General features: G+C 32.9%; 6 protein-coding genes and 1 non-coding gene across 10 annotated transcripts in view; 5 read left to right on the top strand and 2 right to left on the bottom strand.

The window, feature by feature from the left end:
• The first annotated feature begins 7,831 nt into the window (after positions 1–7,831).
• On the top strand, positions 7,832–15,217 carry LOC133675842 (bZIP transcription factor 16). Of its 2 annotated transcripts, none has more exons than XM_062097360.1 (13): positions 7,832–8,172; positions 8,731–8,839; positions 8,952–9,008; positions 9,110–9,184; positions 10,051–10,137; positions 10,228–10,287; positions 10,397–10,566; positions 10,884–10,938; positions 12,382–12,424; positions 12,509–12,795; positions 13,611–13,688; positions 13,791–13,916; positions 14,648–15,217. In XM_062097360.1, exons 2-13 carry the CDS (start codon positions 8,768–8,770, stop codon positions 14,741–14,743), a joined length of 1,206 nt encoding a protein of 401 aa, XP_061953344.1. In that variant the 5' UTR covers positions 7,832–8,172; positions 8,731–8,767; the 3' UTR covers positions 14,744–15,217. The 2 variants fall into 2 exon arrangements, with proteins under 2 accessions (XP_061953344.1, XP_061953352.1); XM_062097368.1 differs by having other exon boundaries at positions 7,832–8,225.
• A 5,030-nt stretch (positions 15,218–20,247) lies between these two features.
• Positions 20,248–20,978, top strand: LOC133688911 (UV-B-induced protein At3g17800, chloroplastic). Its single transcript, XM_062108559.1, is given in 5 exon segments — positions 20,248–20,321; positions 20,323–20,401; positions 20,403–20,513; positions 20,515–20,551; positions 20,601–20,978. Coding segments are annotated over 5 exon segments (573 nt in total). The 5' UTR covers positions 20,248–20,274; the 3' UTR covers positions 20,900–20,978.
• An 860-nt stretch (positions 20,979–21,838) lies between these two features.
• Positions 21,839–21,911, top strand: TRNAA-AGC (transfer RNA alanine (anticodon AGC)). The gene has a single exon. It is a non-coding gene; the product is annotated as a tRNA-Ala (tRNA).
• Positions 21,912–25,912: 4,001 nt separating this feature from the next.
• Positions 25,913–28,727, top strand: LOC133697161 (probable xyloglucan endotransglucosylase/hydrolase protein 30). Its single transcript, XM_062119565.1, has 4 exons — positions 25,913–26,276; positions 26,393–26,493; positions 27,030–27,238; positions 28,081–28,727. The coding sequence occupies exons 1-4, from the start codon at positions 26,057–26,059 to the stop codon at positions 28,604–28,606; spliced, it is 1,056 nt and encodes a 351-aa protein (XP_061975549.1). The 5' UTR covers positions 25,913–26,056; the 3' UTR covers positions 28,607–28,727.
• Positions 28,728–30,336: 1,609 nt separating this feature from the next.
• Positions 30,337–35,469, bottom strand: LOC133683151 (cellulose synthase-like protein D3). Of its 2 annotated transcripts, XM_062106693.1 has the most exons (4): positions 35,303–35,469; positions 34,085–34,851; positions 32,575–33,382; positions 30,337–32,282 (listed from the first exon to the last, which is right to left on the bottom strand). In XM_062106693.1, the coding sequence occupies exons 2-4, from the start codon at positions 34,801–34,803 to the stop codon at positions 30,531–30,533; spliced, it is 3,279 nt and encodes a 1,092-aa protein (XP_061962677.1). In that variant the 5' UTR covers positions 34,804–34,851; positions 35,303–35,469; the 3' UTR covers positions 30,337–30,530. The 2 variants fall into 2 exon arrangements, with proteins under 2 accessions (XP_061962677.1, XP_061962668.1); XM_062106684.1 differs by lacking the exon at positions 35,303–35,469 and having other exon boundaries at positions 34,085–35,259.
• Positions 35,470–46,508: 11,039 nt separating this feature from the next.
• On the top strand, positions 46,509–52,138 carry LOC133675247 (uncharacterized). 2 transcript variants are annotated; one of them, XM_062096569.1, is made up of 5 exons: positions 46,509–46,758; positions 47,459–47,897; positions 48,450–48,563; positions 48,683–49,002; positions 51,520–52,138. In XM_062096569.1, exons 2-5 carry the CDS (start codon positions 47,598–47,600, stop codon positions 51,917–51,919), a joined length of 1,134 nt encoding a protein of 377 aa, XP_061952553.1. In that variant the 5' UTR covers positions 46,509–46,758; positions 47,459–47,597; the 3' UTR covers positions 51,920–52,138. The 2 variants fall into 2 exon arrangements, with proteins under 2 accessions (XP_061952553.1, XP_061952560.1); XM_062096576.1 differs by having other exon boundaries at positions 46,512–46,758; positions 48,701–49,002.
• A 268-nt stretch (positions 52,139–52,406) lies between these two features.
• The window catches only part of LOC133675237 (uncharacterized), a 7,024-nt gene continuing 499 nt past the window's right edge, over positions 52,407–58,931 (bottom strand). The window contains exons 1-5 of the mRNA XM_062096556.1: positions 58,675–58,931; positions 57,558–57,594; positions 56,633–56,869; positions 56,456–56,503; positions 52,407–53,150 (exon numbers count right to left, since the gene is read on the bottom strand). The exon at positions 58,675–58,931 is cut by the window's right edge and continues 499 nt beyond it. Of these exons, the coding sequence (XP_061952540.1) occupies positions 52,635–53,150; positions 56,456–56,503; positions 56,633–56,869; positions 57,558–57,594; positions 58,675–58,931 (1,095 nt within the window). The 3' untranslated portion in view covers positions 52,407–52,634. The remainder of the gene's footprint in view (positions 53,151–56,455; positions 56,504–56,632; positions 56,870–57,557; positions 57,595–58,674) is intronic.

Here is a 58,931-nt window from a genome sequence, read left to right as displayed (position 1 = left end):
TTGGTCATAATTCTTTTAATTATTATTTTTTTTATATGAAATAATTTATAAAAATTTATTTGTTTAATTTCATCATCCTTTAATTTTTTTTAATATTTAAAATTTAATTCTTATTCTTTTGATTGCTATTTGTTTTATTTGAAATAATTTTTAAAATTGATTTTTTTAAGAATTCATCCTCCTTTGATTTTTTTCATATTTGATCCACATTCTTATAATTGTTTTTTTTACTTTGGTAAATTTGTAAATTGATTTTTTTTGTTTCATCATTCAATATTAAATTGATTGAAAATTGAGCTTCTTAATTAAGCTGAGGTCTAGAATTTCACGGGTTGCAAGTTTAAAAGATTAAATCATGTTTAGGAGATTCACTCGGGCTTGCTTGTTTCCCCTCCTTTTTTAAAACATATATTTTTTAGTTTCATCCCTCGACTTTTTTTTTTAATTGGAGATTGAACTCTATTATTTTTTTTAATAATTTTTTTATTGTATTTTTCATTGATTTTAAAAATGATCTGATTTATCTCACTCTTCAACATTGATTTTTTATATATAACTAAGATTCATAGTTTTATTCAATTTGTTTTCGATGAGGTTCCTTTAATATCACAACTAGGTTACAAATCTTACATGTTGACCCAGGTGGGCTCAGATAGAGTTTTCTCGATCTTTTTAGATTATTTTTTCTTTAATTTTTTCTTTTCATATTTTATTTGCTAGAAATTGAGCTTTGATTTTTTTTCTATTTTGTTTTTTATGATGTTATCACATTCTCATTTATTTTTCCCTTCATGATCAGATAACATCCTTCAATATTTGATTTTTTCAAAATTATTTTTTTTTTCAATTTTATCATTCAACATTTGATTGATTAAGAAATGATCTTCATGCCTTTTGTTTTTTCTTTTCTTTCTATGGGGTTATTCCAATATTATGCCCATATACACGAGGTTAAAGGATTAACTTGGTTTGACTCAGATTTTTTTTTAAAAATGTTTTTTTTCAATCATGCCTCTCAATATTGAGTTATTTTATAATTGAGCTTTATGATTTTATTTAGTTTTCTTTCAACGGGGTTACCCTGGTGTCATGACCAAGTCGTATATTTAGCGTGTTATCCTCAATGGCCTCGGGTCAAGTTTTTTTTATTTTTTTTTCGTTGTCATTATTTTTTCAATTTATCTACTGCCATTGTATTTTTTAAATTCATGTTATTAAATTAATTGAGCTTATCAAATTCAATAAAGTCAATGGCACGTCATATTTTGTTTTTTACTTTATAAGAAATGCTTGTATCACCTTAGCAATAACATGAGTCATCTATCTAGTTTAATGGTCTATTTGTTGATGTTTTATACTTCATACTCATTCAACACCTCACTAATTTAAAGAAGAACAAAAATCAAACATGTAATTGTAGGTTCAAAAGTTTTCATCGAGACTTAAGAGCCTGTTTTTTTTTTGTGTTTTTAAAAGTACTTTTAAAATAAATTAAATTTATTTATTTTCTTTGCTTTGATTTTTTTTTTGTGATTTCAGATCTTTTTGATATGTAAATGTCAAAAATAAATTTTAAAAAATAAATTTTAAAAAATAAAAAAAATACTATTTTAATGCATTTCCAAAATAATTATTACCGCAATATCAAAAAAGCTTGACTTTTTATTATTGAGTTTGATTTTTCACTTTGATGGGTATGCTTATCTGTATAAAACTTTAAATCACATATTAAAGTGAAAAAATCCTTAAATCTTCAAAATAATTTGTTTGGCTAAATCAGAAAGAGTTTAGTAAAAAAAAAATTGGTATAAAAACACCACATGCACTCTTTTTTTTAAAAAAAAAAACTGGTATAAAAACTGGTATATTAAATTTTCTTTTTATATGATTCTAAATGCATATCTCTTATTTTGATATGGATATTCTTAATCCCCAAGTTAATTCTTGAATTCAAAAACTAAAAAATTTATCCCTTATTTCATTAAGTTCATTAAGTCAATGGAAAAAATCTAAATCTACCAAACTTTTTTTAAACGGTGAAGGTGAAAAAAAATAATAAATTATTTATATAGGTTAATCCATTTGTAGTTGAGATTTGTAAATTTAAATTCATCTAAAACAAATTCATTTTATCTATATGCATGAACCAATCATAAACAAGTGATGATGAAATGCACCAGTAACTAGAGATTAGGTTTTCCCTTTAAATAAAACTAGAGGGAGAATTTTCCCTTCATCGCCGTCCATCCTAATCATACATCAACCGGACCCATCATAATAAATAATAACACTGTGGACAACAACAGTGTTTTGTTGTCTTTTTCTAAGAAGGCTTATAAAGGGGGAGAGAAAAGAGTAAATACAAAAGAAAAAAAAGTTTGGGAAATCACTGTAGATCAAAAGATCTTTTATTGTGCATTGTAATAGTAGTTTTACTTTTAATTTCTTATCTTTTTACGAGATGTTTCTTTGACTTTATTTTTCTTCCCCATCGAAAAGGCAACGCTCGCTGCATTAAGGAGGTGCGTGTGACGCTTTCCAATGACCAAATCTAGCATTTCGTTGTCTCGTTGGATGCACAATTGTGTCTTTTTCCACATGGTGTGGTGCATGTAGACAGATAATTGTTGGATTGCTGTCAGTGATCAATTGTTTGTGTTTTTTCTTTCTTTTCTCTCTCCTAACAACTAAAGTATACAATTGTCCTTTTTATTTGTTATTTGTAAAATCGGGCATGCTTGCCATTACCAAGTATCCTTGGCCTGGCATGGTTGCCAGACCTAAGAGCCTAGGCCTGGCAACCATGCTAGACCCAAACGTTTGGGTTAAAAAATATAATTTTTTTAAAAACATGATTGGACTGCAAAAACAAACACTGCCTCATTCAATCAGGATTTTTTATTCATATGCTGAAGAACTTAACTGCAAACTCCTTTTTGTTTTTGGAACTTATTTTATAAATGTATTATATTCAAAGAGGAAAGAATGAGAAAAAAAATTTGACTTCTAAGTGATTTATTTCAGGTCTTAAAAAATAATTTTTTTTGTATACATCATGGATGAAAATATTAATTTTATATTTCCATCCAAGTGTTGGATAATTTTTTAAAGGGTTCATGCTTTTTTAAATTTAAGATATTGTTGCGTGATTTAATTGTCAAAGTTTGTTACAAGAAGAGTTTATTCTACATTATAACTATTAGTATATACAAAAATTTGACATATATGACCATAAAGAACTTTTGAATCGATACATTATGCTATAAGAAAAGAAAATACTATATATGTAAAAGACTTATTATCCTTTTGATTATATTAATTTGTGCAATTTAATAGATGATTTCTTCATTAAAATTAGAGATTAATAAAAAAAATAAAGTGAATTTTAGGGATGCATATGACAACAATGTCAGACTTGCACCTGGGTCTCGCACCCATGCCAGACCCAAGCGTCTTGGGTTTGACAACTATATCTAGGTCAGGTATGACTGCCGAACCCACGTATTTTAGGTCTGGCATTAAAAAAAAACCCATGGGTCTGACATGGTTACTAAACCCAAGCGCTTGAGTAAAAACAAAAATAAAAAACATTCAAAAATAACAATGCAAAAACAAATCTAAATCTATATTTTGAAATTTTAAGGACCAATTAACTGGTTTTAATGAACTAAAGAAGAAGAGAATAAGTTATAATTAACGCTCTCAAACTCACTTTTTGCTTTTTAAACATAGTTATCAGACCCGACCTGACACAACGAGTCAACCCGGGACTTGGGTGACCCAATAGAACCTGGCAAAGACCTTTTATTTTTCAAATGTGTTTTTTTCTCTAGCCAGAAACCCCTCTTTTTTCATATGGTTACTAACCCATATCAAAGTTTACTATATAAATACTAGAAGAATGTTTTATTTTTTTATTGTGAAATTTGAAGCCCATTAATATATATATATATATATATATATATATATATATATATTCATAAGAAAAACAGTTGTGTTTTTTCAGTATGGGATAAAAAAATTTTTTGGTTTAAATACTTCAATTTAATAGGATAATATAATATCTTTTTCAATGTGAGATAAAAAAAAACCTTTTAAAATAGTCTTTTAGCTTATATCCACATCGATTGTTTCTTAATTTTGTTCATATGAAATATTAAAACCTAAAATTATTTTTTTAATTTTTTTCGAGTTGACCCACGCCAGGTCAGGCACAAAAAAATTTCAGACCCACGCCTGGGTCTGGTAACAATGTTGAGCCCAAACACCTGGGTCTGGCAACTATGCAAGGCTCAAGGTGTATAGGTCTGCAACCATGTTAGGCCCATACTGCTTAGGTCTAGCAACCCTATGCAACTGTACTGTGGACCAAGACACAGTTGATTGTAGACTTGTATAATGGATTTTTCAAGTTCTGAAGGCATGGGATAGGACTAATGTTGTTTTTTCATAAAAAAGTTAAATCATCATTTAGCCCTTTGTTTGAAAAAATTGAAACCCTGGTTGTGGGGATAATTCAATATTTTTCATATGCTCATTGGTCATTAAACGTTTCAACAAGGGTATAGCAGTCTTTTATGATTATTTGCATGGTAAAAATATTATTCTACCTCCAAGGTTAACAAAATTAAAACTTGTTGCCCAGGACTTTTTTAACGTTTCACAAATTGTTAAATAATTAAAATACATCTCGAGCTTTGGAAAAGATAAAAAAAAAGCTTTGTATGTAAGGGCATTTTTGTTATTTCACATTATTTTTCTGTGTATTTTTCTATAATCATGGAAGTATTTTGGTATAGTTTTATTATTTTTAAATTCCAAAAGTTGTTTTAGACCCACGTTTACTTGGGTTTGACAAACAGCAAGACCCAAATTACTTGGGTGTCAAACCAAAGTAACATGGGTCTGGCATGTTTGCCTACATGGGTTTGACATGACTTCTAAACCCAATTCACTTAGAACATTCTCTATACTTTTAATAGCTGTCAGACGTAAGACACTTAAAACATTCTCTATACTCTTAATATTTTTGTTTACATTTTAAAAAAATTAATATTGACCTGCCAAAGAGCACAAACTAATATACTAATGAAAGCTATTATTGAAGGTGAGAGGAAGTCTCATATGCCGTTTAACTGTGGTAGACTTCCTCACATACTGTTGTATGTAATTGTTTTTCAAAATTTTGGTCTTTGATTAGATAGTTTTTTTTATTGGGTCTCTATTCTTTAATAATTCTTCAATATTATTGTTTTATTCTTGATTCTTTGATAGTTTTTCAATTTAGTCTCATATCTTATTCCACCCGAGCCTAATGAAGGCCCAATTAGGGGTAAATGAAGGGAAAGGAAATAAAAGAGATAGATGGCCAAACTAGGTTTGCTCATTGTTGTCATGTCCATGACTTGAGCTGTGAATTTGACAAGTTAACCTAGTTAACTAAGATCGATCCAATATGACGTTGTCTTTTCGTTTCAATTTGTAAACTTTTTTTGCTAGATTTTATCCTTTGTTAATTTTTATGTTTGCATTTGATCCTAATCGGGTTAGGCAATGGTTAAAATGACAATGACTCAAAATTTTTTTCTAGCCAAATTAAGTTTTGAATGGGGCGATCATGTCGTATCCGAGCCTGCTTGGTCTAAAGGCCATGCCGAGCTAACTCTAACACAGTTGAATTTAAAACTTAGATCATGCAAGGGACTACAAAATAGAGCAAAAATAGATAAATAAAATACAAAGGAACTATGCTTATAATTATTTTGTTTTGTTTCAATTTTATTTTTATTTTTATTTTCACAAATATATAGTGTGTAATTAAATAAAATGCTAAATAACATGACACGTCTCGAGGTCATTTTATTTATTTGCGCCAATTGTCTGGCATCCTAGTTTGGTTTTTATTTATCGTCAATAATGTTTTTAGTGTTTATTAACACTTATGATGATTGATTGATCTTATTAAACACACTAATCAAGCTTCCAATACACATTTTATTTTTTTTATTATAAAAAAATAAATAATCTCACTTGTTGTTGTTTTTAACACTTGAATTAATTTTTTATTCAGCTCGCAAGGATGCATAAGCATCGTATTAGTGTTTTACTAATTAATAGAAAAGCTAAAGGACGTGGAGAAATTATTGTTCATTCGCACCCATTTGCAATGTGGATTACAATAGTAATCCACAATATATGTTCTTTTTATTTCTTTTTAATTTTTGTTATTATTTTTTTTTCAAAATTATTTTTGTTTGTTTTATTTTTTAATATTGGAGTGATTGAGAATTGAATTTTATAATTTGTTTTTCTTTTTATAGGGTTAAAGTGGTTTGCTGGTTTGTTAAGGTAACCCAAATTGTTCCAGTTTATGATTTTGATGAGTTTTTTTTTTAAAAAAATTAAACTTGAAGTTGTTATCGTCTATTTTCTTCTCATGTGGTTAAAAAAATAGTTTTTGAAAAATTTATTTTATTAAAATTTATATATTTCATGGACCTGTTCACATGTTTGGCTGGTTGACAAGGTTCGCGTGTCTGACAAGTTAAACTTTTTTTTTTGAATTTCATCTATAGATAATTATTATTCACCCACATCCATTTGCATTATTGATTACAGTTGTATTGCTTTTTTTTTTGTCTTTAATTTTTGTTATAATTTTTTTTTAGTTTATTTGTTTTAATATTGGGATGATTGATAATTAAATTTTGTAATTTATTTCTTTTCATTTTTCCTTTTTATATGGTTAAAGTGGTTTGTGGATTTGCGAGGGTAATCCAAGTTGCCCTGGCTTACGTGTTTGGTGGATTTTTTTTTAATTAAACTTGACTTTATTATCGTTTATTTCTTTCTCTCACGTGGTTAAAAAAATAATTTCAGAAAAAAACCATGTTCTTAAATTTTATGAAGTCCATGAACATGTTCATAAGTTTGGCTGGTTGATATGGTTCGCAGGTCTAGCGAGTTAAACTCTTTTTTCTTATTTCATTTATAGATATTGAGTTAATTGAGAATTCAGTTTTGTAATTGGTTTTGTTTCGCTATCTATAATGTTATCGCGGTCTCAAAGAAAATGTCTCGGTGTTGGGATGATGTTCGATTTTGTAATCATCTATTTTTATTATCATATAGTTAAATAAAAAATAATTTTTTAAAAAAATTATAATCTTAGTGGAGTTTATAACCCATTTCACAGGTTTGGCGTACTAGCTCAAGTTATTCAGTTTACAAGTCTAACGGGTTTACCTACCGACTGAATATATATATTTTTTCATCTTTTATTTTTTTTAATTCCGTTCTTTAATGTTGAATTGGTTAGGAAATAAACAACATTGTTTATTTTTGTTTGTTTTCTATAAAGTTATCACAATCGCATACAAATATTTATTTTAAAGTTGATGTTCAATTTTGCGAGCATCTATTTTTATTATATAATTAAATAAAAAATTATAAAATGTTTATTAAACCTAATAGAGTTCATGACTTAGATTGCAAGGGTTAAGGTTGATTTAATTTGTTGTTGTCTCAATATTTTTTTTTAAATTATCTTTTTAAAGTTTTTTTTAAAATAAATCATGTTTTTACTTGTTATCCATCTATATCATATTTAGATTTATAACTATAAAATTAATTAATTTAAATTGGTTCAACTCATGACTGAAAACTTGCATCAGATAATAAGTGTTTTAATATTAACTCACTTTATCAGTTTAATAATAATGAAAAACAAAAAACCACTCAGCGTTCTTATTATTATTATTATTTTCTTTTTACATTTTAAAACATTTAATATGAGCGGGGCAAATAAACTAGTTAGTAAAAACTAAGAAGGGAATTTTTGCTGCATATAGTGAAGAATAGAAAAAGAATTCCTTGGGTTTTTTTCCTCTGAAACCAGCAACTATAGCACGACGACCCACGCAGCTTCTGGTCCGTGAACCCCCAACACCAACTACCAAAAAATACCCAATAACGATCCCTAATTGTCTGATCTCATCTCTCTCTCTCTCTCGCTCTCTGCAAAACTCGCATCAATTTATTTATCTATATAAAAAAGCGAACAAATAATTCTCTTTCCCAGTCTCTGCCCCAGTCATTTTCAAATTGCCATCTGTGTCCTCCACTGCAACCAGCTCACGCGTATTTTATTTTCTGTGATTAGCTTATCCGATAGTAAGTGGATCAAGTTTCGATTTTGAGCTCGATTTCCAGTATTTCAAAAAGTGGTAATTAAATTAGCTTATTGTATTTGCATGGGTTGCTTGATTTAGCTGAATTACAAGACTGCCTTTTTTTTCCAGGGTTTTGATTGATCAGTTTTTATTTACAGATTGCCATTGCCTGAAATTTGTTTCGGGTTCGGTTAATTGATACAATTTATGCATCTGTCTCATTTTCTACTAAATAAATGATTAGTTCATAATCTAGGGTTTCTTGAAATGAATAGTTTTGTTGTTTTGGATATGATGATAACTATGCTTAAAGCATGCCTCGTAAATTGGTACTCTGTTTGTTTATGAGAAGTCATAATCAATTGAAAGTTTGGAGCTTTTCTGTATTCGATATACTGCTCCTGTTTCTTTTTTGTAGCCTTGAAATTAAAAATGATATGAAGGCACAAATCTGATGTTATTTATGCTTTTTTTTTTCTTTAGTAATTTTAGTGTAAATTGTAGTGGGGTGTCAATTAATGGGTTTGTAATGGTGTGAATGATGGTGGTTATATTGCAGGATGGTTTAAGGAATTGTTGGAGGGTTATATATAATAATGGTTAGCAGTGATATGGATAAAACTGGGAAGGAAAAGGAGGCCAAGCCACCATCTGCTGCTCCTACACAGGTTTTCTTGTGTGTTTTGTTGAATTCGTCTTTGTTTGTCATAGAAATTAAACTTTTCTCGTATGTTTTTTGTTCTGTTGCTGAACGAAGTGTATTCTTTTTGTGCTTCTCAGGAGCAGCCTTCAACTGCCAGTGCTACAACTGTAAATCCGGACTGGTCTGGGTTTCAGGTTCTGTTAATGAAGACCTTTCTCTTGGTTACTTTTTCAAAGATAATCATGGTTTCATATTGTATCACGCTTATTATACAGATTGGTTGTTTCTTCAACAGGCATATTCTCCTATACCTCCACCTGGGTTCTTGGCATCAAGTCCCCAAGCTCACCCGTATATGTGGGGGGTTCAGGTACTAATGATTTTGTGTTGACATTTTCTAAGGAGTATGCATTAGTTGTTATTAAGATTTATTCATGTACGAAAACTACAGAACCACTAAATTTGGGCATTGTAAGAAAAAAAAGTAGTCACAAGATAGGACAGGGGTAAGTGTAATTAACTTTCAAATTATCTTAGTCTAGAGATGGAGTGAGTCATGTCAAGCCTTGGTCCATTTGGAAGGTAAATGAGTTTACAGGTCAAATGAACACCAATTGTGTCCTGGACTGTCTTGACAACCTTGAGACTGCTTGCTCAACTGGTCTTTTCAAGTAGCATGGTCAATGTGCTTTCTTTTTTTGAAATAGAGGACAATGGTTGGTTGGACAACTTGCTCCATAAACCCTCATGGTTTTTCTTTTCCCATACAAAGTGTGCTTCTAACTAAAAATCTGATTTTCTCATGAGTGTCTTCAGCAAGTTCCTCTAGCAGTTATGAAAGCAGCAGGGCTTCACTTACAGAGGATGTTTAGCTGGCTTTCTTGTAGCTCAATTTTGATTTGAATGCAGGCTTGAAATTTTCATCTCTAGCTTGGCCAAAACAAGCCAAAATTAGCTGTGTTAATGATTAGTTGCAACTCATAGGCAGCATGCTTTATACTTCAATGAATTTTCATTATTTAGCAAGTGCTTTGATGTTATTGGTTGTCTTAGGATCACATAAAAGTATTTATCATCTAATCACATGATGCTGTGGGTAGTTTGCATGTTAATTTCATCATATCTTTTCAAGTGTATTTAAATCTCACAGGAAATTTAAACACCCTTTTTCAAATTCTGTAATTTCACCTTTTGGTTGGAAATTGTCACAGTTCTCATGTAAGTTTTAAATTGCAGCACATCATGCCTCCCTATGGTACCCCACCACATCCATATGTGGCAATGTATCCGCATGGTGTATATGCTCATCCATCCATTCCTCCGGTAATTGTTTTCCACTATACTTAAGATTTCTGCTCTCAGACTGACACCATCAAATCCAGCAAAAGTTAATTTTCTTCTGAATTTATGCAGGGTTCTTATCCTTTTAGTCCTTTTGCAATGCCTTCTCCAAATGGTATTGCTGAGGCTTCTGTGAGTTTCCTATACTAAGTTTCTTCTGGAATAATTGCAAAAGACAGGGCATGTCTTTGTCTGTAGGCCAACATAAAGAATAACTTGCAAGTTTGAATGTTTGGTGTAGGGAAACACTCCTGGCAGCATGGAAGCAGATGGTAGGCCATCTGATGCTAAGGAAAAACTGCCAATTAAAAGATCAAAAGGAAGTTTGGGCAGTTTAAACATGATCACTGGGAAGAACAATGAGCATGGTAAAACAACAGGAGTGTCTGCCAACGGAGCTTATTCTAAGAGGTAATGATGGAAGTGTGGATAACATGCATGGCTGTGATTTATATTGGTTGATGAACTTTGCCTTGTGTTTGTTGGGACATGTTATTGAGCTCTGCTTTGTGGTCCAAGTTTGCTGTTTTTTGATGATTTGGTTTTGTTGGATGGAACAAAAAAAACAGGGTAGGCTCACATGTCTCAAATTTCTTTACTGCTATGACCTCATCATAACAAATTGTAGATAGGCTGTCACTTTGGTCTCCACTCATTGCATTGACTTATTTATTGCTGCCATGACATTTTCCTAACAATCTGACCTTGGAATTAATCTTGATATGTAGTGCTGAGAGTGGTAGTGAAGGCTCAAGTGAAGGAAGTGATGCAAATTCTCAGAGTGTAAGTGCATTAAGATCAGTTTTTTATCTGTTTATCTTAGTTTTATTAAATGCTTTACATGATCGATTGGCATGGTTGATGCCATTCTTTTTTCACCAGCCACTTAATTGTTGATTTTGTGGTTAATTAACTTATGCCCCCCATCTTAATTATTTAGCATTACCTGGATGATTGGACAAGAAAGTTTTTTGGGCTGGCTGCTTGACAGTATAAATGCTTTGACGCAACACCATAGTTTTGATCCTCAAGTAATCGTGGAGCAATATTGCCACTAATAACACAGTGGTATTATTTTTCAGCGTGGAATTTGTGATCATAATAGTCACATTGATGGAATGGTGATTGCCATTACCTGTTGTTTTTTCTTCTCTCATGTAGGAATACATATATTTTGCTGATGATCACGTCACATGTCCCCGGGGACAATTATTCCTGGTGTTAAATGTTGTGGGTATAGTTAATCTGTGTAGAAGCCAGTACTGACATCAAATAATTCTTTTTGCTTGCTGCTCTTATGACCTTTGAACTGCCATGCCAAAAATCACTCACATGAGTAATCTTGTTCTGGTTGCTTTGCATCCTTGTTAGTTCCACAAACAAATGAACTTTTCTCATTTAGTGTGATGTGCAGTGAAAATTGCTGTGTAGGTATATGAAATACTAACCACCTGATGACCAAAAGGGAAAAAAAAAGAACAGACAGCTATGTCTTTAAACTTGTGAATGTCACTAGGACTGTTATGAGATAGTTGAAGGCATTTTGTTTCAGCGGCAAGCATGAATTTGTCTGAATATATCACGATTACCTAATTTGAGTCTTTAGTATTAATTATGGCTTCCCCTGGTGATGGTTTCTCTTATTGACAAAGGTTCTAATGGAATTAACCTTTGGTAAGTCATTTGGATTCTGTGCACTCTGCTGCATTTAACATTGGTCATGGTTTGCTTGCAATGGTTATGGAATTTTTTTTTTTTTTTTTGGGGGGGGGGGGGGTTGTGAAGCATTATCTGAATGAGTCCTACTCAAGTTTCAAGCGTTTTGGAGTTGAAGGACTGCCTTACTCCTCAAGAAGAGCTTCATGAAGTTTCTTAAATATAGGCACATTCTAAAAGTAGCATGCTATTTGTCCCGAATTGCGTTGGCTTGTGATGTTTTGGCCAGATGAGACCCTGCTCAAGTTTCAAACATTTTGGTGTTCAAGGTCCACCTTACTCAAGAAAAGCTTCATATGTTCTCTTAAATGTAGGCGCATTCCAAATCGATTATACCAAACAGAATTTTATGGCTATCATCATTGCATTCTGCTTATCCCAAATAAAACTTTTACACCTGCCTTTCATCATCAAATGGACAAGATTTTTTTTATGTTTTGGGAACCTTTTACTTTATTTGCATGATTCTAATAGCATTTTCACACTCTACATTTTTGTTTCCTTTTGTAGGACTCACAAATGAAGTCAGGTGGCAGGCAAGATTCTCTGGAAGGTTTGATTATGATTATATATTTTTATAATGAAGTCATCACACTGAGTGTTGCATGTTTATTGATATAGAATTTTATTACAACAGACTCGTCTCAGAATGGTGGTTCAGCACATGGTGCTCAGAATGGAGGACAGGGTGCATCTAATACGATCATGAATCAAACAATGGCTATCATGCCAATATCTGCTGCCAGTGCTCCAGGAGCTATACCTGGCCCCACAACCAACTTAAATATTGGAATGGACTACTGGGGAGCCCCTGCTTCATCTACTGTTCCTGCAATTCGTGGGAAAGTTCCTTCTACTCCAGTTGCTGGAGGGGTAGTTTCTACTGGATCACGGGATGTTGTTCAATCACAGATTTGGTTACAGGTTAGTTTTAGTCTTCAAATTGTTGGTTTCAGAACACTTTACTTCAAAGTTTGCACCTGCCTATTTTAGTTTTGTTTTGATGCACCTGCCAATTCATTTTCCTGGCTTCTGCTTATTTACTGTAGCATTAACTAATATCTTCCTTGCTGTTTAAGATTCTGATTTTATTGGAACATCTTTAACTGAGATACTCTCAGCATAGGAGAAACAAAATTCCTGGTGTGGATTGATCTCTAGATTTTCAACACTTGTGACCTGAGATTAATTGAACTGTCCATTTTTTTTCTGAGGCCATACCCTAGTGAAATCATGCATTTTCCATTCTCATTCATATAGTGTTCTCAATTATCTCTTCTATCATGATCCAGCGTATCATTCCAAGTGAGCTCTTTTAATGTTTTCATGCCAAAATTGGGTTTGTTGGAATTTTTCAATCTAGTTTCAAGGTCTATTGCACGTTTGATTGTGATATTCTTGACATTCTTCTATAAAGCAATTCAGTTTTTATCATCTGCATTGTTTTGATTTTGTTTCTGCTTTCCAATTGAGTTGTCTCAAATTAAACAGTGTATTTAGTTTCTTTTCAAATTTGCAGCTTTTTTGAGGTGAAGTTTGAATTATCAATTGTTTATACATAGTTAATGGATTTAGGCTAAAACTAATTAATTCTAATCTTTGTTAGAGGATCTGAATCAGGCTCAAGTTGAATGACATGGATTATTTTGTTAGAAGCCAGCAGTTTTTTGTCATACTTTTGTATTTTCTATTATTTTATATCTAAAATGAGTCTACGCCTCTTGTTTTTCTGGCTGTAGGATGAAAGAGAGCTTAAGAGACAGAGAAGGAAGCAGTCAAACAGAGAATCTGCTCGCCGGTCCAGGTTGCGTAAACAGGTATTGAAGCGTGCCTTAATATCTGGTAATTTAGTCTGGTTATGTTATGCACCATGCCTCTATATATCAATTCATTGGGTTGCATGCATGCTTTTGAGTCAGGCTGAATGTGATGAACTGGCCCAACGTGCTGAAGCCTTAAAAGAAGAAAATGCCAATCTTAGATCAGAAGTAAACCAAATCAAGAGCGAGTATGAGCAACTTCTTGCGGAGAACGCCTCTCTCAAGGTGATGTTTTAATCTTTGATTTGATTTGTTGAATTTTGGCGTCTTTTATCTTATCAGCCATCACCTAAATATCCTGCATGTGACATATAATGAAGTTAACATATTGCAAAGCGTGGTCTCTGACAAGAGACTTTACAACCATAGCTGTAATAAATGAATTATTGGATCTGGGCACTTTGATTTCAGGGGTCGTTTGGAACTGCGTTTCCCAAAATTTTGATTTTTTTTTTGGCTTAAAATTATATATTTTTTTATGTTTTTAGATTTTTTTAATGTGCTGATGTCAAAAATGATTTTTAAAAAATATATATAAAAAACATTATTTTGATGCATTTCCGAGTAAAAAACACTTTGAAAAGCAATCATTACCACACTCCCAAACATTTCCTTCACACGTTAGAAAATAAACATAGAAGGAAGTTGTTTGAGTTGGGTGGACAGAATTAACTGGCAAATTTACTGGACTTTGTGGGAATTTCCATGAAGAATTGCAAACATTGGACCAAAAATGCTATCTATTTGCACACGAGACAAGTACACGGTTGGCTGATGATGATGAACACCTTTTAAAAATGACAAATGACACTTGGGGATTATAATCATTTAATGCTAATTTCGGATCAATTTTGAATGGCTTTTGAGACAAACACTAACTCATTAGTCACCTCAGAAACAAGAAACCTTGCTTGTATAAAGTGGTCCTCACATAGAGTTTCGGTCTTTTATTGCAGGAGAGGCTCGGGGAAATTTCTGGGCAGGAAGATTTTAGGGCTGGCAGGAATGACCAACATATGAGCAATGATACACAACAGACTGGTCAAACATAGCTTCTTCAGGTTGGTCTCTAGGATCTAGGTACCCCGTTTTCACGAGACTTTTAAGGAGCATAACCTAACCAATTAGCAACAGGAGTTTCTTCATATTTTGCATAGCTTGTAGTTTGGATTTTATCAAAGCTGACCGTTATAGTTCTAGGATTCGTTCATCTCGTATCATCCTAAAATTCTTGTTGGGTCCATCTGTAACTGTTAGAGACCTAGGATGGTATGCCGAGTGAAAATTTGTGTTATACCCTGTTTTAAGAGGGCAGTATCCACACTTTTTTTGCTTTATCTGTATTAAAAAAATCTGATTGAGGATGGTGTTAATTTGTTAAACTGAACTATATGCTATATTCCATATAAATCACTGAATATAGTACCCTGGTTCTTATGTTTTGCTGCTCGGGTGCTCTAATTTGACATTGGAATCTTAAATCGGTTCTTATTTTGTGAGGGATATAAAATGTTTATGTTGTGGTACAGAGGTGACACCATACTTGTGTTATCTAGCATGCATATTATGAGTGATTGTTGGAATATGCTGAACTGTTACAATTAACCCCAAGAGATCATCAAACTCTTCTAAAGTCATTAATTTATTCCATTCTACAATTGCTGTATCAGATTTTTTTTCATGATTAAGACTGTTTGAGATTGTGATAGCGGTTCAAAATGTTTTTTGTTTAGAAATGTTTTAAAATAATAATTTTTTTTAAAAAAATTATTTGTGAGACTAGTATATTAAAATAATCTAAAAACATATAAAAAAAATTTAACAAAAAAAAATTTGAATTTTTAAAAAATAAATTGTATTTCCAAACTCATTCTAAGACGTTGCTTTAGGTTTTTTTTTAATAATTTTAAGAATCATTTCTCTCATTAACATGGTATGTTCAATTTTTTTTTTTAAATATTGATCTTAATGAAATTAAAAAGTTACAAAAGAAAACATATTTATGCTAGCAGTGTCTTGTCCAGGGTGGCATACAATATAAGTTGTAGTTGCTCTAATATCCAGTAGCCTAACCCACTGCAAGGATTTAGCATCCAAAACATTCTTAAATATATAAACAGTGGCTCAATCCTCTAGTATTAAGTACAAAGACAAAAAAAAAAAATTCCTTAATTCTCTTATAAATCATGTCTCTTAGTACTGTATTTCTCTCTCGCAACAGTAATCAGAAAGGATGCAAGGTATTCCTTAATTGCTTTAATTTGTTCTTTATAATCTGTATTTTCTTAATAAATACACAACCAAATAAGAATTTAAGATAATTCTAATTTTTGGTGTTTAGAATCATATATTTCCTTCTCTTTTCTTTTCTTTTTTCACATTGGGGTTTTGATGGATTTTTATGAATTATATAAAATCAAATTCTTCAAGGCTTTAATTACTTGAATGTTTAATTATACCAATTAGACAAATAATTATCATATATTCAAAATATTAGTTTTATTTTGATTTTGATTTTGCTTAATCTACAAGATTAATTCTTGAACTAATAATTATGATATTTCTTATGTTTATCCTATTTTGAATTAAGTTTTAAGAGTAGAGCTGTGGAAACAAAAAACTTTATATTTTTTTCTTTCACGAAACCATACGTCAATCTCTCATATAACAATGTATTTGTTGTAACTACTACAAATATGACAACTCCCTGAAATCTTGATGAAATAACTCTTGAATCTAAGAAATTGAATGAACATCCTTCTACAAGCTGAGAAATTCAGCATGAAGAAATAAATATTACTTATTTGGAATGTGATCCAAGATTATATCTAATGATATGAGATAATCTTGTTAACCAAAGAACATTAATTTGTTGCACTTATCTCAAAGTAAGTCCATCCCAACCTATACGTTCAAATTATCTTAAATTTTTTTAAAGATGAGAATCACCATCGTTGATTTTAAACCTTTTAATTTAGAGTATTTTTTGAGTTGGCTAAAGTACTCAAATGCAAATGAATCCTATATATTTGTCTACCTTGTTACATTTTTGGAAAGCCAATATGAAGGTTGAGATTTAATGTTTTTTTATCCATAAGCTTTGTTAATTGAAGAAAGGCAAATGAAGAGATTTATTATTTTTTATTGGGTCTTGTGGGAAGGAAAATTCACCACATAGAATTGTAGTGAAATGTTGTGAGGATTTAATGAATTAATCGCAATACATTCACAACTTGATAGATAAACAAGCATTATAAAAAGTTGAGAATAGTTTTTACTATTGATATTATTTGATTGCTAGATTTTCAAGCATGTACCTTTAAAGGCCTTAATGAAAGCTATAGTTCAAAAAATCAAGGTAATTTTATTGAACTCATGAAACTCTTAGAAAGTCATAATGATAAGCTTGATGGGCTTGTTTTAAAAAATGCTCCTCATTAAAATGATAAATAAACTTCTCATAAAATTCAAAAGAAAATTTTAAATATCTTTTCTAGCAATATGCGAAGGGTGATTTGTGATGAGATTGAGGATTCAAAGTTTTGTATCATTTTTCATGAACTAGATATGAAGCAAAAAAGGAAATTGTCTTATGGTTTATTGACAAAAATAGTTTTATTTGGGAACATTTTTCCATGTTGTGTCTGTGAAAGATATCATGATATTGACTCTAAAACAATATATGTTCTATGTTCTATCTTATTATGATTTTCTTATAGAACATATTTGAGGTTGAGGATATGAAGGTGCAGATAATATGCGATGTGAGTGGGATATACTCCAAGCTTTGTTTTTTAAAGATTTTTCTTTTGCTTATTATGTATATTGCTTAGCTTATAAGTTACAATTAGCTCTTGTTGTTGTCTTTACAGGAGTAAAACTTGTCCACCAGTTTTTTTACAAGTTTGAATTCTATTATTAAAATTGTTATTAGTTCATGTAAAATAAATGATGAGTTATAACTTGTTCAAGCAATTGAAATTAGTAATAAAATTGCTCAAGATGAAATAGAGATAAGAAAAATGAGCGAACCAAGATGGTACTTCAAAACTATATGATAATACTTTATGGGGTTCTTATTTTCAATCAATTTGTAACTTGTTAAGGATGTTTAATGTAACTTGTAAAGTTATCAATACTATATCTAAAGATGGATTAAATTACTCTCAATGAGGTGATACAAAAGCAACTTGTTTGCATTAACATCATTTGAAATTTTTTTATATTGCATCTGATGAAATAAATTATGGGGATTGGTGATGTTTTATGCCGATCTTTGCAACAATGAGATCAAGACTTTGTCAATGCCATGAGTTTAGTTTCAGCTACAAAGTCATTGATTTAAAAGTTATAAGACGATGGATGTGAATCTTTATTTAAGAGTGTCAAAATATTTTGCGCATTAAACGATATTGATATTCTTGATTTGAAACCACTATATACAAGAGCTCATGGTAGGTCTCGTCATTATAGTGAACTTCTCACAACTTTAGAGCATCATTTCATATTTAATATATTTGTAACTGCAATTAATTTTCAATTACAAGAGTTAAATAGTAGATTTTGTGATCAAACAATTAAGCTTTTTATTTTAAATTAAAAAATTATATCCTCAAGATTCTTATAGCTCATTCAGTCTTGATGATATATGAAATTTGGATGAAAATTTTTTTCTCAAAGATTTTAGTGAGCAAGATAAACTTCATTTGAGATTTCAATTGTAACATTATGAGCTTGATATACCAAAACACCTAAAGTTTTAGAAATTAGCTACTTTTTATGAGTTGTGTAAAGTAATGATAGCTTCTTAAAGATAAGAAAATTTAACATTTAATCTATAGATTAATTCGAATAACCTTAACTCCTTTTATATCTATAACAACTATAAAATGAACTTTTTCTACAATGAAGTTGGTGAAAATAAGGCTTTATAATATAATACATGATGATTTTTTTTTATGATAATTTAGTTTTATACATAGAAAAAGATATTTCTATGAACTTTGTAACATATATGATTATGGATAAGTTCTATTCAATAAAAGTTCATTGAGGATGACTTAGTTTAGAAATTTTTTTTTTTTATGTTTATATTGAACATTTTTAACTTTTAGTATTTATTAGAATGTAATAGACAATATAATACTACATATAAGAAAATCAAGAATTTCATTTTGATATAATTAATGAGCTTATTAAAATGGAATTTGATTTTTTTTTACTTGTATTTATAATATATCTTGGGGGCAAGCTAGAATTTTTCGTTCTGCCCTTAATTCCCTACTATACGTACTTGGAGTTGGAGGTATATATGAAACAAATCTATTCTGCTTTTCATCTGATTGATTCTCAATTACGTGTGTTACCATTTATTTTCATTCACTTTAGATCTTTACTTCCTAAATCCTCATTCAAGTGATCAATTATAATCATTTTAGTTTTTTTTTTCCTTTATTTTTTTTCCCTTTTTGTTGTTTCTAACGAAAGATTTTTTTAAAAAAATATATATCAATCATGTCTTTCTTTCCTAAGATTCTACCACTGCTTAAGAACCTACTTGAAAAGGTTTCATTTTGGTAGAGGTTTTTTTCTTCAAATTGACATAATTTTTAAAATTATTGAAGAAACTAGTATAGTAAATTTTTTTTTTGGATAAATAGCACAATTTACAGCTATTATTATTGGCGCAGCAAAATGGTATTGATAGGACTAATATTATTAAAACTGTAAGTTAATTCATAAAATCATATAATTTTACAAAGTCAATATATATTTATCATGTAAAATCATTTTATAAACTTAAAAACTGGTAAAATTAAACTGAAATATTGTAAAATAATAAGGTAAATTAACTCATGATTTTACTTATGCTTTTACGTTGAATACTCATTTCTTAAAACAAAAGAAACAAACCTTATCTCTTCAAAACTTCCAGCAGCCGCCCCTCATCTATCTTTTCTTGTGTTTTTATTTTCTAATAGAATCATGCCTCTTGCAGCTGTAATTTCTCTTTCACTTTTCTTCAGAAGTTCACATCTGGTTTTGATTATATGCCCTTAGACTTAATCACTTCAATGTAAGTCACATACCTTTAGGGACTGGCTTCAAAGTGTGAGCGAAGACTCAAAATTTTACTTGTGACTGCAGGTAAATCCAAGTAGTAGAACTGCATTATATGAATTAGATGACAGAATTAAGCATCTAGTTCAAAATTATGGTGTGTTTCTCGACATTTACCTACTTTCATATGTTGCTTCCAATTCTTTTGCTTGTTTCCTGCATGCCTAATCATTATAAGCAAGAACAAGACAAGACGTGAATGCTATGAAATTAGAGAATACCATTTGCGTTATAAGATTCCCAATTTGTTTCCTTTTTTTTACTGCACCTTATTAGTAGATAGCTTAATTTTTTCTCTTTCAAAATCATTTATTCTTGACGGCGCAACCAGTTGAATTCCCCCCCCGTCTTTGATCAGGTTATAAGACAAAAAGAAATATACATTCCCTTGCAACAGTAACAGCTTGCATTTATTTATCTCCATTGGTTTGGTTTTTGGCCAAACCAGGAACAAGAACTTGAAATGATACAGAGCCACCTGTCTATTGTACTTGGAGAAACGACTAGTCTGCCCCCTTGAGACCATTGTTGAAATTAGCAAAGTCAAACTTTGAAAGCTATATGCTGCTTCTATAATGTATGGATATTAATTTCCTCAGAAGAGTTGATCAGCGATATCAGCCTGAGAGAACCATGAATACCCTTCCCAAGGGATTTGATAAAGACCGGGCATGGTTTGAAGATCCAAGTCCAGCGAAACCGACTTTGGCGTCCAGAATCTTTGATAAGGATTGTGCCTGGTGATATATAGCGGTTATCCTGATTGGGGGTTCACGGATACTGGTGAAGAAAAATCATATAGACTGAGATCCTATGTGATGTACTTAGATGTGGAGACACTGCAAAGATATGCAACTATAAGATCCAAGGAAGCTATTTCTTTGAATGAAAAGCAGACTCAAGCACTTTTTGGGAGGCCAGATATAAGGATTGCTGAGAATGGTTCCATTGAGACGGCTAATGATGAAGTTGTCTCAATCACAATCTCTGGACTTACTATGCCGGTCCTGGAGGCGGTAGCTTTTGGACCATTCCTATGGGATGCAGAAAGCTATGTCGAATCAAAATACCATTTTTTGAACAGTTAAAAACACTTTTGTTTAGCTAGCCTTTGTTGCTCGCTGCAGATGTATAAATTACAATGCAAGGTCTTTTTCCTGGTGTCAATTGGTAAAATGTAACACGTAGCTGGGAGATAGATGGTAAAGCATGGTGCAAGAGCTGATAAATACAAATATATCTTCTTTTTATTAGCAAGATAACAACGTTTAAACAAGGAATGGAAGCTGCAAGCAATGCAGGTCTGAACTTGACAACTTTTCATTCCTGCTACTTATAGAGGTGACTCAAATGTTACCATTCCCATCATGCATTCTGCTTGTGATTCTCGGTTGCTTAGTTGTATCTGCTGTCTGTATACCTTTAAATTTTCGTAAAGCAGGTGATACTGTGGAAAACCAAGGAACAGTCACGAAATGGCATCAAAATGTTTTTATTCCAAGGATATCCCTGTCCAACTCTCCAAGGATATGACTGATGCTCCAGGAACTTCAAGATTGTTAAAATCTCTAAATAATTATCATGCTTTGCGGAGATTTTGACTTAGCAAGGCCATTATTTTATCTGGCTTCTTTCATTGCCTAGTGAGTTGTGACATAACGACCGACCTTATCTTCTGTTGATTTCTTGGATCAACCTTTGGACCTGTATGCCCTCATCAGAAGCATCACCGTTTATACTTGTATACTTTTGCTCTATCAATCATACATCAATTTCACGGGTGTTACATTAAAAGAAGGCAGAGAATCTCCAAATAATAATAATCAAGTGAAGAAGGGTGTTTGTTTAAATAATCATTTCCTGAATTTTAATTAATACCGGATTGCCTCAAAGTGAGTTCGTCTGGCATTGCTATCGTCCTAGCAAGACCTGCATTTCTCTTCATTATAGCAGTCGCTAGTGTGTTTTATATATTTGTGAATGGAATAATTATATAATAATTATTAAAGAAGAAACCGAGCGTCAGTGGGGATGTAGCTCAGATGGTAGAGCGCTCGCTTAGCATGCGAGAGGTACGGGGATCGATACCCCGCATCTCCATTCATTTATTTCATCGAACATATACATCCTTTTTTTTTTTTTTTTTGATGTTTATAACTTTCCAGTTTCCACTTTTATGATGCTATAGCCTATATAGCACTACTTTCTTCGATGTGCAGGGAATTTACTATATATTAATTACTGTTTACCATTTCACTATGGATTAATTGTTCACCATTTTTTTTATGTTGGCCCTTAACTTTATTTTCTCACGATTTTATCCTTTCTTAGCCAAATTAAATGACAGTTGATTCAAATTATTGACCAATAACAAAATTGAAAGAAGAAGGATCAATATGAAAAAGACATAAAAAATAGGTGGTGGGTTCATATTTAACATGAAAAGTTTAGTTTAGTCCTCAATATTTTCAAATAATACCCATTAGGTCCCTCAATGTTTTTGCAATTTAATTTTGATATAAAAATTTATTTTTATTATTTTTTCTTAGTTCCTAGTTTAATATACTTATAATGTCATTGTGTTAATATTTATATATATAAAAATAAAATAGGTCAGACGAATCATGATTGGACTTACCTCACCAACTGGGTTATATTAGTTCAATATCTATATGATTTAAGTTGATTAAAAACAAAAAATAGAGTTTTGATAATATTGGCCTTTATTAGCGCACAAAATCCTTTGTCAAGTTTACTACATGCACTTCAGAAACACATTAACAACAATTGCACTTTTTTTTTTTTTTTTTTGCATAAAAAATCAATTCAACCTGCAACAAAACTTAAGCCAAGAAACTAGCATAAACTATCCAAGAAAATATTATGAATAGCACAAATTAACAAGGAAAAACAATAATATATTATCAAGTCACTATCAAAAAAATTAACAAATAACAACGAAAACGCAAACAAAAAATATTATGCGGTAGTTTCCGACTAAATTAGCTACAAAGAATTATTAAGACTTTGTAGTATGTTGTTTTCAATTATTGTTTTCTTAAGTTGTTATTATTATTTTAATTTTCAAACTTTTTTCTTCCATGATACATATAACACTAGGTTGAAAGAGAGATACGGTGATGATTGTTCGACCCATCTGAATCTCGATCTAGATTTGCAATGGAGGATCGTATGGTGTACCCGATAGAAATCAGGTGTATGGTCTCTCTAATACTACGACTGAGTTCTTACAAATGACTTATAGTGTTTCAACCATTGGATGCTTACAATCGATTCCGAACACTCAAACTTCGAAGTTCAAGGCGATTTTAGACCAGCGAGTTAAAGATCAGACGACCCATCTTGGTGCTGATTATGAATGGCTCGGTGTCTAGATGGCCGAACTTCGCCAATTGTTATTTGAGATGAGATCATAGATGAGTGGTGTATCTGCTCCCTTTTATTTGCCTCATGATTTAGGAGAAGACTCGTCTCCTTCTCCTCTTTCAGCGTCTTTATTCTAGATTAATTGTATTTGAACTTATACATGTTTAAATTTATAATAAATATTTGAATTTTATATTAATTTATTTTTTTGTTTAATATATATTTTTAAATTATTATTGATGGGATAACCGACACACATAGTTCGTTAATATATTCTAAAGAGTTGGAAAAGAATTACTGAAAATATTATCGCCACTGTTTACACACTAACATAATAAAAGATGGTTTATTTAGTGGTTATATATCAAATTCACTGACAGACATACCTACGAAGGAAAAAAATCACCAATGAAATGATATATGATTTTTCTACTGGTGATATGTTATATTCAGTGATAGAAGTACCGACAGAATGAAGTGAGAATAGGTGTTTTTACGTTCTGTGTCCGTCAGCAAAACCATCTGTAAAATTATAATTGACGGATTCACCGACAGACCACAAATCACTGACGAGAATTTTTCTGATGAATTATTTTGTTCGTGATCACGTTGGCAAGTTTCTTGCCGATGGACTGCGAGTATAAATACTAATAGAAAATTATGTCGACAAATCTAAAAATTTTAATAGTATATTCCGTCGATGTTTTTCAATTTTTTAGTGGCGAGTCATTTGCATAAAAATAATAAAAACTGAAAAAAAATACAAATAAATAAAGGCATTTGTTGACATATATATATATACACCCACACACGCCCATAAGTGACCCCTTCTAAATACGTAAATGACGAATTGTATATAAGGTGAAAAATAAAAATAAAATAAAAAATCATACTCATGGTATTTGAAGGGTTGGCAACGATTCATCTGGAAAAAAAAAATTAAAAAAAAGTAACAGAGAGAGAGAGAGAGAGTGAGTCTAATTAATTAGGATGAGTGGTTTCATTTTAAAGAGAAAATGAATAAGGAGAAGGGTCTGGTCAATGTATTTAAGGGTAATTTAGTAATATTAATGCAGTTGATAAAAATTTGACAGGAATCCAAGTGATTTTTATACTACAACGACATAGTGCGGTCGTAATAACAACGTGGCACTTACTATAAACGCCGCCGTTAGTATCGGACGCGGTTTGTCCATCTCCTCGAGGCTTTCTTTCTCTTTACGCCGTTACTCGTATATTCCAGCAAGGCCCTTCAACTCCTATCAAAATACAGAAACCACTAGCACACGCCTCCCTCCCTCTACCCTTTGACCATACTGCCCTCCTGTTGCCTCTAGATTTACAGAAACCTCGTAAGTTATTGTACAATTCGCCGAAGTTCCAGCTGGTAACAACAGCAACAATTATAGTATTTTCTTATCCTCTCTCCACCTAATCCGATAGGAATGAAGATCACAATGATACCACGAATATTTACATCAAACATTATTCTTGAATTTTTTATTATCAAACACTTTTGAATTCGAATAACTACCTAATTTTAAAAAATTTCTAATTCTTTTGATTTTTCACAGCATAAAAACAAAAAGACATTAACATAAAAAAACAGATATATATAATGGTTACTAGAAACTTATATGATCGTTAACTTCAGGACCTATATGATTAATCGAGGTACGCATAAGCTGATCCGAATATCCATGTTAATAATAATAATAACAATAATAAATATATATGGCATCAAAGACATTAGTTAGATTATGGTTGTTGAGGATAGAGAGTTAAAATGAGGATGGCAGGAAAGGATTGACATCTTGAGGATGGAAATTGAGGCTGTTATATATATATATATATGTGTGTGTGTGTGTGTGTGTGTGAGCATAATTGATCTATCTTTTTAAGAGCTCTAGCGATTCATGTAATAAAGAAGATTAATAAAATAAAAAGAAAAAAAATCCAGAGATAAAGAAGCAAAGTTTTGAACCTGGCCCGGATAATCACCTAATTAACTACGCACTACACCATTGTGTCATTAGGTAAAAAATTGTTCTATAGTTTTTAATTTTTTTAACATACCTAATGATTTTTCCAAGGAGAAGAGATCATATAAATAAATAAATAAATAAAGGGAACCGTAACAAAAGGGCAGCTAGCCGTATGTTTTATTTTTTATTTAAAAAAAAGGTAGTTGAACCAGAAAAAAGAAGAGAAAATGGAGTGGTTAAGTACACAGCTAGCTAGCGAGCGAGCGAGCCTGCCTAAGACGATACCAAATCTACTTTATATATACTGATAAGAGGGTCGTCGTCTTAACTCTAAAGAACAACAAATTCTGGCTTCTTGCATGCTCATAATGAATAAGCGTTGCGTATTTTTATCTATTTTTGCATGCTACCTAAACTGTCAACCTCTGTGCATGGAATCTGCAGCCCCACACCCTCACCATCCAGCTTAGTTGTCGCCTCACTCTTTGACTTGCACCACAAGCAAACCATATTTCTAGTTAGGTTATGCAACTGCTTAAAAATATAGTTCTCCATAATCATTAATTCGGAAGCCAACGAAGACAACAGGCTAGAACAAGTAGCTACAAATTGCAACCACCACCCCCTCATATCCATTGCAGAGTGGCAATAACGTCAAATCGAAACATTCAGAGGGCATTCTTGTACAATAGCACAATTCAAAACGACCGCAGACTTATCCAACCCTTATTAAGACCATCCTCCTCTCCTCCTCTCCCTATCCCTTCTCCTTCTCCTCATTCCGATTCATGTGGCTTTGTATATATACACTTGCAGAGAAAGCAAAGGAGGATTAACGAGAGAGAAAAAAACAATAAATACTAAAATAAATTCATGGTAAAGAACAAAATGGATTGCTTATGCTGTTGGTCTCTCTCGAAACCTTTCTATCTCCTTCTCTTCCTTTTCTCCTTTCCTTGTATAATTGCCAGCGCAGCTTTCAATCTCTCCACCATCTCCTTTGATGAAGGTTACAGCCCCCTCTTCGGCGACGGCAACCTTGTTCGTTCTCCTGATGGTAGAACCGCCCGCCTCCTCCTTGATCGCTTCACAGGTATATATTCGCATCTTGTATTTTTATTAAAAAAAAGTCTCAAGAAAACCTGCATGTATAATTAATGCTAATATATATAATTTCGTTGATCGATCGTTAATTTCGGGGAATTTCAGGTGCGGGTTTTATTTCATCCAAGATGTATAAATATGGATTCTTTAGTGCCAACATCAAGTTACCAGGCGACTACACTGCCGGTCTCTGCGTTGCCTTCTATGTAAGTGACAAGTAATCATATATTCCTTTCGAGAATAGGAAAATTGCTCTCTTTTTTTTTAATCCGTTCCTTTTCTTTTCGAAGAATTTTCTTTAAGCTTTTTGGTTTGGTAAGACCTTTGAATTTGTTTTTTCTGGCTTCATGTAAAGGATCAATTCAATTCTAATTTGAATTCGCTAAGTCATCTCAGCTTCTTTTCGGCAATTAATTGCATCTTTTAAGGCTCTATTTATGATCACTTAACTTTTCTCATTAGCTTTTGGAAGATTTAATACTCTCTTTGTTATCTTAAATTTTCCGTGAGAAATTCAGTTGTTTGATTGAGAATCCTTAAATCATATCTTCATAATGAAGATTATATATATATATATATATATATATATATATATATATATATATATATATATATATATGCGCGCTACCGAACAGTTTTGTTAAAAAAATATTTAATGTCAAATTAATAAATATATGATTATCATGGTCAATATATAATTATCGATCATGATGAATGTTGTGTTTTTTCAACGCGGGCGCAGACATCAAACGGGGACGTGTTCGAGAAGACCCATGATGAATTGGACTTTGAATTCCTAGGAAACACTGAAGGGAAGCCATGGAGGTTCCAAACAAACTTGTATGGTAATGGAAGCACGAGTCGTGGCAGAGAAGAAAGATATCGATTATGGTTTGACCCTTCCAAACAGTTCCATAGGTATAGCATTCTATGGACGGCAAAGAACACCATGTGAGTTGTCTTCTCCCTCCAACTTTATACCCACCTCTTGGCTCTTCGCTGGCTATTCAGTTGTTTTTTTGAACATGATGTGTGTTTTTGCACATACACGTCAATGTCGTATTTTATGTCATGCAAAGCTTTTGTTTTCGGTTGTTGTTTGACCTATCAAGAGAGGGGGGGGAGGGACACAGGTGTAATAAAGGAAGAGAAGTTGGCAATTGCGTGAGGGAATTGGGATGTTAATATTAAATTACCAGTGGACAAACGTCGACTTATTAACGAGACAACAGTTTTAGGTTGCTTGTGATCCTGGTTGGTTTTGGAGAGGGATGCAACCTAATTTATTGTTTTTCATCAACACTACTGTACTCTTTCCAACTTTAAATTGTGTTCTTGGATCGAAAGACTTTTTAGGAGTGATTTTTCCTTTAGCAGGAGGTGCCTTCTGAAATAAATGTTACGCCGGAAAATTCTAGTTGTACTCGGATTGAATTCGCAAAACTTTAAATTCATGAAGTGAGCACATTAAATATGTAACATGGATAGTAATATTTCTTAGGTCACCAACTTGTGAGCTCCTTGATTTCTATATGCAAGATTGACCGCTGCTTTTATTTTTATTTTTATTTTTGTAATAATTCTACCTACTGGATATAAATAATTATCATCAACCACTTACCACCATTTTACAAAAACTAGTAAATTAATTAATTGAGTTTTGTAGCTACTGCTATTGATTTGATCCTTTTCTTGATTCCTGCTAATATTCTCCCACAACTCACATGCACCAAGATTTTTACCCCACTTTTGACTGACAATAAAAGGTGCCATTTATGGTGGTGGGTTTTCAGATTCTACATCGACGATGTTCCCATCCGAGAGGTGATTCGCAGTGAAGAAATGGGCGGCGAGTACCCATCAAAACCAATGTCCCTGTATGCTACAATATGGGATGCGTCAAATTGGGCAACTTCTGGTGGCAAATACAAGGTCAATTATAAGTATGCACCATTTGTGTCCGAATTTAAGGACTTTGTCCTAGAGGGATGCCCTTCTGACCCCATCGAGGAATTTCCTTCTGTGGATTGCTATGAGAGTTATTCCAGGCTTGAGAGTGCCGATTATGCCACCATAACAAGGAGACAACGGTCAGCCATGCGTAAATTTCGCCAGCGTTACATGTATTATTCTTACTGCTACGATTCATTAAGGTATCCCGTGCCACCACCAGAATGTGTTGTGATTCCAACAGAGAAGGACAGGTTCAGGGACACTGGTAGATTGAGATTCGGTGGCAGCCATCAAGGCCGCAAACGCCGCTCAAGGCGGCGAGGTCGAGTTCAAGTTTCTAGTATAGAATCTGATCCGGATGTGTGATACCATTTCATTGATTTGTAAATTAGTATATCGTATGGGGTTTGGCTTCCATTTTGTAATTTTTTTTTTAAATCTTTGTTAATATATATAGAGAAAGAGGGATTGATCGAATAATCCAATTTGGTGATTATATTGCAGCTGCATGCATGGTTTGGATTATTGGTTAGTTCTTCTCGTTTAGCATACGAACTTGTCTATTGAGACGCTTGGTTGCTAGAATAATTAATAATCCAGTACCATAACATGAATTATATTCAAATAGCTTAGCCATGATGATCAAAGACTTTCACCCCACTATCATGGGTGCAATATATAGAAGGAGATTGTAATTAAATATCAAAATGCTAGTATTGTATATTTAACATTTTCAAGGTAAGGATTGGTATGTAGTGTTTAGAAATGCGATTGAAATTGTATTTTTAAAAAATATATATTTTTATTTAAAAATTATTTGATATGTTGATGTTAATAATATTTTTTAAAAAAATTATTTTAAAAAATTATTTTTAATATAAAAATTCCAATATGGTTACGTGAAGACTGAAGAGAATGCTAGCTTTTGATGGTAATTAAGAGGATGTTTTGCAGTATAACAGCTGCCTGCCAATTTTTATGACTGGTCTCGTAATATGTAGTCATGACCATTGACCAAAGGTCATTCTATGCGTTGTTTTTGTGTTCAATATAGAATCACATTATTGTGAAAAATAAAATAAATTATGTACTAATTATTATTAGTTCATGTGACATATTTGACTTCAATTAAATTAATTAAATTATTAAAAATGCACCGCGATAAACAAGCACGAAATGTCATAGCGTGTGGTAATTTTGTCCTCAAATTATTTTGATGCTTCAATTGAGGCCTTCTATATTTCATAAAAAAGAAAATACAATTTTTACAAGGTAACGAGAAATTAAATATGGAAAGAGACTGCATATTGATGGGCAGGTGAGAAAGACAGAGGATTTTATTCGTAACTCTTACTGCAGAATCGCCATGCCTTTGAATCAGTGAGAGCAGTTGAGCACAAAAACATTAATAAGCCGAAGGAGGTTGGAGACAGGTTGGTTTGGCTGATATACATTCAACAATTACCAACTCTGGAAGATGTTTCTGACTTTGACATTCAACCGACTCTAATAAGCCGAATGAATAGGTCATCGATCATAGGCGTCACAAGCAACCTTGTGTATCTAGATGTGTTTCCAGCTGTTTCCCTTTAACTGATTGACCTGAGCGGCACTAGGAACCATCGGGGGCCGCCGGCAAAAGGTCTTGAACAAGGAACATTTCTATTCTCAAACCTTAATAATGAAATCACGAACGAGGAGCTTAAGCCCCCTGTTTAGATTTTAAAGCACGGCACTAAAGCTGTCAGCTGCGACCAGTTCGCTGATAAGATACAAGGTTGTTGCAGTAAAAGGAAAAAATTATAACAGCAACTATGTTGATAATATGCATGGCAGAATGTGATGAAATGCATACATTATAATGGAAACGAGGAAAGAATGATAACCGTCCCTTTTCATTACATTAAAATCTACTAAGCACAAACCAACTAATATTTGGAGGAAACAGGGGATTTGTTCTATAACATTCTCAAAGATTTTCAATCAAACAGTGGAAGAAAAACTAAAATTCAAAGATGTAGAGAAAATCTTGCACTGCATGTCTACCTATGATCAATTCTAAAAGGAAAGAAGGAGAAAAGGTAAAGAGTGCAAACTTTAAATCGTAAAAAGGGTAAGATGTTAATCACATTAGTTTCTGAAGTTACACCTGAAAATCTGTAAAGAATTGAATGTATTACTATATAACCCATGCCCTGTAAGAACATCAAATCTATGTTAAAGATCAGGAAAAAAATACATGATGAAGCCTAGATGCAGCCCACACCTAGATATAGCAGAAACACGAAACTCATGGGAGTTGGAATAGCCCCCCTATTTGAGTATTTCCCGATGGAGGGTCAATAGCAACCCAGAGTAGTGAAATACATATAGAAAGGAGCCCCGACCAAACATATATGATGGTGGGTGTCTTTCCACGTCTTCCCATAAGCCCTTTTGCAAAGGGGTAGAGATGAGCCAGGACCCAAAAGCTGAAGAACACGCCTCCAAGTAAATTGCTCCACTGAGGTGCGTCACTGTATATAGTTCGGGAAACTCCGACTCCAATTGCAATAAGGTTGACCATAATGATTGTGCAAGGTGGTATCATAAGAGATGTCCATTTGAATACATAGAGATCAGAAAACTCATCATCAACATCATCTCCACCTGATTTAGATGTTAGTGTGAATGAAATCTCAATTCCTGCAATCACCTTCAGTAGCCCCTGGAGCACGGCAACAAGATGAGCACTTGTGCCTCCGATTAACCAGAACTGCTCGTTCCTCCACCACTCTTCCAGTGTAATTCCAGACCACTTGATCTCAAGCACAGCAAGAATGCAAAGGGTCAAGCTGATGATCAAGAGGTATACTAGGAATGTGACAGTTAGAGACGCAACTATAAACTGATTGGACAAGAGTGCAAGAGCGGGAAGGAAGCAGTAAACAATAAGGAACAAAGAAGTGAAAGGGTAAATTCCAACATTGAGGTAAGCAATTCTCTGCAGCAGCTTCAACCTATGACCACCCAGAAGGGCATTGTTGCGAGAAAAGAATATCTCAACAGAGCCAGTTGCCCACCGGAGAACCTGATGAAGTCTATCAGTGAGATTAATAGGGGCAGTCCCACGGAATGCATCCCTTTTAGTCACACAATAAACGGATCTCCATCCCCGTTCATGCATCCTATACCCAGTGACCACATCCTCAGTTACAGACCCGTAAATCCATCCAACAGATTGGCCCCATTCAGTCTTGTCTTCATACCAGCAAGAGATGACATTCACTGCCTCTGCAATTGTGGCTAGATGCAGGGGCTCCCTTGGAAGAGTTAGAGCACCAGGAGGTCGTCCATATTTAATATATGAATTATCAGCAAGGGGCAGACCTTGAAATGCTGCCACCTGTACAGAATCAAGAAACAAACTTGAATTTCCAAATTTTCTAGGAATAAGTGCAAGGTTCATTTCCTGATTGTCTGTGTCTTCCGCTTCATGAGACTGGCCATTTTCCGGGGCAGAAGCAATGGCAGCCTTCTTGTGACGACCAAAGAAGCAGCTGCAGCAACTGCCATGATCCTCATACCGTGGAGGATCAAAGTTATAGAGGGCAGTCCGACGAAAGAGGCATCCTGTTCCAACGTATACTGGACCTTGTATCCCATCAAGGGCTCGCATGTTGACATCAAAGAAAACAGAGTTGTGATTGGCATAGCGATCAGAAGGATCAATTCCTTCAAACCTCTGAGGAAACTGAACATAACAAATGCCTTCCCCACCCCGGTCCATCATGAAGCACATGCCTTCTCTCAATGCCTGGGAGTTGTATATGTAGTGGTCACAGTCAAGGTTAAGAATGAACGGTCCATTAGACGTAACAGCAGAAGCTCGAACCAGTGCATTCATTGCTCCAGCCTTCTTGTTGTGATCATAACCAGGTCGCTTTTCCCGAGAAATATAAACCAATACAGGAAGGCGAATGTCCACTTCAGATAGGTTCATCGAATTGCTATCACCAGCTGTTCCTTTTAGTGGTTCCTCAATAGGAGGCTGCAACATTACCTGCAGTTGATTTTTCAGCCTGTTATTCAACACATCAATCTCACTACATATAAAACACTTGAATAAATTTCAATAGAAGTTACTAAGTACCCTGCTGGACAATTAATGCATTTGCCACGGAACTCTAGTAACACTATGCCTAAACTTTTTGCTTCTTAATCAAGGAAAATAACACTCCATATAGCAAGCAAGATGTGATGAGAAATTAATAGATGCTTTTTTCTGTTATATTAGATAACAAAAAAGAAGAGTTCCTGTAATAAAATGTAAGTTTTAGAACTAGTAATCTTACCTGTATGATGCTGGCATGATCACCCCTAGTGTTCTCAGGTGCTGGAACTGTCCAGGTGCCGGGCCAATGGGTTCCATCAGCCATCCAAGTAGCTTTTGGGATCTTCAATCTATCCAATGGTTCATCATCACCTTTCTCTTTCCATCTCTTCATTGCCTTAAGCTCCTCTTGACTATTATAAGCATCAGAACGTCGGCGAATTGAATCAGAAAGGCCATTAATTCGAACCTTGAACTCATCATACTCGCGTTTTACCCGCCTTCGATCTCTAACAAAATCTGGGCGGACCTTTGTCTTATAAGGATCTGTCTTCAGATTGAAATAAGATTCTGGGTTTCTGGGTTCAATTTCATGCTTCCTACAAAATGGAACCCACAAGTTGGCAAAACTAGCAGCCTCTGCCATGGCTTCAAAAGTCAGCAGAGATCCTCCATCATCAGAAACATAACACGAGAGCTTCTCAACTGGGTAGTCAGCAGCGAGAATAGACAGAATGGTGTTTGCAGTAACAAGGGGTGGTTCTTTCTCTGGATCTGCAGTAGAAACAAAGATATCTATGCCAGGAAGATCAGATTTTCCTGTAGGATTACCTGGACTAGGAGTTTCGAACTTCTCCTTCAGAACATCAAGGTCAGCAACACGGTTAACTGGACAGAGCTTTGGGAGCTGGTCCAGTAGCCAAGAAAAAGCAAACCAGATTTCACAAACCAGAGACATGCCCCACAACCACATTGCTTCTTCATTAGGATTTGAGACCCTCCAATACAGGAAAAATCCAAGAACAATCATTCGGACAAGGATTAGAATCCTGCAACAATAGTTCAGCAGAACGCATGAATTATAAAATCAAATTCCTATTGCGCGTAAATGCTGTGAAAAGCAAAAGCTCCCAGGAATAAGAAAACAGAAGCTCAGAATAATCATGTCATGTAACGATAACCAAAAAAAACTAAAAACATGACCAAAAAGCAGAAAACTTTAAAATTTGCTGAAAATATGGTAGCTGTAGTATATATAGCGGATCAAGGATGGAACAGACGCCAAAGCAGTAATGCAAAGTGCTCCCAAAGCCTATAAAGTTATTTAGCGATTTAAAGTCCAGAGGTTATATGGTCCACATGCACACCAATGCAGATTGAGCTAAATTATCCCTATCCATAGGAAATATACGAACCTTGCAATTCATAGAAATTGGTAAAATGTTCAGAAACTTCAGTGTCCCGGACTGATTATAAGGACATCTCTTACTGTTCTGTAACTCTCTGTTTAACTTTGCTATAATCTACCACCCAATACATTGCAATGGTGCACAGATTGTTTTATGCTAGAAACGACTCATGACTTGAAAACACAACCGGTAAATTTATGTTACAAGAATGGATTAAAAACCCTATTCCTGAATCTCTGTATTATTTATTCCCCACTCCAGATAAGCAACGACAGGACACAAGGAAAACTCACAACTCAGGGTAACTAAAAGAGAACACGAGAGGAAAATTGGTATTCTTACCGATATGGAGCAATAACTGCAGCAGATATTTTCACTTCACGGGTAAGCGTTTTCCATTGCTTCTCAACAAATGTTTTAGGGACATCACTACTCCCCTCATCATTGTCATTCACACCATCTGTTGGCCACACAGCATTTCCATACCCATAATTCGTCTTTGACTCAAACAAAAATTGGGTATAATCAAAGTCATCACTCTGGCTCTTCGCCAACGCTTTATTCGATTCGGCGAAAGATGACCTCCTGTTCAACTCAGGCACATCGTGACTCCTATAAGACTCTTTACAACCAGGGCATATCCCATCACCAGTAGCTAAGGCATCCTTATAACAATCCCTACAAATTTTGTATTCACATTCACAAGGCGCTAAATCATCAGTGATGACCTGAGCATCACAACCCGACATCGCACAATACGACCCTTTTGCGCTTGCTATTTGAGGATGGCTTGTTTGGAACTCGGTCATCTTCTCTTTCAAATGTGCACGCGTAGCGCAATTATGCCCACCAGTAAACATAGAATTCGACGTGCAACTCCTCTCCAGCTTCTTTTCATTCTCTACAGGGGTTTCCATTGGCTGATTATCAGGTGTGGGCGGTATCTGGACTGTATATGTAGCAAATTCTACACTACCGATTTCACTATCAAGATCCTCCCTTGAGTTACTATAGTGGTGAATTGTGGGCGCTCTTCTTAGTTGGAATGGATCAGCAGCCATGTTGTTGACTGTGTAATGTTTAGCAGACAATATTGAACTGAACAGACCCTGAAATCAAAAGTGGTTATATGAGCAAAAACAGCCCAAAATCAATCCTCTTCTTTAGAAAAAAAAAAAAAAGTCCAATCTCTCTCTCTTTATCTCCTCTTTTTAAGACAGGAAACATGGGTTAAAGAAGAAAAAAAAACTGAAAGCAGAACTCGTTTATATGACCACAGATAACAATTGACGAAATAAAAAAAATAATCCTGTCTTTGAAATTTTCACATAAACATAAAGTCTCAAGAGAGTAGTTGAGAAATGAAGCAAACAAAACTGGAAGAGAGAGTTTCCTACAAAGCGTGCCTCTTTATACAACAGGGAAAAAAAAAAACAAAAAACAGAGGGACCGAGTCCGATTCAGAACCTCAAGCCACCAATATTATTTCTTGAAACCCATCATATCATATCAATACTGACACCAATAACATTTCTATTTTATTAGAAAAAAAAAAAAAACCTTTTGTTGAAAATGCAGGTCTCTCCAACTAAAAAGACCGAGTCCCCTGTTTGTGATTTCTCTAGAGAGGTACAAGCAAGTGTTTTAGGGTAGTGGTAATATTTTTTATTTTTTAAAATGATTTTTGTATTATTTTTGTAAAAGAGAGTGAATTTACAGTTTCAACGCTTAGTAACAATAATGTTTTTTTTTCTTTGATAGATATTAAAGGCGAGGATGTGAATGCGAGACATGTGGGTATGGTAATAAGTTCAGTGACGAGAACAAGGAAACACGGCTTTTGCTCGTAACAAGAATCTAAAATCCGACCATTTACACTGGGGCTATTTTCGGCACTTTGTTTTTTCAGGATGTCAAGCCGCATTCTACGCGGTGCTTTGGGGTAGGTTTTGCTAGTGCGTGTTGCTGATTTGCATTCCTCTCCATCAGATCAGACCTCTTTGTTTTGTTTTTTTCTTTTTTATTATATATAAAAAAAAACAAAATGAAGAGGCAAACCAATATATTTTTATTAGAAGAGAAGGTTATTCTTATGTTAGTTTAAGTTTTTTATTTAAAATATTGCAATAATACATCACTCATTGATATGATATGATGTATTTAAGAAGAATTATTGATAATTTTAATGATTTAAATATAAAAAATAAAAAATAAAAAACACAAACTGATTGAATGATAACAAGGTTTATTATATATGAAAACCCTAAAATGCAAAAGCATCACTAAATTTTTATTAATTTCACTTGTTAAAAAGCTATCATGATGTTATTTGGCAACGCGACTCAAACGGTGTTTTATAAAAATTTATTTTTTAAGTTAATTATTTTATATGTTTAGATTGTTTTAATGTGCTGATGTCAAAATAAATTAAAAAAATATTTTGATAAATTTTCAAGATAAAAACACTTTAAAAAACAATCACAACCCTAATATCAAACACAACCTACAATACTTTATATGTTAAATATAAAAAAATAAACTAAAAACTTTATTTTCTTCAAATAAAAAAATTAAAAAATATATCCGAAGAAACTTGGAAGTTTTGAATTCTTTAATTTTATATATGTGCAATATTGATGACGCTCAAATGCGCCATACAATGTGCTTGTGACGTGATAAGAATCAATATGCAAAATTTTAGTTTCACAAGTTAAGTGAATTGAACCTATGCGTGTATTCCATGTTGGTGTTTCTCTAAGAAAACAAATCAAGATTCATAGACGCTATCTATCAAAGAAAGTAACGTTGGAGGTCATTTGATCTCCACCTTTTCCTCTGATAAAACTTGATCATGGAGGTCATGTAATTTTAATCCAAGCTTCTATATATATATATATATATATATATATATATATATATATATATATATATATATATATATATATATATATATATATATGTTGTTTGATCATAATTGACCAACGAACTAAAAAAAAAAAGTGGACTTAGCTCCCCTTAGCCATGTGCATTTTTCCCTTTTTATGATGACATTCTAATGTGTTGGGCCATGCACTCCTCCCCTCCAAAGTGTTTTGTGCCGTCCTGGTCAACCAACGGCTTAAAAGAGAGTTTCCCCTTTCCTTTTATGTTTTATTTTTTCCTTTCTTTTGAGAATGCAGCGTGCACCCATTTTGAGAAAATTTCATACTAATAAGAAGTAATTAGTAATATTTTATTAGTTATTTTAAAATATATATATATATATATATATAATAAAGATGAAACTCATGAGCCCACTAAAGTAATAAGAATATCTTCATCTAGATTTTTTTTCTTTTAAGTATATTTATTTTTTAAAAAAGCATAAATTTAAAAAATAATTAATAAGTTATTACTAGTTATCCTTAAATATTATAAAGTTCCTCGTTACTTCTGAAAGACTATAAAAATTCTCCTTATTTTGTCCCAGATGAATGGTTGGATTGTGATTTTTTATTAAATATTATTTTTTTTATTAGATATTCACTAGCTGCCAGTATAAAATCTCTTATTAAATATTATTTCCTTCCAACTTCCAAGCCTTGGATTCTTAGTAATGGTTGGTTGGTGTTTTTTTTACGTTTACTAGACAACCGATGATGAGTTGGATTATTTATAATGGCAAGGAATAAATCTAATAAATAAATCAGGATAGCGAGTCCTATGATCAGTGGTCAACTCTAAACATCTCGTTTGTGGTTCAACTAAATCCGCCCCTCTTGTATTTTATATATATATATATATATATATATATATATGTTGTACATATTTTTAATCTATGCTGTAGCATATATTATTTTTAATATATATATTATTTATTCCTCATCGTTGATGACACTCAAAAATTGAATTCATCATCATACGCGGAGTTGGCTTTACTAACCTGGGCAGCCACAGGGTCTGGATCATGTGATCTTATCTTTAGCTTCGGATTATACGATAAAACGTGGAAAGAGATTTCTTTTTCTTAAAAAAAAAAAAAAGAGAAGAGAAAAGAAAAGAGGAATATTCTTATGAATTTGAACGGTTTATTTAAAACTCAAATTAATTAAAAATTAACCTCGGTGCTTGAAGGTTGATTTAAAGGCATAAGCGGTGATTAATAAAAGATACGGTAATTACTAAAGAAAATAATTGAACCGAGGATGGACACATCATTAATTAATTTATATGATCTATGTGGAGACTGGAGAGAGGTCTTTTGGAGCGACCTAGGAACATGAGGAATGTTCCAGTGAGGATGTCGCTTCTAACCGCGTGCGCGTCCACACGGATGGTGCGCCTACCAAAGGGGAAGAGGAGAAAGAAAGATGGCCTCAACTGATTGATGTCTTTTTTTTTGTTTTGTTTTTTTTGTGGGCCCCACAACAGCTTCTCACACGTGACCTGAATTCCTCATTTTCACGTTTGTGGTTTTGCTTCTCTAACACTGTAGATTTACAGTTATGGGCAGTGTGGATTCATTGTTCCAATGAGCTTTTTTTTCTCTTACTTTTTTTTTTCCCTGTTCGAAGACGTCATTCCAAGCTAATTTAGCTAAAATGATTAAGGAATAATAAATTAAAAGACTAATGATTAAAATGAAACATGCGGAGAAAAATGTGGTGTCTTAAAAAAGAATTGTAAAATATTCCATTTAGTCCTCATTCTTTATTAAATACAATAACTGGAACCCTCTAATTTTTTAAGTTTTAGAAAATATCAATTTTGATCTAAAATTTTATTTTTCTAATTTTTTAGTCTCTAGTTTAAGAAATAAAAGCAAAGGTAATTGGATCATGACAGTATAGAGAAACAAACGTCGTTAACTTCGATTCAAACCACCAAAACAATCAATCTTTATCTCAATCGATCCAATTTGACGATGAAAATTCAACTTAGGTGTTTTTTTTTCCTTGGAAGAGCCTAAAAACCTGTTTGAGCTCAAAAATTTTTTAATTTCAAGCTGATTTCTAATTTTAAGATTGTTTTCTAGGTTGTGTTAGGCCATGAATAGGTTTATTAAAGTGCTTAAAATATTTTTTAAAAAATGTTTTGAGTCCAAATGAGTTGAGAATGGGTTTTTAGATAAAAAAAGCTTCAACCCTAATTTTCAAGGAAAATTAAGGGTCTAAGCGTGTAGACTCTTACTAAATGGATTAAGTGCATTGGCCTAACTTGTCAAGCCCAATAATGCTTGGTATTTTTCTTTTTTTCTAATTTTTTAATTGATGTCTTTTTATATGTGTTTTTTAAAATAATTTTTTAATTTATATTTAAATTAATATTCATTCTCTTTTTTATTTTGTTTAGTTAGCCTCTTTTAAATAACATATATTTTTAGTTATTTTGAATGCATTTAATTTCTGAAGAGATTGCTCTAATTCATCTATATTTTTTATATATTTTATATAAATATAAGTATTTATTTTTGAATAATATTTCTAATATATGTTATATATTATTTTTTTCCTTTTAGTTTATTTAATCAATTTTATGTGTGTCTATTTATATTATTATTTGATTAACTAAAAATTTGATTTTTATATAAAAAAAGTCATGACACACGACTAGGTTAAAAGTCCATGTTGTGAGGCCAAATATCTTAATCTATATATCTCTTGATTTTTTATTTTTCTCTTTATTTATTTTTAATAATATCTTATTTATTTTTCAATGAATATATTTCTCGTTTTATTTGACTACGTGTATGTATAAGTTTTTTTAATTTACACTTAGATTTTTTATGTACAAAAACACGTTCGAAAAGTCTATATATATAATTTTTTTGTAGAAAAAAATATTAGAGTAACAGCGTAATATAAGTCAAATAGCTAATATTAACAAAAAAATCTAGAGATAGAAAGGAAACCATTATGCAAACAAGATACAAAACACTACTCATTATAATATTGTAACAACAAAATTAATCTTGACTTGTAAACCTTTGAACTAGGTATCGGAGATATGATGATCTTTTCATCATGATAAAATTATCTTTTACAAATTATGTAGAGCTAGATTAATTATTTAATTTTTTTTTGCACTGTAAAATTACTATTTTAACCCTAGAATAAAAAATAGTTTTCAATCATGGGCATTTTAGTCCTTTCTATTTTTTTCAAAATAGAAAAATTACTTTATTACCTTTAAAGACAAAAAAAAAACTATATTACAAGGGCTTTTTGATCCTTTTACCATGGTTTCTATTATGTTAATATCAAGGTTACTTAGGGATATTATTATATTTGATCATATAATAAATATTATTAAGAAAAACTTATTGTTGCGTGTAGGGTCATACAGTCACTAAACATCGCCTTCCATGACAACGTTTGAATCATCTCAACGTCCCTTTCATGATGAGATTACTCGTGTTATAAATGGTCCTCTAGTTTGGCACCGACTACATTTTCATGTTAGCCCTTAAAAAATTCAAAGCAGCCCTGCAATTCATTTTATCTTTATATTTAGTCAATGTTTCTTTTATTACTATTTATTTTATTTTGAATAGTTTTTAGAATTAGAATTTTTTTCAATTTCATCCCTTTTTAATTTTTTAACCATTCAAATTTGGTCTCATTTTTTTATTTTTGTTTCTTTTATATAGGATCATTTTTAAATTTACTCTTGTTTACAATTTCATCATCCTTAAGTTGTTTTCTATCAAATTTAAACCTCGTTTTTTTATTGCTATTTTTTATCCTGACAAGTTTTTTAAACTGGTATTTTTTTTCTTAATTTCATCCTTGAACATTAAATTAGTTAGGAATTGAGTTTCTTGGTTGGATCTAGCTCTAAGATTTCACAAGCTACGTGTTTTAAAAATTAGTCTAGAGTTAGAAAGTTCACCCAGATTTACTTATTTTTCCCCATTTATTTAGGCTGTTTTTTTTTTCTTGTTTTATCCTTTAGGATTTATTCAATTTGAGAGTAAGTTCTGTTATTTTTATTTATTTACTTTCTGTAGAATTTTACTCTAATTTTTACAATGACTTGTGTTATCTCGAGTTTTTTTTATTTATCAATATTTTTTATCCTATTAATTTCATCCTTCAATATTATATCATTTGGGACTTAGTTTCTTTTTTTTTTCCATACTTCAAGGTTAAGTTTTTTTTATATTGAGTTTCATAATTTTCTTCGGTTCCTTTCTACACATTTATTCTGGTCTGTTATTTAGAAGGCGAGCTTAGTGAGTTGGCCTAGGTTGGCTCAATTTTTTTCAGGGTTGCTTTTTAAAATTTATTGTTGTTTGTGTTTAGTTTTTTAGCATAAGGTTGTTTTAGAAATGATCTTTGAAATGTTTCCCAGTTTAATTTCTATTTGGTTATCTCATTTGCATGATTCAGATCATAGAGTTTAATTAGCTTGCTTGGTTTGTTGGGTATTTTTCTTGGTATTTTTTTATATTGACCTTCTTTTATATTCTATCTTTCTATATTTAATTTGTTTGAAATTAAACTTTATTTGTTTTTTAATTTTATTTTAGTTTATCTCGATCTCATGATCTCTCGTATATTTGACATCCTAACTCAAGTTAGCTTAAATCATTTTTTTATTTTATTTTCTTTTCATTGACCCTTTTTTTTGTTTTTAGATTATAATAATTTTTTTTCCTCATTAAACTCTTTTTTCTTTTTTTCGAGTTTTCGAGTAAATGGGAAGGGGGGTAGAATTCGAATATGGAAAAATAAATAAAGGGATAACGCATATGATCTTTTTTCCAAGTTTGCGTTGTCTTTCTTATTTTGTATTCTTCGTTAGTTTCGTCAACGTTAAATTAAAAGAAGAGGACGAAGGGTAGAGTAGCTTATTTTTCTGGCCCTTGCCGAACGGAGCAACAGACGCCCAACATTTGAGAACGATTGCTGTTTTGCATGAAGGCTGACAGTTATAACATATTAATAGTGTGACCGCGATTAGACACCGCATCGCATGCCTGCACGCAACAAGAAAAACTAAATACATGAACATATATAGATGGTTCCAATTAATCCGGCAGCACCTTGCACAACCAGCAGCAATTACTACCTCGATGCTTAAAAAAATTGGCTATCATCGTGGAGGCGCTCTTCTTTTCTTTCCCCCCCTTCAATTCAGCCCCTCATTTCTTTTTCCCTTCCATTTCTATTTTAATTTCATCATTTTTTTTTAATTTCATCCTTAAATTTTTTTTATCACTTGACTAAGTTGTCTTTGGACCACCATGTTGACTGTGTCAAGTCAAGGCTACTCTCACCCAATTTAACTATAAACTCAAGCTAGATAATAAATTAGGTTGGAAGATTTTTTTATCTTTTGTCATGTTAAAAAAATAATTACGATGAATTATAGCCATTGGCTATATGAGCAACATTAAGTTTTGGATACTAGGATGGGTCTAGACTTGAGGGAAAAATATAACCCGGTGATTTTATTGATTGACCCTAAATTATTGACGGTTATTTTTTTTATTTCAAAGGGTATCCTAATAATAAAAAAGTGAAGTTTGTGACTCTTAAACTTAGAAAATATAATTCCTCGTAATGAAAGAACATTAAGAAGTAAATGGCTCATGAGGATAAAAGTAAGATCAAGTCTTGAAAGAATATTGAAAGGGATTTTAAGAGCTTGCCATAACACTATCAACAAGAAACTTTTCTCAAGTTTCATAACTTAAAGTAATTTTTACTGACCGATGAAGAGTATATAATGGGATTTGAATTGCTCGTGCTAAAGTGCGATATTATTAAGCATGAAGAACAGATAATAGCCCAATACTTAGGTGAGTTAAGAGAAGAAATTTCTAATGTAATTTGGTTGCAAACCTTAATACACATTCAATAATGTTAGAAGAATTGCTTCAAATGTTGAAAAGTAGCATAAAGAAATTAAAAAGACTAGCTAGAAATCAACATCTAAGGACAACTCTTTCAACTGGGGGACCATTTCATTCTCGATAAGCACTACAATAATAAAATCTTCCATTTTAAAGGCTTCTGAAAAGGGAAGAGTCGGAGCTGGTCCTAATTAAAGCATCTCATTTCTTAAATTTGAATTCGAAAGAGTGTTTTAAATGTCAAGAGTATGGGTATATTGCTTATAATTGTCCAAATCATACAATTGTTGCTATTATAGAGAAAGATATACTTGCCAAAAAAAAAACTTATTGAATAAATCAAATCAAGAAGATGAAGTGACTTGTGTTGATTAATATGAGTTACTTATCATTCAACGAAGTTTGAGTGATGTTCATGATGAGTTTTTCTCAATTAGAAAAACTTGACACAAGAGTGTTTTTTAATAGTTTTATTGGTGTTAGGCTACTTAAGTTTGGGCTGACAATGCAAATGAGATAAATTCTTTATGGTATTTGCTATTGGCATTTGGGCCAATTTTAAACTGAAATTTGCATGTGAAATTCAAGTTTAGAATATGATATTTTCATATTATCCAACCATGTGTGCATTGGATATCAAATAAAAAGTAATAAAATACTATATCAAGATCCTGATATAAAAGTTGATATTTCTAAAAGTGGTTCTTCTGGTAATAAAGATCGGATGAGGCAACTTCATGATAAAGATATACAAGAGAAATTTCAGTAACAAAAAAGTGATGTTGAAGCTAATTTTTTTGTATGGTATTATATCAATTATGGATTGGATCTTTAATCACCAAAATTCTATAAGAAAAAAAAGAGATGATACTAAAAGATAAATTTTGATGAAAAAATCTTAGTCTATGATGAACCTAATTACATCAAAGAAGTTTATTTTACCTCAGTTAATAAAAATGTTGTGGAGGTGGTTTTATAATTGGTTTTTGATAAAGAAAATTACGAAGGATGTGCTTCGTACTTGATTAAGAAGAATTCTAAAATTAATGGTATCAAAGTTTATGTTATCAAAGTTTATGTTTTTAAACATAAAAAGAATGAACCTGCCAATGTTTTCAACAACATTCCAAAAATAACTTTTATTAATTCAAACCATAATATAACTAATAAAGGTGAGAGAGTTGAGATGTCCTGTCATGATAATTCAAGGAACATTCAAGTATTACAGAATTCCAATTCAAGGCTCGCATAAAATATCATGCAAGTGCTTGAATAATGATTCAGGTTATGTGTTGGAATCTTTTAACAATATCTGAACTGAAAGTCTTTGGCTTATTCTCTTGACACCAATCTAGTTTTGTACCAAGTCTTTGAAGATATTGATTCAGACCATTGACTTGGTTTATCAAAGGATCAAGGTGGTGTAATAATATCTCTTCAAATTAGGTAACTAGGTAAAAACAAAACCAGGATGCTAGATGATCGCCACAACCTAGGAAAGGGTATCCTCCATGGTGTGCGATTTTTATTCCTCAATTTTATCTGCTGGAATAGAATCAATGGATCTCTCCATAGAACAGCAACCAAGAGACGTTGCAGCTGGGAGCCAAAAAAAGATCCGACACCCGATCCTCTGGCTGTCTACGAGTCTGTGTGCTCCCGGATAATTTAATAGTTAAAACACAAAACTCGAAATGGTCAACTACTAGCAGCTGAAGAAACGTAAAATCACAGTGTGTTTATGATATACACCGAAGGGATATACAAAATCAACATAACAAGTGCCCCTTGACTCCTTCGTTTGAATTGACACTACAGGAAAAAGAAAAGGTCTGGCAGCATTAGCCACCTGAGCACAGATCCACAAGCCATCAACACAGAAGAAGAGAAAAGAAGGAACGAATTCCGGCTAAAAACACCAGCTATACGAACGTTCTATATATCCAAGCAACTTTCAAGTAAAGAACAAACGCAGGCTTGAATCGGTTTCTTGTTTTCCGACGGGTCGCTTGAAACCTATTTCGTGTGGTATCTAAAATATAGAGATTAGTTTAAAAAAACATGCATGGCGTGAATTATCCACTCTGGGATTTTTTTTAGAGGACAGATTAACCGGGAGCTATGCGTTAAAATATTTCTTAATTCATTTTATCCGTCTCCTTGCGATTGAGTCTGTTGTAGTATAACTTCAAGAGATCGGTCCAGTGATTAAAAGGAATTTGCTTTGTTTTTTTATTTCATCAGTTTAAATCTTGGATCAACACTCCATAATTTATTAAATTCTTGCTCTGTGTTAACATGAAAGGTGCATTTTTAAAAGCATACGGAAAAAAATATATTAATCATCGTCGTCGTCGTTGTTGTGGTGGTTATTGTTCTTGTTATTATTATTAATGCATATATTAATTTGAATATTTCTTCTTTGAAGTTTTCCACCTTCCTTTGTACATGTCTAAAGATTTATGGTGTTAATTTCCAATTTTCTTGCCCACGTGTTTTTTCTTTTATTTCCTGCGTATTTAATTTTTTTAGGTTTGTTTGGGCTTTTTTTGTGACTTAATTAGGCTTTATGGGGCTTTTTGTTTACTTATTTGGGCTTTTATAGAGTTTTTGTAAACACACATAGGTGTTGATAAGAAAAGCCATTTTGTAGGCCAATTCTCAACTCTTTTTTTTTTTTTTGTCTTTTTTTTTTTAATAAGATTTCATGTCTCAACTAATTTTTGGAGGTTAGCTACATGGTTAAAAGAGAAAAGAGTGTACTTTCTCCTAAACCACTAAAATCCAAGTTTTAGGTTAGACTGTGGGAAGAGAGAAATCCAAACAAAAGACTCATTGGCCCAAATTTGCCTGTCAAGACAAGCAACAACAACCTGGCAGTTGAAATTAGAAAGAAATATAGCTCGGATCTGACTTTCAGCTGACTGCGGCTCATTTTGGCCGCGAGTTTAATAGATTTTATTTGAGAGTATAGTAATAATTATTTTTTAAAAATTATTTTTAATATTAATACATTAAAAAAACTTGAAAATATAAAATATAAATAAATTTAAATCAAAAAATAAATTATGTTATGAAATGAGTACTAACTCGCGAGCAAAACCTGGCTATTTAGGATGTTTGCTACTTAATTGCATATAATTTAATTTGAGTTTTATAATTTTGAAAAAATATCCATAAAAACACCTTTAAGAAATGGATGGTCGTGATTGTGAGTTTTTTATTCAATTTAATTTTGGATTTTTATTTGTTCGAGTGAAGTGTGTTTTAAGACTAGAAACGAGTTTAACAAATTTTTTGGAACGTTGTTTTGATATTTTTAAGTGAAAAGGTTGAAAAGAGATATTTTGGATCAAAAAAATTTATACAATTAATTCTTATAATAATAAATATCCCTTCTATGCAAGATTTTTTTAAAAAATAGTGATAAATATTCAATTAAAATAAAATAATTTTTTTTTAGAAAACTTTTATATAGTTTTCTCATATCAATTTTTCTTTTTTTCTTCAATTGCATATAAAATATTAAGACATGGTTTTTATTTAAACTTACTTTATACTTCTTGATAAAAGTTTTATTAAAAACTGATTTTTCCGATAAAAAATGTATTTTTATTGAAACAAAAAAATACATGCATAAAAAAATAAAATTTAGATTGAAGAGATATATTGTTTTCTATTTAATTCAAATTATTGCAATTCTTACAAAAAGTTGATTATATAATTACCTTTATTTTTATTAAAAGAACATATTACTAATAAGAAAGAAATATTTTAGTAGAATAAAAAATATATAAATAAAAAAAAGTATTTTACCTAACAAAATATATATGTTCTCAAGATCTAAATAGTTGTCCTTTATATAAATATCTATTTTAATTATAAGATAAAACTACCTGCGATGCGATATTGCGGGTAAATAATTAGTATTTTCTCAGAACCAAACTAATATTTACAAAGAATTAAACCTGTGACCTCCAATGCGAATGTGCTAAAGTCCCATTGGTCCTAAAAATAATTTAAATGATGATGAAAGGTATACCTAATAATTTATCACCGTCTCTCGCGTGAATTGTTGTAGCAACCAAAATCAGTCCATGAAATCTGCCGATACACTCCAACAAACCCAGCCCAGCAGTGTCAATAATTTTGCAAACATTCGCTCGGGAATTTCCAGGTAGTTTTTAATCACAATCTCATTTTAGGCTTAACTTTCGGTTCCTTTGCATATTCTTAGGGTTTCTTGATGTATTCTCCACCAATGAAGTTGATCGAGGTAGGGTTTTGCAGTTTGCGTGATATGATACGGCTTGTTTGGGGTTATTTCAGTAGTTCTGTTTGATTTTCTCTGAAACCTTTTCATTGATTCAACTAATATAAGCAAATAAATAAATAACGAGAATCGTGATTGCAATGCGGTTGTTCTGGAATAAATATGTGATCGAGGATTGTATCTTAACATGATGTTACAGCGGTGCATGGACATAGCTCTGATTTTTATATTTTCTCATTTTCTCTTGGATTTTAGCAAAAGTTTCAAAACATTATGAATGAGAATGGTTTTCTGAGTTTGATTTAATTTTTGCTCAATTACTGAAGTTATATATGAATTTGTATGACTTACTGCAGCCCCGTCGGCATGTCTGCGTTTTTAGTATCTGATGTTTGAAGCCTAGAAATAAGCATGGGCAAATGCTCGTTAATTATTTCGTTTTTGGTGCTCTGGATGCTGATAGAATAAACAACTGGCTGGGATAAAACCATTCCTATTATATGCAAACGTGCAAAATATTGCTTCTTTTCTTTTTATGCATTTGATTTCACTTGCAGAAAATGAATTTTCTGTTAAATTGGTGTGGTTTACTTACCCGTGGCAGAGTGGAGAGGCTCAATGATCAAGGGCCAGCAGCAAATCATTCAAGTGCTGGTTAGAAGATAGGAAAGAGTTTCATAAAAAAATAGAAGAAAACCCTGCCGGTAAATACAGCTTATACTTGTGGCTCCACTTTGGCAACCATGCTCCATCCTGTTTCTGCACCAACTGCTACTCATGTGATGATGGAAAGGAACGAAAGTGATGAAAAGATAACTGGATTTATATTTTTGTGCAATGGAGAAACAAAACCTGAGTGCTACCGCCATCGTGTTTTTGGGCTGCCTCGGGGAAATTTAGACATAGTTGAGAAAATCAAACCGGGTACAAAGCTCTTTCTATTTGATTTTGGCATGAAGCGCCTTTACGGCATCTACACTGCTGTTTCCAGGGGAGGGATGAATTTGGAACCAGCTGCATTTAATGGGAAATTTCCAGCACAGGTGAGAAAATGGAAATGTAGCTGTCTGGGGTCTTATGGATAATAAAACTAGTATAACTTTCAATGCATAAGTAACTGCTATGATATTATGAGTGGTAAATGGTACATCTGCCCGTGTACTAACTAAGTATTCCTTTTTGTCAAATCCTTCTCCATGCTCTTTACATGCTAAAGAAACCCTTTTTGGAATTAAGAGGATGTATCCTACTATAACTTGAAATTATTTAAATATACGGCTTGAATTTCAAGTACAGTTGCTCCTTGAACATAATGCACATTCAAGATGTCATTCAATGTGGTCCCCAAATGATATGAAATCTTGTATCTGATGTCTATCTTGTATGTTTCTGGGATTAACTGGATCGTGGAGTGGTAAATGCAATCAAATGTTCCACAATTGTTTTCTAGGATTCTCCAACATATTTATCTAGATCCTTTGCAATATTATTTTTCCATTTTTCCATTGTCATGCCATGTGCTAAACATTTGAACCTGTTTGTGTAAACACTCAGTTTCTGCTTTTTCATTGTTTATTCTTGTTTCCTTGCTTTAGGTGAGGTTTAAGATCGTCAGTGACTGCTTACCTCTTGCTGAGAGTGCCTTGAAACATGCCATTAAAGACAACTATCAGGGTTCTAAGTTCAGGCAAGAGTTGAGTACTGAACAAGTAAGATGCACCTTTACTTTCTTGCATTCTTGTTGGGCGAAAATTGTTTATTAAGCTCTTTTATGAAAGAAAAAGATTGTTTATTGCCTGGAAATGAATGACAATTTTTATATATTTAGGAATTTCTTCATGTACAGGTGAAAACTTTAGTATCACTGTTCCGGCCAATTGATTTGCTGCCATCTATATCTGTGGTGCCCATTGTTGCAAATGTGGCTCCAGCACATGCATTTCCTTCTGCAATTACGGTGGAGAAGGTTCTACCATCTGCAAGGCCATATTCTCTTTATTTGCCCAGGGCAACCCATCCCCGCACCTTGTCTGGGGGATGGGTTCAACCTTCTAAGCACCTCCATTATGTTCATCAAAATACTCTTCCTCAGAGTAACCAGAAATACTCAGCCGAAGCACCTCAGTCTACTTATGATCCTCAAAGGAGGTATAATTTCTATTTTGACATTTGCATTTGTGTTAAATTTTATAACCAAATGACTTAATGTCGTGTTGGAGATGATGTTATCTTCTTCTAGAGACAAAACCTTAGGAGAAACCATCTCCAACTCTAGCTATCAAATAAAATCAAGTCCCTGGTGTTACTATGTAACTTGAGGAAATGCATTTGGGAATCAGGCAATACTTTTTATTTATTTATTAAATTTTGATGGTCACATCTTCATATCCATTGAAACTGGTAGATGGTAGGCCAGATCTTCGTCCACATTCATTTGAACGCATGCATATACACACAAATTAATACACATTAGCTATCTATTTGATGCTTTCTTTGGATGCATTATTTTGACATGAAAACTTCTTGAATAAAAGGTTATTTATTCAACAATTGAATATGATCACGAGACAAAAGAGATTTAAGAGAAGAAAAAAGAAGCTAAAAAGAAGCCAAAAAAGAGAAGAAAAGAAGTCTACAAATCTGCAATTTTTATTCAATTCATCATAAAACTAATCATAATGTCAAAAATTACAAGTAAATAGTAAACCCTAATTATAATCAAATTTAGGCTTAAAAACCAGTAAATAATAAAAATCTAAAAAAAAACATAAAATAAAGTTCAATAATAAAACTAAATAAAATTCAATAACTTGGGTTTGGATGTGCCTTACACCCCCCCCCCCCCACACATATAAAGAGTAACGAGTTGAACTAACATCTGTCATCATCAACCATACATGTGTAATCTATGCCATAGGCCTGGTGTCCTCACTAACTCTCCCGGGATTGAAGAAACTTGACCTGTCGAGTGTAGTTCAAGGCAACTCCGATAATGCTCCTAACTATTTAAATTAAGTTGTTGTGATGTATCTCTAGTGAGATCCAAGTACTGTTCAAAGCAAGTTCTCTTGCCCGCTAACGAGGATTTGTAGAACCTCATAATCCTTTGCAAAAACAACTTGTGCATTCAAAGTAGAATTAATATGATCTTTTTGTGTAGGTAATAAGGATGATGGGATAGGAGATTTAAAAGGAGCATCATGTCTTTTATATATAACGAGGTTCCTCGTGCTAAAAGTTTTAAAAAAATAGCTAATATTAAAGTTTGGTGGTAGTTTAATGACTTAACTATTTGATTGAATCATTTACAATACTATGAATGGTCTAGCACTATTCACTTGTAATTTATGATTGGTTTTCAAAGGACACTGTTCAGGTCTAATCTATATCATGAAATAATCTCTAACATCAAGTGCATCATGATACTTATATAAATCAGCTTGAAATTTATATTGTTCAATGCTTGAATTTGTTTTATGATCTCAACATTCAAATTATGAACTCTACATGCAAAAGACTCAATTAAATCAAACATCTTAGTATCAAGATACATGGAAAGATCTATAGGTTTTTCAGGCTTATAACTATAAACACTATATGATTGAGGGTATGAAAGGAACAAATGCTACTTGAAACCTATGTAGATATGGTTGGAACTCAACCTTGTAAATTAAAATCATTTTCATCTTTATCATCACATGTAAGGGGTAAAGGGTTAGGAAGCTCAATATGTCGCACATGGTGGTTGCGGATTGAATTGTTGTTGGCGGCTACGCAAGGAAATGATGGTTTTCTTGTTGGCTGATCAACAATGATTGTCAGAGCTTGTGGTTGGTCGAGCAAGGCAGCGGGCTTTGGTGGTTGATCTTCAGCTGGTGATGTGGAAAACTGGTGTGTGGGGTGGCCAGTCTGACCATGGTGGTTGTTGGTGGAGGGGATGAATGTTGGCTAGGATTTGGGGGAAATAGATTTAAAGGCATGTTTGTCTAGGTGTAATATTTTTTAAAAGGTTTCTGATTGTGTTGTAAAAGAAAGGTAAGACTTTTTTTTTCCAGGTCTTGATGGTAAACAGAAAGGCTAAAAGAAACTTTTTTTATTTTATAAATCGTTTAGATGTGAGAACAACTAAAAAAACCTTTGCTTTGATATCAAAGCTGGCGCTTGACAAAAGAGATTTAAGAGAATTAAAAGAAAGATGAAAGAAGCAGCTAATAAGCTAAAAAAATAAAAGAAAAGAGTGAAGAAAAGAAGAGAAAGGGAAGAAGAAAAGTCTGCAACTCTACAATTTTTATTCAATTGATCATAATGTTAAAAATTACAAATAAAAACCCTAATCATAATCAAATTTGAGCTTAATATCTACTAAATAATAAAAATATAATAAAAGAACATAAATTAAAGTCTAATAATAAAACTAAATAAAATCCAATAACTTGGGCTTGGATTTGGATTTGTCAAATCCTCCAGCTAAAAAGTAAAGGGTTGTGCTATCTTCTATCATCTGTATCTGTAATCAATGCCAAAATAATTAAGAATGCAACCATACGCACAGGAAAGACTTGGTAGCTATATCTTTGCTATGCAGTTCTCTTGCATTCTTTTTTATTGATTTGCCCTGTTGGCCCTAATCATGTATGGATGTTTTTGCATTGTTCATATTCACAGTTATGAGGTCGCAATGGAGACGGGTCCGAGGAACCATGTTGCCAGGCATGAAAATCAGTATCATGTGACCCAGTTACCAAGGGAGAGAGATACTGTGTTGCATTCAGACAATGTAGCCAATTATTATAGTCAATACCTACCTTCTGCAACAACCTCGCGTATTTCATCTCAGGAACAGGGTTTAGCACCAAGCTATGCTTTGCCAGCATCTTCCAGTACGCAACAGCCGTTGCAATCAACTTATCAATCTCACTACACTCCATTAATTCACGAGAATCAAGGTCTAGTATACAATGATCATCTTCAATGGTCAATGCTTGGAACGTCTGGTGCGGCTGAAGCCTATTTACCAGTCTCTGCCCGGTATTCCTTTGCTGGAGCAGCTTCAACTTACCAGTAGTGCTTGGAAGGGGGGGGAACTTTTATCAAGCTGATGTGTTATTACTCGGGCTTGTTTTTATGATGGGTATATATGGCAAAGTGTTCAATCATCTGATATGATTGTTTTCCAAGAGTTTTTTTCTGGTATTTTAATGCTGTAGTTAATCTTCTTTGCTTAAACGTTCTGTCACGTTATGCTGGTTGCAATGAAAATGAAGTCGAGGATGTAGATATCCAATGCATGTCTTGCTCTCATAGCATCAGGAGCTTCCATCATCTTTGCTTAAACTTTATACTCGTTCCTAGGTTTCACACACATTAATTTCAAGGGCTCATTGAAATTAGAGAGAATTACTCAGTGTGTTCAGTATATTATAGTAACAGCTACAGTATCATTTATTTATTTAACAAAACAGCTTGAGAGCTCTATTTGGAAATGGAAAGGGATTTTATGGATTGTAAACCAACCACCAGAAGCTAAATAAGAAGGCCTGAGGTCAAGGAGGTGATCTGAAGCTTGTAATTTGTGTAGATAAAAAGGATCTCCAGAAACAAATACAAATGAGCTGAGATACAAAATCTCCATTTCCAAGAACATCCCAACACCATGATTTTTAATAAAATTAAAATCAAACTACTTCCTCTTGTTTTGTACACTAACGCACAAGATTAGAAGAGTGTTAGTGAGTGAATTCAGCAACCTATACAACCAATGCTGATTATTATTATTATCATCACCCATCCTGCTTCCTATTCATCCCACTCTGTTTTCCAAAGCAACATCGCCAGGGCAGACATCTAATTCTACAGCAGCAACTGGGTCTCGGACATTTTGGGCAACTGGGCCTCGGACATTTTGGGCAACTGGGTGCTCGCCAGCAACATTTAACACAACTTGAGCATCTGGGTCTCCAGCATTCTGCGCACCTGGGACCCCATGAGCATTTTATGCACCTGGGTCTTAAACATTCTGGGCATTTAGGTCGCCACAGTTTGAACCTACAGCACTTGTTGGAATCAGTCTTAGACCTCGGTTTTAGAGACAGATTCTGCCGGATCTTTTTGAGACGGATTTCTGTGGTTATATTCTCCATTTCATGAATAAACCTGCAGAGATGGCGGATGTAATCAGGGTATAATTCCAAGTTACAGTGCCCGCCTCCTTTAATCCATAAAGGCTCATATGGTTCTTTTGCCATTTTCCACAGTCCATCACCATGTAACCAGTTCACAACATCATCCTCTGTGCCCTGTAAAACATATGATGCAACCCCATTTCAAAATCTGCTTCGGACAGATCAGATGCAAAGCGCGAATCATATAGAACTTAGATCAAAATTGGTCAGCTTAGTTTAAGCCGGATGAAATCATCAACTTCATAGTGAACCTCAGAGAATAACACACCCTTGCACTTGAGAATTTAGAATATCAATGACGGGTGATCTAGCATGAAATAACAAGGAGCGACATTTTGCAAGCATGCATGCAGATACAAACACATGCAGATATGGAAAGAGAGTAGATTATAGTTCTAAGATCCTAAAATAAACCCCAATCATGCAATCAACTCAACTAGTTTAGTACTGAAACTTAATAAATTCTACTATGTAACATCCTTAATCACATAGCCCATGAAATCAATGCAACTAGTTTTTGGAAAATCAGAAAATTTTTACATTCTCAGTAATGAAATGGAATCATGTTTCCTAAGGCTTATCACCATAAAAAATGGGAAGGAGATAACTTGAATGAAAAAGAGAGGCCGGCTCTTAAACAGTCAAGTAATTGCAAATTTACCGTTAGGTTAAATAGTTTGAATATATACCTAATTGAGGGGAGAAAATATGTAGCTTTTTCCTTTCATTTTTTCTTTTTCTGAACCACGATCGAACAGCAAAATATAGGTGACCTATTTGGATCAGCCGAGTAGCACAATTGATGATGAACCACTAGCACAAAGAGTTTTTTAAGAAATCCAGAAGTAGGAAACCTTATACAATAAAAACAAAAATATACACTTCATTTGTCATTTATTCACCTGCAACCTTGCAATTAATTACATGTTTTACACTATACATACATTCAATTCATGCGTTACATCAAGCACCATTCATGTAAGCACTCTTGATAAATAATGAAATGAAAATCAAAGGAACAGTTTTACAATATCTAGGTTTCTCTGAAAACATAGCTGGCTACCATAGCAATAATATTATTTTCATATATAAGATTTTTTAGCTCAGTCAACCCTAGTAACCATCAAACACAGACCAACATCGTTTATTGCTGTCCAATTTGATCTAATGTAGTGAATGGAAATCAATGAGATCAGATCTAGTTAAGTTGGTCATTCCCATTATGGTTGTGCCGTAAGCCTTAGGAACCCAAAATTCATTAAAAGTGTATTCACAATCATTGGATGAGCGGTAGTGGGTCTCACACATCTAGTGGAAGTTGTTCACACGTGAATTTTTTGCAAAAACACATTTCCTCACCATCAATGTTGGTCAATTTGGTTGAACTTGGTCAAGTTAATCAATATTGGTCAAACTTGATCCTTAAAATTGACCAAAGTAGATTGATTTCACTAGGTTTTGACCTAGCTTTGATAATTAATCAAATTGAATTGGTACGTGCTTGGAAGTGTGGTGGCTTAGAAGCCACTGTAGCAAACGCTGAAAATCAAATCAAAGATGCTTTGCTACCACTGGCTAGCAAAGCATCTTTGAAAATGCCAGTGGTAGCAAAGCACACTGTCACTTCGATGACTTAAAAACCACCACGCTACCACAAAAACACTCAAGTCTTCTGGCCTAATTAATCAATCAAAAGTAATGGTAATGAGGGTTTAAACTTGTGCATTTATTATGTTTTGAAAATGTTTCATGCATTATTATTTATGATCTTTTGTAAAAGAAAAAGGATACATTTCATGTTTCCCAATTATAAACTTTGACATGATAATGATTGAAATTACAAATTCTAGAAGTAGTTTTAAATCAACTATCATAATAAATACACCTTAACAAGTATCTTTAGACACCATTAGCATCACCCTTGATCAAATTTGATTCAAACCATACCACCTTAGTTACAAACTCCCTTAAACAAAGTTTCACTTTCACAAATGCATCAACACATTGACCAAATTAACTTTAGTTACAAACTCCCTTCACCAAAGTTTCACTTTGAAAAATGCACCAACACAACGACCAAATTAACCTATTTTGAAGACTTTGATCAAGTTGACCAGCTATGGTCGAGCAAATCAATAAAAACACAAATTAATCCAATCAATTTCTGTTGAGCACAATCACTACCTTCTACTATGATTACCGACTTAACCAGTTTTTAACCAGGTTCACCAACACAATAATTACTATTTGTAGACATGTAATGTAATATGAAAAACTTCAAAACCAACAACATTATCGATTTCTTAACATATTAGGATCACGAATGAATAATGACTATGGTCATGCTACTCTATTATATTTTTTTGCTGTTTATTAAAAATTGAAGACCAAAGTTATACTCATGTCCTCTCACATATAAAAAAGTTAAATGCTTCCCTATATCATGTTTCACTATTTGCCAATGAAAATAGCATCTTGGTCTCAAGATACACCAATGCGTCTTAGGACACTTGTTGATTGTCATGTGAAAATAATTACTGATATAACTATTTGAGGTGTCAACTGCATCAACAACCTTGCTGACATAGTCATGTCATATTTAGCATATCATAGGAACTAAAATGGCCACGCCTGCAATGTTGCTAATGTGATCAATACCTTAGATGGCCATGCCAACAACCAAAGGACATGACAATAAACACATGTCCCATGATGCATTGTAGCACCACCAAACCTATGATGTATAGGCATACTCTTCTCTATTTTTATCTACTTTTTTGTAGAAAATCCAAAAAGGTTAGTTTGATATACTTCCATCGTTGCATAATAAGTGGAAACAAAACAATGAAAGCAAACAAGGTACTAACAAATGTTCATATGTATCTCTACAAGCAAATATATGAAATTCATAGTTGCAAATAGCTTTTCAGCTCATTCTAAGTTGCAGCTAACTTTTAAGTTTCCAGGAGAATCACACATATACCTATTGCACAAAATCATAAAGCAGAAATCACATTTATATGGGAAAGCAACAAATAAAAACACTAAAGCACATCATCCAAATCCTACATTCAACATATCACAGTAGTTAATAGCCCCACCTATGATGCTCCCATCACATTCATAATTTGTTTGGCAGCACCTTATGTGTCTTAAACTACTTCTATATAATGACTAGACCCTAAAAACAAAATGATATCACCTTAAATAAGCCCAGAAATCTTAATCAACCTGGACAGCCAGACATGATGCACATTAAAGCATTTCAAATTTCAAATTTCAATGCATTCTCAAACCCTCACACAAGCATTTGACTGGGTTTACTTTAAAAATGGATTTGCTTGGAGAACAAAGTCTCAGCAGAACGATTGCATGATAAGGAGTTTCTAAAGAAAACTATTGGAAGAAAAGATACTTACATGTATCACTAGAACAGGGCACTTCACCTTCCGAATTTTGTTTATGTTCTGCATTTATGAGACATACGTATAGCTTAAAAATGGCAGCAGAGATAGAAGAACAACAGACATGGTGCCCATTAGTCAATAAACCATTAGAATTTCCATAACTAACAACGACCAAGATAGTTAGCCTACCTTGTATATGTCAAAGCAAAATGTGAACTTCACATGGCAGAGCACACGAAGACCAGAAAGAATGGCACTATGCAAAACTACCCCTCTCAGCCTTGGCAACTTCGCTGCCAAGTGCAATGTTGGCCCGCTACCAACTGACTGCCCATACAAAATTAAGTCTTCCTGACTAACTCCATATTGTGTCTGGAGACACTCGTAAACTGCCTCTATATCAGCATATGTGTTGGACTCACTTGGCTGGACATGGAAAACACGATATATGATTACCATGCAGTTTTCGATATCAGAGTGCTGTAAGCTTTGTAAATCATTCGAAAAGTTGTCTAACTTGGGAAGCCAGATGATAACAAATAAGTAGTGGAGCTAGTAAGTGTTCACATAATCTCAACTTCCAAAACTTTTTTAAAGAATAAACATCCTAATCTACTTCCACAACTATATAATATATCTGGACTGCAAGGGTTCATTTGTACTCTGTGTGGAGTTAGTAGCACTCCAGTTTATCACTCTTATTTTTTTCTCTCTTATCACTATAAATTCAGAGTGCATTATCACTTGGTAGAGTGCTAATTGCCCCCACCACTATCCCTGTTCTTTTTACTATTGCTGATAAGCAAAGATGACGTAATTACTTGCTGTCTTTTACATAGATCCATGCTTTGTTGATTTTCCCATATACATCCCTCAAAAGTTCTTGGTATTGCATGATCCAGATTTCCAGTTCAACTCAAAAGCACAAGAAATGAGCTCTCTTGTTACTTCTAGATTTTCCTCTATGATTTGAAATTCCAAATTATATTAATGCTTTTAATTACTTTACATATTAACTTGTAGATCTCAATTTCTTCAATTAGCTGCAATTCTTTAAACATGCCATGAATAAAATGCTGTTCATGTAGTTAGCTTAAGTTGAATGACAGCTTACCTTACCAGAAGAGGCACCATAACCAGAATAGTCATATCTGCATTATAGCATTCAGATGGAAGAGATCATAATTCAATTCAATAAAGAAAACAGCAGGGGAGAAGCAAGAATACCAAGAAATACTGAAAGCTAGAGAACAATTGCACTAGACAGCCATCTTTTCAAAAGACAAAAAGGAAGAAAAGTTCATTGGCATGTAAAATTAGGCAAGCATTTGAATGTGACTTATTAGAGGATATAACGTGGAAAAATTTATGGAGCAACAACACATTATACTCTCTAGTGTAACTGAACCAGAAGTACACTTATGTTTAAGGTCATATCAAAGATTGGATCCATAGAGCTCCATAGAAGTGATTAAAAAATGAAATACAGAAATATGAGAAGCCATTGAATAGATCATGTTTCTAACTTTTTCAAGATCTGAATTAGGAGGACTGTACCAGAAATGACAAATAGAAACAAGTCAAAGATACAATAAAGTTAAAACCTCACAGAGCCCAAAAGGCACACAAAACTCTAAAGAGAAGAAACTAAGCATTGTTACCGATGTTATCCGAATACGAGTCTGTAAGTATCATTCACTTTTTCTTTTAAGTAAAACACAAGTTAAGAATAAAAAGGAGGAAAGAATTCATGCCAGTAAGAAAACTCCTTTAACTTACCAGCTATCTTCACTATCACTTTAAAGAGTAAAAATAAATTAATTAATTAAAATGGATGAATGCATAAATTAAAACAATTATATGCTTAATGGTTTTAAAAAAAGTCATTAACACTAGAAATAATTAAGTCTCGACCAACACTTATCACAGATCTAACCCAACAAAATCCAGAACCATAATAGGAAAAATGTTGCCGGAAAAAAAAGAAGTTGAAAATGGGAGAAAGTTTTAAGAGAAACCATTCAGCCCCACAAAGAAAGCAGCTACAGGCCCAAAGAAAAGCAGAGAGAACATTAAATACAAGACCCCTTTCACAACAAGTTTGAAAATTTGCAAATAGAAGCAGAAACACTCACTATAGATTGTATCAGACATTTTACAAGGAAAAAAAATTTGCACTCTCAAAAAAGAAAAGAAAAGAAAAAATCTTTGCAGCAGTTTATGACACTAACCCCATGAGATTAACTCTGAGATTGACCTTGAGCTGGACAAAGAGATCATAAAGCTGGCCAAGGTCAGCAGCATTGCCATGAGAGTAAAGCACGGTGAGTCTAGCATAAGGGTTTTTGAGATAAAAGGCAACAATCTTGTTGCCTCTCTTTGTATCAATCATGAGCACATCTAGTGAATTATCATCAGCAAGAGGAAGCGGCATAGAAGGAGAAGAAGTTGAGACAACAGAGAGCTTGCCATTGTCTCCCTTCTTAAT

Source organism: Populus nigra, chromosome 1, assembly GCF_951802175.1.
Source record: "Populus nigra chromosome 1, ddPopNigr1.1, whole genome shotgun sequence".
Taxonomy (NCBI): domain Eukaryota; kingdom Viridiplantae; phylum Streptophyta; class Magnoliopsida; order Malpighiales; family Salicaceae; genus Populus; species Populus nigra.
The sequence above is the reverse complement of the archived record's forward strand: the minus strand, read 5'-3'. Positions and strand labels throughout refer to the sequence as shown.

Bases quoted from the DNA above. Each gene is read 5' to 3' on its own strand.
- LOC133675842 (XM_062097360.1), top strand. From the start codon at position 8,768: ATGGTTAGCAGTGATATGGATAAAACTGGGAAGGAAAAGGAGGCCAAG. The intron at 9,185-10,050 runs GTACTAATGATT...TTTAAATTGCAG, and splicing joins CGTATATGTGGGGGGTTCAG to CACATCATGCCTCCCTATGG. The intron at 10,939-12,381 runs GTAAGTGCATTA...TTCCTTTTGTAG, and splicing joins GTGATGCAAATTCTCAGAGT to GACTCACAAATGAAGTCAGG.
- LOC133697161 (XM_062119565.1), top strand. From the start codon at position 26,057: ATGGTAAAGAACAAAATGGATTGCTTATGCTGTTGGTCTCTCTCGAAA. The intron at 26,277-26,392 runs GTATATATTCGC...GGGGAATTTCAG, and splicing joins CCTCCTTGATCGCTTCACAG to GTGCGGGTTTTATTTCATCC. The intron at 27,239-28,080 runs GTGAGTTGTCTT...GTGGGTTTTCAG, and splicing joins TGGACGGCAAAGAACACCAT to ATTCTACATCGACGATGTTC.
- LOC133683151 (XM_062106693.1), bottom strand. From the start codon at position 34,803: ATGGCTGCTGATCCATTCCAACTAAGAAGAGCGCCCACAATTCACCAC. The intron at 33,383-34,084 runs GTAAGAATACCA...CTATTGTTGCAG, and splicing joins GCAGTTATTGCTCCATATCG to GATTCTAATCCTTGTCCGAA. The intron at 32,283-32,574 runs GTAAGATTACTA...AATCAACTGCAG, and splicing joins ATCATGCCAGCATCATACAG to GTAATGTTGCAGCCTCCTAT.
- LOC133675247 (XM_062096569.1), top strand. From the start codon at position 47,598: ATGCTCCATCCTGTTTCTGCACCAACTGCTACTCATGTGATGATGGAA. The intron at 47,898-48,449 runs GTGAGAAAATGG...TCCTTGCTTTAG, and splicing joins ATGGGAAATTTCCAGCACAG to GTGAGGTTTAAGATCGTCAG. The intron at 49,003-51,519 runs GTATAATTTCTA...TCATATTCACAG, and splicing joins ACTTATGATCCTCAAAGGAG to TTATGAGGTCGCAATGGAGA.